Below are 72089 nucleotides of genomic sequence, written 5' to 3' on the forward strand. Positions count from 1 at the left end.
GTACTTATTAAAGTTTTACTTTTCGGACAGAATAGTCAGTAACATGTCTAATCTACGGTTGCATTAGTTTTTAGATTTCAGACTCAACTATATAGTTTTTGATGTATAATAATGTTCTGATATAAAATGTGTTGATTAAAATTTTTAACAAATGTAGTGTGATATTCTTGTTTATTATTTTCACCTATTTAAGTTAACATCAATGTTGTAAATAATTGTGAAAATGCCTGGAATAAGAAAATATCGACGTGACACCACCGAAGTTAGCTGTTGTTTGAAATATGTGATTTTTGGTGTTAATATATTGTTTTGGGTAAGTAAAAATAAAAAACGAGTAAATTTAAGTTCTACATTTGACTTATTAAACACAAGATTTTATGTAGATTTATAATGTTACGCGAATATTCGAGTAATACATGTAATGAAACCTTTGTTTGGACCAAGGCTGCATTCACCGACGTGTATATTTTATAAATATAATAAAAAGATGTACTTACATCTTATATTCACACGCTATCCCGATATCTAACGTAGTTTTTCATTCATTTTGATAAATCAATATACACTTTCGGTAAATAAACTCATTAATTTAAATTCAATGTCTTTGTTACTGACATACTTTTTGTAATTGATGCAAATAAGTGTTATTTACATATTGTTTTTATGCTTTATGTATATTTCAGTTTTTGGGTCTTATTATCCTGGCTGTTGGAGTTTGGGCATGGACTGAAAAAGATACTTTCAACAATTTGTCACGCTTGACAAATATTGCTTTAGACCCAGCTTTTATATTGATATGTGTTGGTAAGTAAATCCTAAATTAATAGCGCATATAAATACTAGTGTAGTGCAAATTAATAGTATATATATTAATTATCATAATTTTTTGCCAACTGTAAACATTTTAAGAAATTGTTACTCAGTAAATATTCAGTGTTTTTTCTTATATAAAAAAGGCTGCCTAGGTAAGCTGATAATGAACACATTGTTTTCTAAAATCCACCATATTTAAATGTAATATTTACATATTTTCGTCGAAAGATATTTATGGATTTATATTTTTGCAAGTTTTGTAAATTGTCTTAATTTAAAAATTGCAAGTTATAAATAAATCACCCTTTAGTTAACAAATAAATCTTGTAATATATTGTAATGGCAATGGCCTGTTTATTATGTTTTTGTTAAAATTTAATTGATAATGAAATAATTGCTTTTAATATTACATAATAAAATTTACATACAATGTGAATTTCAACTTGGACTATTTTTAACATACCTTTTTATTGTTACATAGTTGCTTGCTGCAACTTTGCTTTCATATTTTTTGGTTTTACATGAGTAACATCATTAAATTATTTTATAAATGAAGAACAAACATCATTTTCTGTTTGGAGGTAACAAATAAATTTTTAGAAAAAGGATTATATAAAAAAAATTACAAGTATCCTTTGAGGATGTAGAAATAATTAAGATAGTGTTTTGTTTTTTTAAACATAATGTGGGCATAATAAAATATCCTACATAAATAATAAATCAGTAGTGATCAAACATTGTTCTATATAACGTGAGAACTACACACATTGATTTGATTACACAGAAGCCGTATTGTTTCTATCAATTCAATTGTATATAAATCTGATTGCAGGTACAATAACTTTTATAATCGGTTTCACTGGCTGTGTGGGTGCTCTGCGTGAGAATACATGCTTGTTGGCCTGTGTAAGTATATAAAATTTTTAACACACTTATTAGATATTAATTATGTATTATTGTTATGTAATTACTTATATAAATTAATGTATATTGTTTGAGTATATATATACATATTTTTTTACAGTATGCCGTATTCCTTGCACTTCTTCTATTGGCCGAAATGACAGCTGGGATATTGTTCTTTGTTTTCAAGGACTGGGTATGTTTTTTGGTGTTCCGAAAATCTTAAGTAATATTTATTTTTGGTGTTATATCTAGTAAAGAAACTATAAACTTTGCATATCTTTACTATATAATAAACTGTTGATTGTCACCAATAAAATATTATATCTTTACTAATGTAGAAATTATTGCAGAATATTTGTTTTAGGCACACATTTACATTTCTTTAATTGCTTTAAGCTGTAATTGACTGTGTTAATAATGGTTGAATTTCTATGTTATCTGTATATTTTATTCTCAGATAAAGCAACAAGCCACAAGTGGATTCCAGACATTCATAACACATTACCGAGAAGATCCTGACCAACAAAATTTGATTGATTGGATCCAAGAGGATTGGGTATGTAACTGTTATGCAAATTAATTATACTTAATATTTTATGTACATATTTTTAGTGTTAGTTTTTAATTCTAAAATTGCCATGTTCTTTTTTATTTATAAATTTTTCTTATGTGCCATCCTTCGTTTATAAGGATCTCAGGAAGAGATGAAGATAGGGACATTATGTAAATTTTTATAGAGATATAGAGTGAGTTATAGAGGTGTATGTTGGCGATGGTATGGTCAGACAAGAAATTAATATCATAAAAAGTTACAATATTTCCACAGTCAACATATAATATACATGAAATAAACTACGTTTTTCGTAAGCAAAGTCGTAGTTAAAAGCTAGTTCAGAAAATAAGTATTACTATATAGCTGTTAAAGAATAATATATTATGGTTTTGATGATCGACATTATTAAATACATTTCGTATGCCGTTAGCTAGAAGTCATTACAGCTTAGAAACTGGTTTTGGAATTTATGATCTCATACTTGATTGCAAATTTGATTATAAATTTTTTTGAACATTTATTTTATTAGTGCAGATAGGCAGTACATATTATAAGATATTTCTTTTATAAAATATTGATGTACAATAAAAAAAATATATCAACTTAATTAATTTAATACCAAAAAAAAAATTTTCCTGTCAGTTATCTCGAAAATAATTAATCTCTGTGAACATTTTTATATTAATTGCTAACTTACTAACTAACTATTAATGAACAGAAGAATCCCTTCGTCTCACTGAGACTAAAAGTTTATAAATATAAAGGAAAAAGTATTTTTTGTAAGAAACCTTCGAAGGCGGCCTTCAATTAATTACCAACATTATCTTACGAACTTATGAATGATTGAGGAACTCGTGTAGGACAAATAAATATATAAATATGTTTAATAATATTTTAAATACATATTTTATTTAGCTCCATATCCACTGTATGGCATGCAATTACAGAGTTGGTTAATTTTATCAACTCATTCCTTTTTAATATAGCAACATGTATTATATAATCTATAATATATTGGCGCGAAAACGAGGATAGAATATGAAAAATCATACAAACGTTATATATTATTATTGTAGCAGAATTTTGTTTAGATTAACTATATAATAAGATCAATACAACTGTCCAACTCCAGTTACAATGTTGCGGAGTGGAAGGTCCCCGGGATTGGGATCGGAACGCTTACTTTAACTGTTCGAGCGGCGCGGTGGGGTCTCGGGAGGCCTGCGGGGTCCCGTTCAGCTGTTGTCGGACGAAACCGTCGGACATCATACGGAACAAGCAGTGCGGATATGACGTCAGGAAGCCGACCTATGTAAGTTGACCCTGGTTTTTTGGACGGTAATGATTAAAAGTTTTTTGAGATCTAAGACGTTCGCGAGTATTCATTTAAATGAGACTAATATTTTTCGGATTACTACGCGATCACGGTTACTTTGTAGCAACCGCGATCACGTCGGGTGTATGTAGTTTTTTTTTTTTAATAGTAAAATACGCGTAGTAATCCGAAAAATATTAGTTAAATTTAAAAGTTTTTTGCAGCGTATTTTTTTTGGGACGATTATAATTTCACCACATCTTCTTTCTGTTGGCCGATAATGATTTTTAACAAAGAGTTTTTATAATAGACAAATTTGGAGCGGTAATACAACTATTACCACAACTTAAGTCTGCATTATTGTCATTCCAGATAATTTTGTTGATCTTTTTGCCGACCCTACCCTTTACCAATGTCAGGAAACAGATTTGTCAACGCCCCTCCTTTTTTGTCGTAACATTTAAATATTAGTTAATTAAAGTTCTATTAGAAAAGGATCAGTTAAATACTAAAACGGAATATGTTAATACTGTTCAATTGCTATTACATATATATTGTCTTAATGCTTCCAAAAAAAAATTTCTCGTTCTTGAGATGTTTCAATTAGAATTTAAAATAATTGATTGTAATAAATTATTTGTAAAAGGTAATAAAGTTACAAAAATGGGATTAAATTATAGACAAAAAAAGATTCTTGGTAATAATTTTAATAATCTAGACGCAGTTGGCTAATATGTATTTGGAATTAAGATACATAGTAGTAATTTTATTTTGATGAATTTCTTATCGTTTTATTTATAACATAACTTAAAAATTATTTTATAACTGTTATATAATTAAAATATTTTGATTGCATACTGAAGGTTTAAATTAAGCTTCTAAAAAATAGTTTTATTGTTTTTAACTTTAGCTGTTTCACTGAAGACAAAAAAATATTACATGTCCTAAGAAGTATTTTTTTCTATCCCAAGAAAAAATATCTACCCCCCAAAAAAATAACCTACCCTCCAAAAAAATAAGACAATATTCGTTAAAATGAACAGCAACCAAGCGATCGAGTAATACATGAACGTGGTTGTCTCGTAGCGGCGGAGGACTGGACTGACAAACATTTCCCGCTGTACGCCCTCATCGTACTTGGACCAATGGTTTTTAAGGTCTATACATGTATGCACTGATGTTATTCGGCTTGTTCTATATAAAACACCGTAGATAGGTCCTAATGTATGTTATTTTCAGAATCATCACTCTGATATTGTAAGTCTGTAGATGTGATATAGAGTGTGATGTGATTTTTATGATCGGTGTGATAATTTTCACGCAAATTGCCTATGTGTATGTGTGTAGAAATTTGTGTTTAGTAGATCCTTTTTTGTTATAGAGCCTTGACATAGCTAAGATAATACATGACAAGGGTTGTCTTGAGGCTGCGGAGGAATGGTTTGATCACAACCTTTTGATAGTAGCAACGTCAGCTGTATGTGCCGCTTTTGCACATGTAAGTTATAGATGCACCAATTTTTTTGTTTTTACCAAATTTTTTGTATTTTTTTTTTAATTCGTTTTTTGCTCTGTCTGGAATTTTGCATGCACATATTTGTATATGTCTAGTAGACTTCAAAATAAGTGAACTTATGATTGGATGGTTACAGATTTAATATCGCCGATAACAAATGTTTTATAATTATTGCCATAATCGTAAAAAATTTAAAAATGTGTTTATATTCACGCATTCTTCAAAATCACAGAGCAATTTATCGGTTTTTTCCTTTTAATTAATTAAACATGCTTCAAGATGAAATTCAAAACAAGGCAAAAATGCAATAAATCAAAATCGGTTCGGATTTCTTTTGTTAAAGACCTTAGAATAAAAGCATCTGATCTACGACATAAGTATAATAAATATGATTTTATGATAATATATCGGCCCTTTTTAAACTAAAAAAATGTGTTTCCCCTCAGATACTTGGTATATGCTTCGCACAGAACCTCCGGGCGGACATATTCGCCCAGAAAGCCAAATGGCATTGACAATCAGCCTCTCCTGCCGCAGTGTGAAGACACACAATCGACCCTAAGCTTCTGCCCCTCGGCCTTTTTGACCTTTGTCCATGTTGCCTTCCAATATATTCCAAGTGAGGTCAAAGGTTACTCCTCCACCTAATTCTACAAGATTTAGTACAGTATTCAATTTCATATTTTCCTGCTGTGTACTCTAGAATATATATATTAGTGTATTCATTTGTATATTTTTACTATGATATTATTATTTTTTTTTATTGTTTTAATTCCTGTATTAGGAAGCATTCAGTATTACAATCTGTTAGTGTCCGTGAGTCTCTGGATATAATCTCATACATTAGTCACATATTACTATAATATATTTATGTACTTACAATTAAGCATTTTTTTGATACTGCCAATCATAATGTCTGATATTGTTTGAATTAATAAAGTGATGATGTTTAAATTTATGTGACATACATGTTATTATCTCTACGGCTTCCTTAATAAATGTCCATCTTTGTCTTTGATAACCGAACTCTATTGAAGCATGGTTGTTGATGCAGAATTGTTAGAATTTTTTCAATGGATGTCATCAGCTGTAATAAAAATTGTGATCAGAATACGTTGCTCTGATAAATAATATACATATATATTATTATAGTTGATGAGCATCTATATGTGAATTGAAGCCGAATAAGCCTTGATGGGAGCTGTGAGATGAATTTAGTATTATAGAGATATATTTATACATGTTGTTGTCTAATAAATTAGTATAACCATCCATTCTAGGGTTGTCACAGCATAGATTTTATTCAATTCCAGCCATTTCGATAAGTATTGTTACAATGTTATAAGTACAGTAGCTATTAAATACGAAAAAAAGCTTTCTCAAATCATGCTGTAATAGAAGTTTTATATAGGGTGTGTTAATTGTGACAACCAAAATTACTTTGCCTTAAACAATTTTGGTAGAATTAAGCGTTGTAAAGGTGATAAGAATTTGAGGGAAGCGTTTTAGCGGAGCTTTAAGGGGTCGAATGATAGCTGCAGGAGAGTAATGGGGACAATATTAGTTATAAGTGAGGTAAATTATAAGTAATACTCATTTTGTAACTATTTATATTTTGTCATGGGAGTTATTTATGATTCATATGTATCGCACAAATTAAGTAGTTGTGTTATAATAGCTTAAGATGTTTCTCATTTGCATAATATATTTTAAGCTGTTGGTAAAATTTATGGGCATAGCTGTTGAAACACTGCGTTAATGGATTTGGATTTGTATTTTATAATGATTATAGTGAGAATATATCTTTATTAGTGATGTGCCGGATTGTTTAATGTCTGTGTATAGGCTTGAATAAGAAGTTTCGAGACGATAGTAATTAATTGACGTTTTGAGGCTCTCCGAAGGCTGCTTTCTTTAGCCACGGATATCTGCGGAAAAAGCTATCGATATCCGGCACATCACTAATTTTTATATTTATCATTAAAATAGATCGATTTTATTTGATATCTTTTTAGAGGTAGTCTATTAATGACAATTGATATTTAATGTCCATATTATGCCTTCAATAATTATTTGCAAATTCCTTGAAAGACAATAATGTTGACGTAATTATATATTAGGTCTTTTCTGTCCTTTTAAAGACACTGCCTTACAGTATTCTTTTTTTTTATCTGTCCTAGCTTTATATTGAATTTTTATATAAATTAGTTGATATATTTTTGATTATTATACTATAGCTTCTATTAATAAGTGAATGTTGTCGAGATTACAATATATTTTGCTTCTACAAATATATAGACATTTTTTAATGATATATATATTTCCACGTGAAAGTTGCTTTTTGTATTCGTGTGGAGCTATTTTAGTGGTAATAAGTTCATTAAAATGTAACATTGCTTTAGACTATTGTATTATAGTTTGGAATTGAAATTATTTTATGTAAGATTAATATTTTGTACTCGAATAAATAATTAACGCTGCCAGTTTTGTATGATTTAATATAATCCTGTAACATTTTAATATATATAGGCTATATGCCATTTCTCGGTCTGAAAACTGCAGAGTAATGATGGTCACCAAGAAGTCGCCAACTGACCATTTGCTTACATTTCTGTTTGACGTAATTATAAAGGACGTCGCGGGATTCAAATGTAATTGATTTATGTAAAAGACGGAATTGCCAAATAAGTGTAAGCAAATAATAAGTCTAAAAGATTAAGATCTAGTTCTCTAATCGGTTCCTAGTGACTGAAATCCGATGAGAGTCAGTAGACGATCCCATTAGAAGCTATGTTAAAACATGTATAGTCTATGGTTTTACTTACATTTAAATAACTAGGTCCTTTCTCCTTTCCCCTCTATATTTCCGGCTATCCTGCCTTCTATCGTCCTCTTGGTAATACAGTTAGTGGCGGTAAAATGTTCAACTACAAGTCCTCCAAGATCTCTCTTAATTTTAAAAGTTTTTGGTTGAAAGCTCTATAGTTCTTGAGTTTTTAATGGAACCGACATGTGATCCGGTCCAATCTATAGTATCTAGGTATCTTGAACATTTTTAAGGAAACAAAAATAGTGGGTGCAGTCCCTCCGCGCGGAAGAGTGAATCTTAGTAATGTGGAATTGAAAGTAGGAACCGGTAGAAACCACTTTTTAGTGAATTCATATTGTTTCCTTAAGACAAATTTTATAAACATTGCTTACAATTAACAATTACCCCACCCATTTACTCTCGCTCTGTCTCTATCTATTTCCCTTCCCCAGGAGTTAAAAGTTTAACGCAACCTTGTTGGAAGTAGCATTAGAAGTTTCACTTCAATATAGCACTTCATAAACATGAGCTTGTGTCAGTGCATCTATAGGTTAATGAACTACGAAGCCTGCTACGACTAGAAATGCTGAAATTAAATTGTGATTTGAATGAACACGTACAGACAATTTTAATGCAACTACGGGTGGATAGATCAGTTAATCTGATTCCCCTGAAGTGAGATATTAAAACACCATCACGAATATAGAAAGACAAAACAATCATACTTTTTTTCTTTCGTAGTCGAAACAAAATTCTTCAACTGATTTTAACATGAGGACTGGATTTAGGTACATTTAATTCCTTTATACTAGACTACAACAAAGTTTGAACCAATATTTTTATCCAGTTTTAAAATTATGTTCCAAATCAAACAAATCATATTAATTATTATTTACCGATGGCAAATAATGTGCCTGCATAATGTGATTTGTACCCAATACAAACATTATAATTTCCCTAATTTTCATAGTTATTCGTTAGTGGGTTTCTAGATACTATGCTACAAATATAGAAGTTTAAGACATTTTTTAATAAAGGATATTACAAAATGGATGTCACTTGAATATAATGGGTACGATTTCTTTATCTAAAAACTTTATGACTCTTAAACATATTAACAATTACATAAATAAAAATATAAAATTGATAAACCATACTGTTTTACTTCTCTTCATATTTTTTTTTAAATTTAAATATATTACAATGGCACCACACATGTAAAGAGGCATTTGTAATGTTAAAAAGAATATATATTTAAAAGTCACGTACGCAGACTCACGTATCTCTCGTAAAGAGTGATAAGAACGACAGATATAGTGCATTACTTCCAGTTAGGTCGTCACAAAGGGCCCGTCAGTGCTAATTGTAAAAAGCAAGCTATCGGAGTAAGTGAAATAAAATGTTCGGAGAAAATCTTGTAAGCGCTTTGATTTCATTAAAGTGATTTTATTGCCTTGGGGTTATTTTTCGCTCTTTGTCTCTCTAAAAGTAATGTTGTTGTTGTGTTTTTGTTATTCTAGGTAGGTAGATCAATTTATTCTATTAGGGTCTGCCATGCAACCTCGCCAGTTAGCACAATACATAGCCTACGAATAGAAAATGGTTTTATTAAATTATTTAAACATAAAAATGGACCGAAATTGTGTAAAATTTCATGACTTCAATATGCAATATTGAAAGGTTAAAATACTGCTTTGAAGCGCGTCGTTTGATTGGTTCAATGACCTTTTGAAATTCTATGCCGTTTATGGTTTTTATGAAACTATGAAATTTATGCAAATATGTACTCTTGCATTAATCACACAAAGACAATCAAATGATTTTTCAGAAATTTATTTTACCCTTACAAAACATTTTGGCCCGATACCAAATGAGATCTTAATGTCATTTCAATTTTATATATGTTATCAAAACTAAACTGAATCAGTGTCGGCCTATATGTATATGAAATGAAAACTGAGCGCAGGCTGTAACTTTACGAACTTATTACGTATGTTTTGGGATCAACGTTTTTATATAAATAAGAATGATATTTTATTCACCTCAGACATGTCACCACAGTCAATGTACCAACTAAAGGAAGTTACTGTGATGCAATTAAGGAGAAGCTATAATATTACAAGATTGTGTTTTCTTAGTAGCTATCGCCATGGCGGTGAATGTAGATTTTTTAATTCTTTTTGTTATTATTGTCCTTTTAATAAAAAGAGTTGTAACTTCTTGTAAGAACAAGGGCCATATTGAAAAAAATTGTACATCTAAGAATAAAACTGTTAAAAAAGCAAAATTATGCAAACAATGATAATTATATACATCTGAATAACATTTGTAATTTGAAAAGTTCATGCATCTCGCATACCTCACAGTATTACTTTGGATGGTGGTTGAGTTGTTTTTTTTTATAGTAAATCATCAAACTCAGGAAAAGTTAAACAATAGTATTTTTTTGAATGTATTATAGAACAAGTTGTGCACGTGTAACTATTAAACATTGCAAGCGATCGGACAAACGTTACTGCTAGTTAGTGTTTAATTAATTATAAGTATATTAAGTGTGTTTTAAATATTGTCGTAGTTCGAGGAGTAGATTTGTCTTAACTCGTAGGAGTAGTATTGTCGTAACTCGGGATTACTTTAAATATTAATTTTATTAAGTTTGATATGGTAGACATAGATAATTTTGATAATAAATACCCAAACGCCTTCTAGGTGGGTCTCGGGGCCTCCCTAGGAGACCTAAACCCTGTTGATATGCAGGTCAAACCAAAATGTCGTCTTGAATATTTGAAAGCCCGACTCGAACCTTATGCATTATTAGAATAGTTTGGTAGAAGAGGGGGGAGGGGTTACCTTTTTTAGAATATGCCCCACCTATGGTTTCTATTCTGCAGAAAATTGGAGATAAGCGTTTATGTGAAGATTACATTAGGACTGTCAACCAGGTGACTGAGCCAGATACAAACCCAATGCTTACAGATAGTTAGGAGTTTGCAACAATTGCAGCTGTTTGATATTACATAATTCATGAAAGAGCTTAAACACAAGTTATTGTTTCAGACTCTACATCAAAATTATTAACTTTGAATTCATGCAATTTTGAAACAATTAATGTCAGCACCGTTGGTGGGATTAAAGAGATGGCATAATATTGCACAGAAATAATAATGTATCGTAATTTTAATAACTGTTCATGGGGGCTACCTGGCACATTGCTAAATATAAAGGTTAAAAAGCAACCAAATATAAAGTGGAGACACATGAAACTACTTTTATCAATAGACATATTGATAAAATCTTTCAAAAAAGACAATCCGATCCGAGCATCGCCGGGGCAACATCGTTGTATGGATAAAATATCATATAACGAGTGACGCCTCTGACCCCGCGGCACGAACACCCAGCCGTGTGAACCTGAAGATTTCTGACACCACACAAGCTATGGAATTGCTATCCTTAACATCGGGGCAATTATGTCGTCTTAGGTATAGGTTATAAGTTTTAAAATGTAATTTTTAATGTAATATATATATAGGTCAGTTTCGTACTTTTCTGGAACCTCCGGTTGCCACCTTATATAATTTATTATATTACTTAATACTTTATAAACACTTGAAGGAAAGCAATGTAGTGTATAATTAATACTTGCACGATATTATTAAAAAATGATATGAATTATAATGATTAAAGTAGGTAAATCACTTCATTCCATTAGGCTCTCTCATTCAGTCTTGCTACATAGAGCAATACATATGCAATAGTTATGATAGAGGCTTTCTCTATATTCTTCAATTAATAATTTAAAGCTCGGCATCGTTTGCATTTAAGTTAGTCTCGGGACAATCTAATCTCTATGTTAATTTGCAATTATCACTATGCTTCTTGTTATAATCAAGTCATTGCTACTAGTATTGCTTTTATTTTTTATTTCTAAGAAAACAAAACTGTAATTATATCTATTTGTGTTCGTCACAAGAGAGATCGAATTATAAACACATCTGGCTGCATTTTTAATGTTTTTACGTTTTTATTTTAGAGTAAATTAATGAAGCCAAATTTATAAACCATTAATTAATATAAAAAAGAAGTATGTTTTATGTGTGAGCGACATTAATATCTAAACCAAGGATGATCTTTTAATGAAATACTTAAGCCTTATATTTAATTTATACATAGATAATTAGGCAGGGAATTAAGATTGAAAATACTCTTAATACATTTGTTACAAATGTAATAATGTTAAATGAAGTAAATTTTGTCAATGACAAATATCTTTAAAAAGGAATGAAGTGAAAGGTTTTTTCTTTAATGTATTTTGAAAGCTTATTTCTCGCTTACTTACACCATAAGGGCATTAAAGACTTGAACATAAGGCTGAGTACATACTTTTTTAAATTTATTTTAATCAAACGTGAAATAGTTATTGTATAGTGTATTTCAAATAAGTTATTATTATAGTGACGCCAGGTCCTTCAGTTTGTTTAATATAAACTATTGTAACCAAAACTCGTGTAGATAAGTAATTTAAAGTTTTAAGAGGATCGTAACCATTTTACACGCCAAATATTGATGTTATGAAAAGTTAAACCTATTATATCAATTCTCATCAAATCCTACCCATACCTAGAAAAGCTATTAAAGAGATATTAATGTGCCTTCGGTTGTACTATATTAATTAAGGTACAATTATTATATGGCAAATTAGAGAGTATTAATATATGCCACTGATAAGTTACAACGTAATCTAAATCCGCGGTCGGATATCGGTAAAATAATTACATATAAATCTGATAATGACGGGAAATAAATGAGATATCTATCAGATCCGATCCAATTATTGGATTTATGGTGTCACGTTGGATATGCCGGCAGTCATTTGTCACTTTGTGGCGACACGACCACTATTTATCATGATGTTAGGATAGTACCTACCACCTAATAGTGTTGCCATATCTAGAGCTATTAGAATAACTAATGTAACTAATGTTTCAATAGTTAAAATAATTGAAAAAAACATAATATTTTAGAGTTCAATAATAATTTGATGAACATCTTAATTAATTATTAGGTTGCTAATAATATAATTTAATATATATTTTTCTAACATTGTTAACGTCAAGCAATATTGAGCCATTACTTGGATTAAAATTAATCAGAAATTTAATAGAAAATGAAAAAAAAAAACAATGAGACCATCAGGATTCGATCCTATAATCTCAGAAAAATCTCGTTCCAATTGCTTCACATTAAAATTAACTTATAATATTAAAGCATTCAAGAAACACTTAACTGAGCAAAAAAACAACAAATTTAAATAATGCTGTACTTATATTGAGAAGTCTTTTCCCCATTTATGTCGTTTTCTAGACAAAACAAGGACTTCTTTATTTATAGTACGCAATATATTCCCACAATTTAACTGTAGAGCTTTTTGCTGACGTTACTAATTATGGTATAAGATGTAATAAATCACTTGAACGGTGCTGCGATGGCTTACACCCTCCTCCGTTTCCTGTCGCAAAACGTTTGTATTGTTAAGTTAAATTAATGAGTATACCACAAAACAAAATTAATGATTGTGTTATTTAACCGAGCTTTTGCGAAATTTTCAGACCGTATAAAACATTTATAATTCACAATTATGAATCGTCCCCATAATATTGAACACGTGTTTCGTATCATTTAATCTTTGTTTTTTGTTATTGATCTGCTCTTTTGAGCTGCTTTGTTTTGCGCGAACAACTCACAAACTTCCTTTATTAAGGCATACCGACATATTGTGGCAGTAATTATATTGAAAGTGATTTTAAATTTGATTGAATGGCGAGTTAATCTGATTATCTGAGGGTAAGTCGAAAGTAGGCTTTAAAGCCAGATAGAGGCTCTGGTACTGGTATAACCTTCTGTAAAAGTTTTATTCCTAAAGGCCAGATAGTGGTTAATTACGGATTGTAAAGCTTTGGTAAAAGTTTTATTGAACTGGAATTTTCCCCTAAAACGGAACTTAGTTGGTTTTTGTAAGAGCCAGTTAACAGCTAACAAAAATCAAATGTGTTAAATCTAAACGAATTAGCAGGAATCTTTTTTTAAGCTTTTAATTGATACAACTGGTTTTGGTTGTGAAAAATATGTTTTCAAAAAAAAAAAACTCTTGAGTTGTTATAATAAAGTATAAACTTATTTACTTTATTTTATGCTGTCGGGAACGAAAATTGTTCAAATATAACGGCGCTTTGTATAAGTTTAACTGGGTGGAACGGTAGCGCATTGTTTTATTTAGCTTTTGAGTGGTTTTATTATTGAAACAGTAATCTAGTCAAAAAAGCAATAAAGAAATTATATATATATATATATATTTTGGTTTTAATCGAGTTGGAAACACCATTAATTTTTGACCATGACTTTTTGATTATTATCTACCAAGCGTTACTTTTTGATGCAGGTGGCCTCTTAAGTTATATCAGTACTATAATCAAAACCTTTTTTGTTGGTTATATAACAAATAACAGATTTAAATATTACTATGTGTGATGTTAGTGGAATGTATATGGAAACAATTCGTAACGCTAAAGCGTGGTTAAAGCCAGGAGTTTAATTTTTCAGGAAGTCAAATTTTTTTCCGATGTTTAACTCTTAATGACTAAATTGTATCAATCCATAGTCATCAACTATACGAACATTCTTATGGCCATAAAGTTAGCTAAAGGAACTTGATCCTTTCACGTCTGTGATGTGTATCAACATTTGTTTGTGAGACTATTGAAATATTAATTGGACTAAGAATTGGTTCCACAATATGTAGTTAGTGCATTTTGCTTATATTCGATACAATGGGCAAGAAATTTAAGACTTAAATAATAAATGACTAACCGCCTGATATTTATATCTCGTCTTGTCGTCTTCAGTCGATTAGTACAGACAATTCGGACATTCGAGGACTAAATCAAGAACTTAATCCAATATTATGGAGCAAATTCTAAAATAAATATTTTTAATTAAATGTGAGTTGCCCGAAACTATATCAGAACATTATTTCTTCAGAAATAGCTGATAATGTTTTGTTAACTGTAGATACATAGGTAGTAATAAATATTCCAAGATACCTTTTATTTTCGCTCACTGGCTACATTAAATGTACGTCGGCTAAATTGTAATATTTTTTAAAATTTCTGTTACCCTGCAAGGCGAGGGTCTCTAACGCTGGTTGTTTTCATCGAGGTGTACAGAAAACACAGTATTTATTATATTTTTATTACGCATTTTTCTCTAATAACACAGTAGTAACGTATTTCAGCAGACGATGTAGCAATTTATATTAAGCTTGAAATGTTAAATCAACAGCTATTCGTTTTTTGTATCCGATTTCAATATCTCTGAAACAGGAATGATATTATTATTATGCATTTTAATACATATTATGATTTTTTTTTTACTAAACGGAGTAGACGTTATAGTGATCATACATCGAATATAAGTACAAAATAATTTATAAGTACTCTTACCTTTTTATTTTCCGTAGGGACAATAATGGCCTTCCCTGAAGGTATAAAATATAATATAATATTAAATGTTTTTGATTCGGCATAGATAAAGTACATAAATTGAAAATTAAAATAACTATTTCTCGAATAAATGTTTTTTTTTTAGAACATGTATAAAAAGAATTAATAAATAACTTTGACTGCTTATTATGTTTAACTTTTAATTCGTTTATATCAAAGTGAAGTTTGAACTTTCATGTTGCTTTTTATGAAAATATTTTTGATACTGGAATACTCGTAGTAAGTTTTTGATTAATATTATTTTGTTTCTGTGAAAAAGGTATTAGATAGATAATCGATTTGTATCCGATTAACGGTTGATTTTTTAACATACTCTAAAGATAATTGTGAATAGCAATAACTTAATTTCATCTTACTTATTGTCAGCCTGCTTACTCTGCAGCATGAGTGATAAGGCTGTCTTCGATGTGCGTTTTTTGAGTGAACCAAAGTCTACATCTTTGTTCAACATTCGACCTAAATGATAATGATAATCAATGATTTATCAAATATGATGTTAAATATAAAAAGGGCTTTCAATATCTAATTGCATAAAAATATTCCAAAATATTAAATGGTTTCTGTAACTGTAACAAAAGTTATTGATGTATGAAAAATAAAATTATTATAACTCATAATAAAATAGGAGTTAATAACGTATAAAAATATATAATAATTACATTTTTAATTGTTATATTTAAGAAGTTTTGAGAAATCTCATCAAATTTTTATACGAAGAGCTTACATATATATTTTTTTAAATAGGTACAATTCTTACTTCTGTATGTGCCTGAATCCACTTTCTTGTACTTCAATGCTTGAGTCTTTGGAAATAGTCCCGGGTAAAGTTGTAATGGAGTGCGGTAAAAATCTGCAAAAGTTAAATAACTTTTCACAACAATTTTTATAATGTATGTAGGTATTTGTTATGAAATGCACTTTTTATTTTTTTAACGACGTCATATAAGTATGTAAAAAAGATTTTCTATAATAAAACTCGGAATACAAACATAAAGTTGGATTTTCGATTTCATCTTCCAAAATGATTTCTTCAGCAGGAGAACTTCTCAAGTAATCTATAATATAAAAAAAGTATTATTTAATTACTAAAAAATATTAAAATACTGGCAAAATAATTTACTATTACTGTTTAGTCAACTAAATACTTAAGATTTTATACTTACTCTTATATAAATTAAAGCCATCGTCTAAGTTTGTGCATTTCACAGAGATAGCAGAAATATAGATAATTAAAATTAATGATTCCCTCATATTAAACTTATAAACTGTGATTAATAATTATGACGACGCCGCGACTGCCGTAATACTGGCTTGATAAACGTCAACTCCCCCTTTTATATTTACGACTAAGTTTAGAAAATGGTTATGGCTTAGAAGGAATTAATGTTGTTAGTGTGGAGTTTGATTCTGTTTGATGTAAAAAAAAAATTACCTATTTTTGTAAAAAGTCTTGTACTAAATAGTATGTCAGTGCGAGACGTTGTATATTTTCATTGATTTTTACATCTTCATATATAATTAATATTTTTTAAACACTAATTGTGCTTTATATTGGGTTTTATTACGCTTTTCCTGTATGTATGTATGTTTGTAGTGTTATGCAATATATGTATATATAAAAATGAAGCTACCAATAAATGAAACTGTCATCTGAGAATAATCTGCCTCCGCATTGCTTGCATGTGACAGTTACAGAAAATACCTCCTGGAAATAACATGACATTTTAATACAAGGCAAAAGAAAATTATGATAAAACATAAATTCTTTCTTAATATGGCGTATTATTTAAATACTTAGTACATTTTAATATTTCCAGGTAGATTTCAGTCAACAATTATTTGCCTATAATAATTTGTACAAATTTTGTTTAATCACTATTTTACAAAACCAGGCAATTATTAATTTATTGGGATACGTCCGTGGTTTTCCATTGTAAGCGGAATGCTTTCATTAAATTATTGTTGTGGTTTTTACGATTCGCTACAAATAATATTGACGTTTTATATACATATAAAAATTTGCGTCGTTAATTCCATTGAAAGAAAATAAGATTTATAATTAGAGGCCTAATTATCGGTACTTTTAATTTCTGAATACTCCGTGATTGTGATCAATCAAACCAGTCATCTTTGTAGAAATATTGACTTTTGAATCAAAAAATACTGTAAAAACTGAATGAAAAAATATTGTATAATCAAAGTTTATAATAATTGTTTAGTTTTAAACTTGGTTTAAAATTTAAGATATATTGCTGACACCTAATAGCGCTGCAGAGCCACATTTCATGATGCACACTGCATCGTTCATATAGACTACGCACATTTGATTTATATGACTAATACTATCATGCAATATATATTACTTACGATTATTTGGTATAGTTATAATTCGGTATAAATTAAAAATTATAATTGATTTTATTTAAATAAATGGAATTCATTTTTGAATAAGATAAATATACACATCAAATGGCTATGACTCAAACATAAAGTTTAAATACATAAGTGAAAAAGCAAGAATATTTGTTCTTTTGGGTAATCTTATTTTTCTTAATATTTTTCGGTTTCCAAATGACGCATTTAAGTCACCTGTTTTTCACAATTCCCCAATAGTATTAATAAAAGCTCTTCAGCTTAGTAATTTAGTATAAATAACTCCGAGTTCCAAAATTTTTAACTAATCTTTTCTTCAGATCTTGTTTCCTTGAGGGTAAACGGGACCCTATTATTAAGATTTCGTAGCCCATCCGTGTTTCTATCTCTCACTTGGCCGTATCTCGTAAATCATTACAGTTCATATATTTTTTAAAAGACGACGTTTTTCCGTTTGTGCAATAACAAAAGTATAAAAAAAAAAACAGAATAACATTAATATTTGATTGCGGTCCGCTATAATTCACATGATTATTTGACTCGCTTTTAAGGATGATGGATCGGAACAATTAGGAATCATAGTTTTTTTTTTAAACATATTTTAGAAATACTATACACATTACTATAAATCGATAACATTTTTTTTGATATTATTGTGATTCTTTAAATTCATCATCATCATCATCATCATCAGTCTATAGGAGCCCACTGCTGAGTAAAGGCCTCTTCTCACGTGGAGAAGGTTAGAGCATTAATCACCACGCTTGCTCAAGACGGGTTGGCGATTTCAATCTTAAAATTTGAAATTATAAGACCAGGTTTCCTCACCATGTTTTCCTTCACCGTCCGTCAGTGGTGTCTAAATACTATAAGAAAGTACATATGATTCGGAAAATAACACATTGGTACTTGTCTTTAAATTAATTAAAATATAATGAAACATCGGATATAATAAGTACATGTACGCAGCAGCTGATGAACAATTAACATATCAGATTTACATCAGTTAATTCTCCATCATGTCATTTTGTAATTATTATAAATAAAATCCCATTTCATGAATATTCAACACTTAATTGCAATATCATACATACAATGAGAATTTATAAACTAAAAGTTAATATTTATTACAATACATAAAGCATAAATTAACTTACAACGTACCGCTAATATAAATGAGTGCTCAAATAGCTAGTTCCATAAACGTGTAATGTAATGAACAGATTAATTTTCCAGGATTAGCATATTTTTTTTTGTTGTAAAAATTTTAAATGTAAATACATTTAAATAAATATTCGAAATATGTCCCTACTTTCTTGTTAAATTTGGTGTAAGCATTACAAATATTGTTTATAGCTAATTCAGTATTACAACATATAAGGAACGATGAGCTTCGTAACATTAGTTAAGAAAATAAGAACCATATAATATATGACATCAAAGAAATTTAAACTCTATTCTTTTAATTCCGCACTTATCGAGTATTGTTTCTATAGTTATTAATCTTAGGCTTCATTCACATGGAAACGAAAAAACTGTTGCATCAAAACTCAGCGCTGGAGCTTTTAAAACGCTTTCGATGTGATTGTTAATAAGAACACTTTAAAATTTCTCTTTAATTGCTAACAACAGCATTCTGGGTACATCTTTTTTTTTCAATAAAGGTCGGTAAAAGGAAAGTTTGTGGTACTAAAGGAAGTTTTAAGACTATAATCGATAAATTCGTCTTTGAAAATGTCTACAACCATATTTCCTAAATTGTTGCAAAAAGTGTGGTCTCAAATAATACTTCAGGGTACCAAAATGTGTCTAACGATAACACCACCATATAACGACTGGCCGTTATATAGTAATAAGAAGTTTCTTAAAGTTTATGCGAATTAATGCCCACCGCGCATCGTAGAAAATACAACACTGAGTCGGTAAAAAGCGTCGCGTGTTAACAACGTTGGCGTGTGAATTGTCTGATCTATTTCAAGGCTTTTTATTAGAAGTTAAAAAAGCTCTCGTTAAAATGGAGCATTACCATCATATGTAATGTTTTTATACTGACATTTTTTTTATATTGACATCATTCGAGAGTTTTTGATTATTTTTAAATAAATCTAAAAAATAATTTTGATGACAAAAAATATATTTTAAATGGACAAGATATTTGGTAACTTAATTAATTTATCAACTCAATTTTTGTATATATTTCGTTGACAGTTTCGTTGTCTTTACTAAATTAGACGAAATGTCGAGTCTGTAGAATGTTAAAAATATTTATTTTGATAGCTTATATGTGTCACAGCCTTTTTATTGATAAATGTCCGTTAAATTGCCCATTACATGTACAGTGAATTTCATTCGCTTACAGAAATCACGGTTCACAGTAAATAGGCAACTAAACCCTATTTACTTTGTTACACTTTGTACTTGTTGCTCTTGGTGACAGGTAACAAACTGTCCCTCGTGTTGTGGTTATACCTTTGTACCTGTAGTTCTGTGTTATCTTTATTGTCATAATGCTCTGCGGTTGATCGTTTAGTCACGAAACTAAACCTGTTGATTAACTGTTTTGTACTTTATAAATCATTTATTAATATTTTATAAATTTTAAGATAAAATCAATTTCCTCTCAATCTAAATAATATATGCGAGTTGTTATTTAGTCGTAGTCAATAATAAAATAGTTTAAGTCAAAGTAAATAGTGTCCAGTGTTCGAAAATTGAAGATAAGCAGGTCTGCTATGAATCATGAATAATTTACACAACGCTTCTGTCCTATCAGGAGTATTTCAAGCTTTAGGTATTTTAAAAATAATTATATAAAAAGCATATCGAATGTCGGTTTCATCAGATTAGATTATGACTTAGATTTTAAATTTAATTTATTTTGGGGTTAATATTATCATTAAAAGTAATAAAATGTAGTCGGATACTTGATTTTCATTTCATAAATAATCAATATAGATGTAACGGTGATAATTTCATAATTTAACATATGTTTCCATAAAAACGATTGTATTCTCTATACTTTAAGATTTAATTTTGATAATAATAAATAACTATTACACTGCTTTTTTTTTATTATTTTTATCGGAACGAGCTTAAAAACAACAAAAACTCTATCCGCCTTTTGTCACTAAAACCGCAGATGTAGTGGGTTGACTGACCGCGGTCTATATTGATTCATACTATTGTTATTTGTACTACAAACGACTTTTTGATCACTTCAATCAACTAGATGGGACTTTTCAAGTTCATTTATGAATTGTTATATTAAAAATATAAGTGACAAAAAAATTCAAAGTATTTATTGTTCAACGAGTTTTGTTTCTCTTTTTTACACAATTTTAACAATAATATTAGTGATAGTTGCTACTTTTAACATAAAAGAAAAGGTCCCCGTGATCTTAATTTACGACATCATTTGTTCACAAAGCTACTAATAGCAATTAACTCCCTTATAACGTAATCATAAATTTTGATAAGAAAACTTATATTACTTCTTGTTCACACCTAAAACTTAAATTTCTACCTCGAGTGTAAAATAAACACTGGTTTTACAATGTTTAATCAGGAAACTTTGGTTCTAGTAGCTATTGTATGGAATGTGAGAGAAAAACTTTAAATGGAAGTTTCATTTGCAATTGTTAGTAAGGCAAGAAACTTATCTTGTAAGTGTCAGTTGGAAATATTATCTCGTGTACTATTTCATTTTCTATATAAAGAAAAATTATATATTCTGACTATTTTTGTTATGTGCTTTGATGACTGATGTATTTCTGTGCAATATTCTGACATAACGAACATGAACTCCTAATATATCACATTCCTCAAGTAATGAGATCTAAGACTTTCGTGAGTTTTATTCAATACACATCACATCACATCTCGTCTGCCCGTGATCACGGTTGCTGAAAAGTAACCGAAACGTCGGGAGTATGTAGTTTTAAAATAATAAAAACCGCGTAGTATATCCGATAATATATTAGTTTCATTTAAACATTCCTCAAGTGATTGGATAAATATTTTACTTGAAATGTAGTATCTTAGCTTATTCTGTCTTGTTATTGTATGTATACTGGATGGACTACAAACAGTATATTGTCTTAAATGTGAGATTTTTAACAACAAATGGGAAGTATCCCATTAAATCATATGTATAACAATTGAAAATACTGAGAATCACGATAGAATAAAATTGTATTAAGATATTTAATTCACTTGGTAAGGTAGGACGTAAATTATCTATAGCAGAAAAACAGTTTTAATTCATTTCCTTTTTAATATCGAAGAACACAATGATAAAAATTTTTGAAATACATTTTTAAACCAATAATTATATAAACTAATCTGCTATGTTTAGTATTTTATGTTAGATTAAACGCTTGTAAAACTGTTATTATTTTTATCTTTACATTTTACCAACCAAAAGTTGAATTAAGTTTTTAAGCAGTACAAATTATTTACAGTGCTCTATTCATATATTGTTTTTATTTCATTTTGCAATAGCTTAAAAATCTAGTAAATTTTATTGTAAGAATTGCCTTTAACTCCCAAGCGAGAATTTGTCCGCTAATCTTGATTTAGACAAATTGACCTGAATTAGCTAAGTATAAACTATTTTAAAATAAATTTTATTTAAAATGATTCTAGACAATTTTATTTAAGATGATTCTAGAAAGTTATATAATAAAATATACTTTTTAATTAAACTAATAATTTTTTTATAACCCTGGGGGCTTATAAATAGATTACTGTAATATTTATAAAATTAAATTGAGCGCATTTATGAATGTTCACACAAGTGAAGATAAAAATGTAAAAATATTAAATCTCGACTTTGATATACGTGGTTCATAAGTCTCGAGTATAAGCTGAAATGCTTTGAATGTACGTTTTGAATTCTCTATGTGAATTTTTATTGCGTAACGATTTGCTTAAGATATTAATAAAGATAATGAGATCTAAGACTTTCAAGAGTATTCATTTAAATGAAACCAATATTTTTCTGATTTTATTATTTTAAAAAACTACACACTCTCGACGTTTCGGTTACTTTGCAGCAGCCGTGTTCAAGGGCAGACTAGATGTCGTCTCGTCTCGTCTCATCTGCCCTTGATCACGGTTGATGCAAAGTAACCGAAACCTCGCGAGTATGTAGTTTTTTTAAATAGTGTAATCCGAAAAATATTGGTTTTATTTATATTAATGAAGGTAATAGATAAATCCGTGTCTGTATGTGGTAAAAAACTCAATAATGGATATATGTAACTAACGTGACGTAAATAAAATTATGGCAAACAAATCAAAAGGTAGCATTAATATAAAAATGTAATCTAAGAAATATGACAAATATATATATTTTTTTATTAAACATGTAAGTACTCATCCTTAAAACATTATAAAACGTTGTTATTATTCAGTTATATCCGAAATCACTATGAACAAGAATATAAAACGGATTTGATACAAATATAGTATAATCATGTAAAGTACTGAACACCAAATATTGTTATAAATTGAAATAGAAAACTTGTTTCAATAAAGAAAATTTCACATGAAATGAAAATAACACCCGACGGTTATGACGTGAATACATATGTTTCAGATGTGCTCCCAGCGCTGGTTTCAATTCAAGTGCAGCAGATCATTCAATAGTGTCAATTTTCTCATGAATCCTCGTCGAATTTCAATAAAACATAATGGTCCACTTTTAAAGTAACCGAGTCAATATATCAATTTACACTTTTTTAGGTTTCGTATATCATTTGAATTGTTTAAGACGTAGTAGTTAAGTTAGTTAAAAATTAACTGAATATTTTTTTGGATTGCACGAAAAATATTTTAAAATAATGTGGAACCATCACTAAATTATTTATCTCTTGGCAAATTTTTTTTTTAGGTATATTAAGTGGTCTTATTGCTAGGTTTCTTATTATAGATACGATAACTTAAAATGCTTATATAAGTGTTGTGAGAGCGCTTGTCGCTCGACTTTCCTACTTAGGTAGGGTGAAGATTTCGTTTGTCAAGCTAGTTGGCTTTGAACTCTGATATCTGACAAGTTCTTTGTCGTACTCTCTCATAGTTATGAGGTAAAAATTTTAAACACAATTTATATTCGTCTGAACTGATTTTTTGGTTCAAGTTCAAGTTTTGGTTGAAATACATTCGAGAGTATAATTATTTTATTTATTCATTTATGACGCAAAAATATATATATTTAATAACCATCGTATTATAAAAGAAATGAGATGCACAAAGTATAATTTATCTCTTAAAAGAGATCTCTGCTAGAAACCATTTTGGTGTAAAATAAGAATAAGAAATAAGAGCAAAACTTGTGGAGTAGGTACAGATAAAAAGAGAAGGAAAAAGACAGTACTTAAATAAGCATACATAAATATATACATAAAAATATATAAAATAAAATTACCTTACAGAAGGCAATAGGTAGAGAAGATGTTTTTTATATCGATGTTTAAAGGAAAGTGCACTTGAACTCTCTTCGTAAACAGAAAATGGGAGTGAGTTCCAAAGTTGCGCACGTTGGACAGAGAAGGATTTACGAAAGAATTTCGTTTTAAAGGTTTTAATATGTCCAGAGGATTTTGTGTAAGACAAGAGCAATTAAGAAGGATTCTGGGAGAAAAAATTTAAGTAATTACGAAGGAGAAGAATGTTTGACCATATTGTACATACGTGTTAGAGCATGTATATTCCGATGGAAGCCGATGGGGAACAGTTTTAACTTATTGTGAAATTACGAAAGGTTGTCTTTAGGCAAGTCTAAAATAAAAACGGATGTATAAATTCTGAAGCTGATCTAATTTATCGAGCAGCTCATCAGTGGCATCTAAGTAGCAAACATCACGGTAATCTAGTAAGAAAAGAGGACGAGATTGCACAAGAATGATTTTAATTTTAAAAGGTAGGAAGTTTTGCAGACGTTCTAGTAAACGTAGGGTAAATAGAATTCTTCTACTTACTTCATTCACTTGAGCCGTTGAAGAAAAATTACCAACCATCAGTAAATCTAAATTTTTGGCCTTATATGGAATAGGATTCTAATCCCCCTGTGTACAGAACAAAGTGTCAAGATTTATTTTATTGAACATTTACCTACTTCCAATAATAATAACTTGAGAATTTTTGTTTATCAACTTTAAAATACCCAGTGTATAAGTTCATATTTATTGTAAATGCGAAAATTCATAAGGATTCATAAATAAAACAAATTTTTAAATAATTTTATAGTAATACGCATTATTGTTTGGTTTGGAAAAGTAAAGATTGTTATTCCATTATTCAGTCTTTTTGACACCATCCGACATAGACTATAGAAAATTTCTTATCAACAAGAAATTGGGGAAAATACAACAGTGAAGTGCTTTTTCTTTTCATCTTTAAATTGTAACTAAGATACTTAAAACACTTTTATTACAATACTCTTATTCGTTCAGAAAAATCGAAGCCATTTCAAATTTATTATCGTAACACGACCGGCTGTTAGGATTGAGTACAATTTGCATTGTTAGCTTTAGAATTGGTATATGAAAGGTTATTATATAGCGAGGCAGCAAAATAAATATCAGTTTTCTACTAAATGAATGTTTCAATTTGCTTCTTGACAGCCCTATTTTACAGTTGTCATAATTTTGCTAGTCCTTTTAAACACTTATATTATACAGTTTGTCATTTTCGCAAAATATGAGGGTATGTATAAACCGCTACGACAAAGGGTATGACGTTAGTTACAAGTGAAGTTCTCACAAACATTTTAATCCCTCGGGAGGTTGTATTGGGTATTTCAGCTGACAAGGGTTCGGCTGTTTTGCAGGATCGTATTTCCCTTCATTGGCTGTTTAACACGTTCCCTCAAATATCGGTTGTCGAGTGTCGTGACGTCAGGAAATATAAATTTGACCGAACCAAGGTAATATGATCCATTAAAGTTAAAGAAGGTCAATGTAAATTTCACTCTGTATATGTTTTTGTTTCTGAAAAATCTTATTTAGGTATATAATAATATATATTTCTCCTTCCTTATTAATAAATAAAAGGATAGCATTTGTATTTAATTATTGCTTGTATGATATAAGAGATCTAAATATAATTTTTATTTTAAATATACTACCAATGTAATATTGTTTATTATGCGGGGGTTGAAAGAGTGAACTTGAGGGTACTTCAAGGATTATATATATTGGTAAATTAATTACGATTCCTCGGGGCTAAGTATTGAATAAATACTTTCAACTTAACATAGAGGAAATATGAAAGAAATATGGAAGGTAAAGGATTTTAAGAAAAGTTAACATGAAAGATATTCTTGTTTATTGTTTTTTTATAATTATGCATTTACTTTCAGGCTTACTTCAAGGTACTTCAATTTCCATATAAAATAAATATTGGTAATTGTTAATATATATAGATCGTCGTGAAAAACTCCGTACTCGTATATCACAACAATTGTAACGTAGTTGGTTAAATGTTTCACAATTTTGTTGTATATCGAAATTAAAATTTATAATTAATTTATTTTCTGTACAATACAATATATTCCAACTTCCATTCTGTATTATTTAGTGGTCAAAACCCCTTAAAAATAATAATATTTTAAACATGTTTAATTGATTCTTCTATGCTTTAATTGTTACATGTTATTTGTAACAGTTAAGGTATAGTATAACTTGTATTTTTTGAGTCGACGCTTATAGGAGTTTGTTCTTAATCAATTCAATGTCGATACGATAAAGGTTATTTTAATAAAAAATCTAACGACACCTCTGTTTAAAAGTGGTTAATTACTATTTAGTTATTATTTTTCACTTCATCGAAGCATACAAACTCAATCACTTAAATGAACCGAAAAATAAGCTATTCACATTATTGATAAAGCAAAGACAGGGATCGAAACAGAAAGAACGAGAAAATGTATTAGTAAATTACACAAAGAATTTCCAAATTTACGATTTATTTTTAAACCTAAGTTATGGTTATCTGGAAATTTCAATAATAATAGAAATTTGGAAAAAAATAGATACCAAAACTTTATGATAATTCATATTTTAGTATTATTTGTTACAAATAACGAATATGTGTATCATATAACGTATTGTGTTAATATTATAAAACCCATACCTATGTCCAGCTTTCCTTTATAGATTTATAAAGTATCACCACATTTAAATGATTTATTATTTTAACTGTAAATACGTGGACGATCTAGATCTAACGATCAATACGCTGTTCATACCAAGTTGTTTTTTTTTTAAATAATATCTAATATTTTAACTTGTACAAATGTTAGTTAAATTCCAAATATCACCATTTAAAATATACGGTTTAATACTAAACTCATAAAACCAGATATTATACAGTTAAAAGTGTAGTATAAGCTATTACAACATCAGACAAAATCCTATTTGAAATTTAATTTACTTCACTGAACATTTTATTGCATTTTTGTAAGTGAATGGAATTGAGTTCAGATTACTGTGAGCTCTATACTAGACTCTGTTTAAACTGCATTCCCCAAACAAAGGGGAATCGATATCACAACACTAAACATGACAATGCTTCCCTTATTACCAGTCACATCTATTTGTTGAATACAAAAGAATAAATGTCTTTTGAATTTTGATATCATTTTGTGCTTATTTGATTTCCGAAATAGAGAGTCAAATGTTACGAATACAATTTTAGGTATACGTTCTTATAGACAACTCTAATTATATACATGTATAATTATATTTCTTCTAGATTTTATTATAATACGTAATATTTTATACTTGTAAATGTAATTCGATTTATCGACTACTTTTCTTCAAGCGTGGTGTTAACTTTGCAGTTTTGATAACCTAACTTATAGTGATAAAAGAGTTTAGTGTTTAAGTTTCACTTGGTATCTTATAGAAGAAATTTAAATTAATAGAAAATTTATAAAAAAACCTAATAGAATACTAATAATTATAAATAGATCGTCGAATTCCGTTATGCCTAACGTTATATATTTATGTATATATCAAATGACCAACAATGTGGTAGCCAACCGTCTAGAAGAACACTAACGAAGCAATTTATAATATCGAGAGAAATTTGGAGTTAATGTTAAAATTGATTCTTTGAAAGGAAGATATTTAATCTTAATATAAAAGAAATTATAATGTTTCATTTTGTGCAACTATCTTTTGTTAATTAAAAGTTTTATCAAGTAATTGACCTACTCTTTATTCTCTTCTGTACTAATTGTTTAAAATTATATACAAGGATAATTAAAAATTATTATTGAAAGCAATTTATATAAGTGCTAGCATTTGGTTAAAATCCGTTTTTGTAATAACTACATAGAGAAATTGAAATCACAGTTACTAATTGTAAGATGAAAAAAAAATCTTTTGTTTTTTCTTTCTTTGAGACAAAAAAACAGTAGTAGGAGTTGGTTGTCACTACAAGCTAAGCATAAAGTAATATCTTTCGTAAACAGTAATCATTTTGACACATCTTTTATCCATTATTAAGATTACTTTCTCTTTTATTCGTATTTTTTTTTCAAATTCAAACAAAGAAAGCATTCTTGAATATAATAAAGGCAAATAAGCCTTAGTCTTGATACATGACACAGTTTATACTGGACATCAAGAATTATATAACAACCTTAGTCTTGGAATTTCCCGTACCGTACCGTAAGTATTTTCCTTGTCTAACGTTGAGTGGTGTATACCTTAGAATTTTAGATCAGGTTACTTTTCATAAAATTATTTATTCAAATTGAAGCATCTTTTCCTTATTAGCGCTCTGGCAATTTGTTAAGTACTACCGCAAAAATAATATAATTTCAGCCAAACCAACACAGGATTTGATCCAAAGTTGAAAAAACTATTTTTTTTTTTTTATTACGTCTAATCAAGCATTCAAACCTATTTCCTACAAGTACCTACTATGTTTATAAATTATAAAAATTGAAGTATAACATTTAAAAAAATATTAAACGTTATGTTTTATGATGTGCAAAGACATGATTATCAAGTTAAGAATTAGGTGTGCTAGTGAAGGAAATTACTGGTATCAGAAAAACAACGTGAAATTTGTGTGAGCTTGTTCGCGTTGAAACTAGACTACATTGTTTGAACTCATTCGATCGATCTACTGAGAGCTTTGTGGAGGTAGGAAATGAGGTTTTAAATAAACGTGATGTCAGTTATATAGTCTTTATTATATCCGTTTAAGTAATAGTAATATTACAGTGTAATTCATACAAACTTTTTATGATACATTGAATATAAATATTTAATACTAAGTAATAAATATCTTTTTGTTTTTTTTTATCATGAAATACAGACGGGATTAACTAAATCCCCTTTTGTCAAGGTTATTTTCTCTTAATTTTTTTTTTCTTTGTGTATTTTATTATGGATTACAAGTAATTTATGAGAGTGGATGTTAAAAAATATAAGCAATATTAAAATATTTGTTAATTAAAATAAATATGCTGTGAATATTTCCAAAGGTCAGAGGTGTATTGACATAGTATATAACTTTGTAAGCAATTTCCAAGTGACTGAATTCAGCCTATAGCTACGAGTATTACAGTATCCAGCAGACGATGATGCCTTGTTATGTTGCTAGTACTAATTAATTAAACATTTATATATATTAAAATAGTAATAGATCTATATCGAATAGTAATTAAATTTTCATGAATAAAATATTCAAGCATTTCAACATTTTCTTGAATCTGAGCAAATTATATAAATTTGAAATACTCGTAAGTATCTAATATTTGTTTATTGAAATTATAAATAAATCATATTTTATTTTATATTTGAGTTTTAGTAAAAACTTGAGACCCTTTGTATCAAAATAGTATTTTAAAAATGTCTCCGCAACGTTGGTTCCAGCGAGAAAATTCCGAAATGAAGGAAACGAGAAAGTCCCTGTTCTTAGGTGTAGACTTTATAACATAGTTCCAATTATTTTTTAAATTAAAATAGGAAGCCAGCGCTTTACAAAATTCTTAAGTAAATAGCAAATATCGAAAATGTAAAATTTGTATATATTATTTATAAGTTCAATTATTATATAGAAAAAAAGAAATAATATTAAATATTACTTACAAGTTTAACTATCCCAATAAATGTTGATAGAAACAAAAACAAAAAAATAATAATATGGAAAAATAAAATAAAAATACAAATTAATTAGACAAATATTTATAAAAAAAAAAAAATAATAAAAAAAGGTAAAAAAAATTGGTTTTATATTGCTGTCCTCTTTGTCAAACAAATTTTTATAATCTGTATTAATCAAATAACCACTTTTTAAAACTTTCATTCCTATTTTTCTTATGAAGTTTATTTTCTATACAAACTTGCTTAACATAGGTTTAGTTTTCTCTTCGGAATACATTTTGATGCTGTTTTTTGCATGAAAGATGTCAGTCAAGTCATCCACATCAATAAAAAGCGTGTCCCAATTCTTCTTTGCCAGAAGCTCATTAATTTTTTTATCTAAAAACATAGAGACTTGATGTTTGCACTAACAGATAGTAACAGTGATTTGAGTCTAAGGTTCAGATTAATCTTTAGAAGCGGATGAAACTTGGTAGGTCAACACGCAGAAAAGTTTGTTTGCTTGCTACATCATTACCTGACATAACAAGTTATTGCATATTTATAGAGAGAAGGAGCTGTAAATCCCGTAAAATCTTTAATAAGAGATATTGCTGAACCATTGTTATAAGTATAATTTTATGAGTGTTATGATATAACTCCCATTTTATAGACGTAATAATGAAATCCCCAACCATTACAGTTTATAATATCTGGTTTAGTTTATAAATTTATCGTTTCATCATAAAATATTCAAACAGCCCGTATTAAAACGGCTATAGTATATATATCGTGAAAAGTTAAATGGTTATTAAACTTAGTACTCCATACGTCTACAGAGTTCAATTCATAGGGTAACATTTAGGCTATCCTGATTGCTTCCAACATTCCTCCTACATTTAACCTTTGTTAATGACTTAAATCGTAGTCTTTACCGAATACATTATGTAATCATCAAACAGTATTCTATCAGATATTCCGTCGCTAAGCCAATATTCAGTAAAAAATGCTCAATCAAAATCAACCTGAGTAAAGCTAAGTATATCTTCATTTTTAATTTTGATTCGAGGTCCACTAATAAGCAGATAAAATATTATTTAACTAGTAATCATTTAAAAGTCAAATACAATTTATTATATAATAAAATAAATATAATAATAAGAAAAATTCCCACGTAAGTAATTTTGAAAGTATAAAACAAAGCAAATTTAAAAGTAACTGAATTGCCATTAATAATAAAATATAAGAATGTTTATGTTGATGCAAGCAGATCGTATTTAGATTCACGAATATGGCGTCACTATATTGCTTCCCCTTGCCTTTCTATTTAATATATCAATTGAATTTATATGAATTTTTATCTTAGGTATTGTTTTTTTTTTTTTTCAAATAATTAATTTTCCTTTCCCACTTATTTAAAATCTTGTTGCATAGTATAAAAATAATATTAATAAATACTCCTTTTACTTTGTAAAAATTTTTTATCTACACTTTTTTTTTTTCTGTTCCAATATACAATATTTTAAGCCCGATGATCCGATATTTTTGGTTAATCTATTTTAAACTCTGGTTGAAAGGAGTAACAAGTTTCATATTGACAGTTTCCTTATTTTACCATATTGTTATTATTTTAGCACTCTAAATGTCACTCTCTTTACATAAACACTGTCAATTAAGCTAGTTTATTTATAGTAGCAATGACAATTACTAACATAGCTTGAAAGGTATATTGTTCTATAAGTGTAAGGTATGATTCTGAAATCTGACCTATTTATTTTAACTTTTCGAGTCTTAATTGCTCCGAATAAAGCACACTGTTTGAAATTTTAATTTTAAACTAAATCTGACAATAAAAAAGTAGAGAAGACATTAAAAACCATTGTATTAAATCAACTAGATTGCGCGATATATGTAAAATGATTTGCAGTCATCAACAACGGACAAGGCAATTGAAGAATGGTAAATGGTTTTTCATGGATAAAATCTAGTTGGGACTAGGAATTCGCGAAAATAAAGGAAAGAAGAGAGAGAGAAAGACATATATATATATATATATATATTTGTAGTTTGTATATTAATCTTTCATACAATGTCAATTCACGGTACCAGATCTTGGCGCTCTTGCATTCAACATTGATGGTGATCAAGCTACTATTCCAAGAACTTCTAAGTTAGTCATAAAATAAACTTCGGTTAGCACTGAAGTTTTGTTTGGTTCTAGTTGCGGTCACAATGTCGTCAGAGCAGGGATGCTAAGAATTAGTATCTCAAATGATTTACACCTGGCAACATTTTAATCGAATTGTAATTTTGAGATCGATATTAAATCAGAATTTGAACTTTATAGTAAGGAAATTATACTAAAATTTACATTTTTCATAAGCTTGGTTAACCTCAAAAACTTGTATTAAAAGAGAATTGTTTTGAATGCTACTCTTTTATCATAACCTTTTGATTCAAGATCAGAAGGTGCGTTTTGACTCGTGAGACGTTTAATAAGTAATGTTTTAATTTGTACTCCTATTAATATAAATATTTTGGATTTCATAATTTATTATTCAGAAAATCTGAACCAATTTGCTTGCTAGGATTTTACTGTATTTAAAAAGGAAAGTCATTTCCAAAGAGATTTTATCGTTTTGAATTCTTATCTCGCACATTTTATCAGAAGCATTGTGCATCGCCGATATTATGGAGTATCGCCTCGAGAATCTGCTATCTTATATGCATTGCGCAAACAAAAGCCCCTGTATGTCGGTAATAAAGAGGAGATTTCTGCTTTGTGAAGTGCTCATTTAAAATTAAAAATTATTTTGATCAAACAAGAGGTGCAGAGAGTAACAACAGATATTGATTTATTATTACATTTTGTAATATACGCATAAATAAACGAAAATTATACTTAAAAATATTTTATAAAACACATTTGTTTTATTTGAAAATATGTTTCTTCTGTCAGCTGTAATATCTTTTCACCCTTTATACTTTATGTAAATATAAAATACACGGCTTTTAGAACCCATATAATTCATTCCATTATAAGTTTTTACGCGTAAAAAATCCCAACGCAAACACGAGCGGAATTGGTATCCTTAAAAAGTTACATTTCGTTTGAATTAAACTTTTGAAAAGTTTAAATTACTGTGGTATGAAATGAGTTACTAGGTAATTGCTCCTTTTCTTTCATTGTATAAAGTTAAAATGTTTTTTTGCGTTGTGTACGAATACAGTAAGCTTCCTTTTTTTTTTAAATTCGTATTGCGTGTAAGTTTATTCCGAAAGAACAAACAATTCATACATAGTATTGATTTTAACATATTTTATTTAAAGTTATTGATAAGATCATGATAGAAAAATAATGTAGCAAGTAATTTATTCAAATGATTAATATAAAATTGAACATAAAAGCATCGTTACACACGGATCAGCCCTTAGAACTAACTAAATTCCTATCAATATAATATACTAATTGCATAATTAAGACTATTTTAATTTTTGAATTTGTTATGAAATCAATCAAATTATCGTTACCAAAACGAAAATAGTCTACATATTTTTAGCTTCTGGCTTAAAAAATGTTTTATAATAGCAATTTGAGACGCAGCCTGAACAGAGGGTTCTTAAAAAAGATTGGCATTCTTTTTTAGGGTTTCTTGGAAAATGGATCTCTTTATCTAACACTTCCCTGTAAGTCCGTCCGTCTACCAGTCACCAGGGTGTATCTCATAAACAATTTGAAATCTCATTTTGTATTTCATATCTCACAGCTGCATATGTTAGGTAGTTTACTATTAAAATTTATTGCAAGCATTTATATCACGCCATGTTGGATGTGTAGATATTTACAGCTTCATAATTCATTAAATGCAATACTTACTGTAATTTTAATATTAATATATTACTAACTGTGAAATAAGTCCACGTTTGACATGTTATTAGATTAAATAATTATAGATACGTTTGCAATTAAACATTATCTGTTATAGTAAAAAATATGATTTACAACACAGTATTAATTAAATTTTATTTACAGTTTTAACAAATATATGTCGATCGTTATGAAAAGTGTAATTTTACTAATTCTATATATAAATCCAAATTGTTTGTCATCCTTTTATAACTGAATCATTATTCTACTTTCAGTAGTCATATATTTTCATTGATTATAATATGTATTATTCAAGACATCCCATATTCCCTCAAAATTTTCGGAACTTTCGAATAATGTTTTGAGAATGGTGAAGGACAATGAGAAAGAAATTAGTTTTTATTTGTGATAGCTAAATGGTGCGTGTCTTATTTCCTTAAAATTGAGATAATTTGAAAAAAAAAATTATAACAATATTTATCCTTAACTTTTGTGAAGTTATTTGTTATGTCGTTCCAAACATCACCTTTTTTCTATATATATATATTGTGATGAGGAATCATGAAACCATAAAAATCAACAAAAATACAAATCATTCCTCATATTGAAAGTCTATATTAAAAGCACAATAATACTCATTGAAATGAAGCGCGATGGAATTCTGCATGGCAAGCTAATCTAAAATCATTAATTAAAATTATCACTCAAGTACCCGTTTTATTAGTCTATTTTATTTTTAACATATAAATATAGTCAGTTCAATATGATTCGCCTTAATCAAGATTGGCAGAGTAATAAGCCTCCCCTACCTCCGATCAGCCACTGGGGGATTTCGGTAGATCTTCGTAATAGCGTGAGTTCTGGTGTTCGGTTTGTTCCAAATGGAATTATTCAGAATTGCTTTCGGTATTAGCATAATGCGTATAATTTGATTATAATAAAAAAAAAAGGTTTTTATTCCACACAACTAGTGATAGCTGCAATACATAAATATATTTAAAAAATGACAAAACTTAATTTCTTTGAATAAATTGAAACACAGTCAGAGCTTAGGAACAAGCTTACATCAAATTTACTGTCCATTAAAAGTGAAAAGCCAATATCACAAGTTTCTTCAGTTTTGATAACCTTTTTTATAAATGAGACTTAAGACTTTCGCGAGTATTCATTTAAATGAAACTTATATTTTTCGGATTATACTACGCGTATTTTATTATTTTAAAAAACTACATACTCCCGATGTTTCGGCTACTTTGCAGCGACCGTGATCGCGGGCAGACGATCCGAAAAATAGTTTCTTTTTTATAAATGTAATTTTAATCTGAAGCTTATGTTTTGAGCTTAATATCTGGAATTAATAGTATTCTATATTCAACTAAATAAATTACATACATAATAAAATTTACAATAATATCTGTGAATCAATTTTATTATTAAATATTAAAATTGATTTTATAAATATATTGACACTTCATATCGAATTTAATAAAAAATATTTGATTTAAATGAGACTAATATTTTTCGGATATACTACGCGTGCTTTCTTCTTTGGTACGTACTCCCGAAGTTTCGGTTACTTTTCACCCACCGTGATCACGGGCAGGCGAGATGTCCAAAATATTAGTTTCATTTAAATGAATAAAACTCGCGAAAATCTTAGATCTCAAAAATATTTGAATTGTTATTGTGTTATATGTTCACATGTATTATATTATTGTGATAAAACAAAAATTTTATTGCATGTATTTGTTAAATATATTAAGAAATATCATAATTAGCACCAAATACTTTTAAGTGTAAGTGGTATTTGAAACAAACAAAAAATGTTTAATACATAACGCTATATTATATATAACTAGCCATTTAATAATCTTATTACATTTATAAAGGATAAATAAAATATTATAAATTTCCCTTTTTATTTCATTAATTCATGTTAACATTAACTTTGATGTACTTATGATTCAAATTATATATGTAGAGTGAATCAACAAGTCATGTTTAAAGTTCTTGAGTTGATTTACTCTTTGAATATGTACTATCGTTTTATTAAATACATATCGATATTATAAAGGAAGAAACATTGCCTCTATATTGTTCTCATATCAATGCGTCTTAGTTTGTCGAATGTAGTTTAAATTGTAGTTGCTTGTATTGAGCTCACAATATCCTGATCCAGATAACGTGCCGTAACGTATATACGACTTAGAAATGTAATAAAATACGTATCAAAGCGGGTTAGTCTTCGATAGCAACATGAAATTATACTTTATCTTTTAGTCCCTTACACAGGCTCTATTTATTTTCATAATTTTTAATGTGACTAGAAATTGAGGAAGTAGACGCAGTGATATTTAAATTATTTTATTTTTTATTATGCGTTTTCTTAATAATAATAACAACAGTCGTAAAAAAATCAAATGTGTTGACCTTAAATTTTAATTCAATGCTAAATTAAAAGGAGTGGTATTAAAAATATTTAGAAAAACAAAACATTTTATTTGTTATATTATCACAAAAGGATTACAACCCTTCAAATAATAAAAAAAAATACGCGATATAGTTATTTTTTTACTTTAGTTTATTATTCAGTTTTAAACGAAACTTCACAATTTTTTCTTGGATACAGGCATTTACGAAGAAAATAAAATAGATATTAAATAGTTATTAAGTCAAGTGTCATTGGAACTATAACATTATTCACACTATAGAAAGAAACGATATTATTAGGATGTTATATTGTATACATTTTTAAGTAAATCAATTTCACAATAAAAATATGAAAAAATATTAGAACTTAATGGTCAGTCACTTTGTTTTTTGTAGTCACTAATAGTTTAATTAAGGTAGTCGAAACTCTCTTTTCTATTGTTAAAATCCTGACAGGACATTTTTAATTGTATCTGTTTTAACTTATTTTCTAACTGAATACAAGCTTTAGTGACACGCGCTTCTAAAATAACAATGGCGCTAGTATTTTCTCGTTTAATTGAATTTTTTTTCGCTTAAACTTCGTACCATAGCTGATTGACATATTGGTTAAACAATCTAAAGCTTGTGGACATTTTATAATCAACTTAGAAATTTGTGTATTTGGGATATAAAAGACGATTCTTGATACTAGAACACCTTCAATATATCATGAAATACTAATAAATATTATATTGAAATTTGATATCAGGATTTTAAAAAGATTAAACGAGCCAATTAAAAATAACCACACATGAGAATCGTCGTCTAGGACAAAATGTTAGAGAAACATTTCACTTTAAGAAAATTAAATAAACCTTCAAGCATCTGTTCCTGTTGGTTCTAAATAACATTATAACCTGTGAGGAATGTCAGCCACCATAAAATAGCTCGACAGATTTGGATAAAATTTAATGTGTATGTAGAAAAAGAGTATATACATATTATCTTCTAATTTTAACTTTCCCAGATTTATATTTGTTACCTTAAAGAAATTAAAAAAAAAAACTTAATTTTAAAGAGCAATATAATGTCCAATATAATATGAAAAAAAGAAGAGAATATATCTTAAAGCGGATAATAAGAGCCAGATAAAGCAATGGATATTAATTTTAAAGTGGTCAAACGATGGATGTTATTCAAATAACAACGGAATGAATCAATACCGACAGTGGTCAGTCAACAAACTGGATTGTGGTTGTCTGTGACACGGACAAGTTGTAAAAGGCCATTCAAACGTTCGTTTTTCAAATTATTTTCTTCAAAATATTCAATGTTATAAAACAATTTACAATAATATTGTTATAGTACCAAGCTTGGAACGCAAATATGATATTATGTTTAGTAAAAATTGGAAAACGAATACGCTACATATTGTCTTTTAAAGTAAGGTACTTCGAAATAATTGAAATGTTTAAAATATATAATAATAAAAATAGAACTGCTTTTAAACGGTTTCTTTATAAATTTATCTCATTTGCTTCATTTTACAAATTTTTATTTGTGAACTATTTAAATAGTTCTGGATTACTATTCACAAAAGTTTTTTCTGTCCTTGTGGAAGCGTAAAATATTTGAGGTAGGACAGAAGCTCTCAGTGAATTATTCATGATAGCAAACCCAGTTGCCTGAAATATTTTGTAAACGGTGTCTATGCTGTGTTGATTACGTTTAGAATTGTTTTGCATTTTAAACAACGTTCTAGAATAGTAACGCAACTCTAATTATGTCCTTTACAGGGAAAAGGAATTAGAATTTTGACTATTCATTCAAAAGATGGTTCCTTCTTTGATATAAACATATCTTTATTTTGTGTAATGAGTTACAGTTTTTAAGCACAACTCTACCGATATTCCACATTATTAAACGTGAAAGATTTTCGGAATTTTCATTGTTTTTAAAGTAGTTGCGGGAATTCCTTTTTGACATATTCGTTTTTCTTGGCTTTATATAAAAAAAATCCTTATTCCGTTATCTGTTTTTATGTAACCCCTTTTTTTAGAACTTAATACGTTGCGCCAAGTTGATGAAAAGTTATAAATTGGTTTAGTTATAAAATAGCATACAAACGATTGAAACTCTAAAAAAACCCTTGCGGATCTTCTAAGTTTAAATCATGTGCTGGTGTTATTATTAATTTTTTTTATATAATATTTGTACACGCTTGTATGGTTTTAAACTTATTTATTACTTATGTATTGTTAAATACAAATGCTGTCGAAACAAATATAATAAATTAGAATACCAATCAGCTTATGACTTATGTTTCATTTAAATTTTTTCAATTTACTGAAGAATAATGGGGTAGACTACAGAAATGGTTCCATGATGAAAAGGTAGACTACAGAAATGGGTCCATGATGATTACAATAAGATCTGATTATGAAATACAGAGAAAATTCAGAAAAATCCTTAACATGTATAAGCATAAAATTTAGGTATATTATGTTTGACCTTCATTGTTGGAAGACAGATTTTATATCTTGTTATTAACCGAATTCAAAAGAGGGGGAGGTTCTCAACTCGTCGGAATCTTTTTCTCCTGGACCGATTACAGGAATTCCTTTTTTTCTCAAAGGATGCATTCCCTAGGAGGTCTAACGGTCATCGAGTCAGGTTTTTTATAATGGGATCCTCTGAAATTTAAGGGATATCAAAAAAATATTGAAGAAAATCTATTTTCTATATATAAATGCATATTTGGGAAATTATCTCTTCACGTTTTTCGAATGATTCTTGAAGACGTCATCCTGTATTTCTTCGGCAACTACGCTTTAGACGCTCATTTTTGTCAATTTCAAACCCCAGAGCTCGACTCTATCTCATACGAGATGCACGTGAGGAAGGTTTTTCCAATCTGAGACAGTTACTGTATCCTACGTTTCTATTTAATAATTACTCTAAAAAGCATGAAATAAAATTATATTTAAAAAAAAAACGGTTTTCAAAAAACCATCATGGGAACAAAGGAACTAAAAAGCAAAAAATATATTTTACACCTAAATACTACTTTCTTACCTAATCTATCTAATACTAAATTCTAAATATCTGCACAAAAATCTACTAAGCACCTAATGTTGATAAACGAACATTATTTTTATTTACTTTCCAATAATCTAATTTAATTCTTAACTGAATATATAAAATTTCTTAATATCTAATCTCCTTTTGAAGTCTGAGCCTTCTACAGATAAAGCAACTTAAAACTAATGTTAATAATAGAGTACTAAATGGAACGACCTAAAAGTAACCTAAATCTAAATTAATTGACCTACACTTATTCTCATATAACTAGATAACTTTAACAAATAATAAGTAATCGGTATGAAATTAAAACTAAATTTTGTTTATTGTTAACACAAGTAAGACGACAAGGTATACGATCAAATACTCCTTATCGCAATAAAAACATCGTTCCGAGCAGTACAGATAGGGACTGCACTGAGGTTCAAAACAAATAATTACGTTGGCGCGTTTCATAATTCTGGCAGCGCTATTTAGTCACCACTAGTGATATTCACTACCAATTATTCTATTGCATAAGGAATAATACATACACGTACATATATTTTTACCCTTACATTTTTATTTTAAATCATCATCAAATGCGAATATCATATAAAAAACAGTAAAGCTAAAGATACAAAATGTCGTAAGGCAAACAAAGGAAATTGCGCGTCTTAAGTGTGTTTGTTTTGTCAACATCATTGCGCATGATCGCCTTTTATTGCTTTTATTTAGATTATGTTGATGTTATTGTTGAATATTAGCTATAAAGTAACCAATGCTATTAATATTTTGCAATTTCGTTGAAAAGTGATGGTGATGTAGGTAGAATAATATTTCTGAATTCAAACAAAAGTAACGCAATTCCAAGAAAATGTTATAAAAGTCAAGAAAAGAAAATTACAGCTAAACACTTACAAACCTAACCTCTCTTGGATTTTCGACTTTTTTTAATCAACGGTAATCAATGTCATATTAAGACAAAGTTATAGTAACATTAAGTATTGGTCTTGTTCTTGTTCCTATATTTTTGCAAGACCAAGACCACTTAATTTAAGTAAGACTCAATCAAGACTGACCATGTAAGATTTAAGAAATACAAAATAGAAAGTCTACGAAACATATTTATGGCTTGTCTTGCAATTATTACTAACCGTCGTTTCAAGAAGCGGGCAGCCTTAATAATTTTTTCATTTTCAAAACAAATGAAATTATATAAAAGAAAGTGCTAGCCCATAGATTTTTTAAGATGAAAGTCGAAAGATAATAGGATAATAAGAAAATATAACGTACAGATATAAATGACTATCAGCACAATTTCGTTTAATCTTCGCAGTCCGAAGTAAAGAAGTAAACAAGTTCCAAGTAAATTAAATGATAAAAGAAATAAAATTAATTGCTATGGTTAATATAATATGAAAATAATAAAAACAAAACTAAGACTATATAAAAAAGGTAAGAAGGAAGATAAGTTTATAGATTTGCCAAATATGGTTTTGGTCAAAGTGTCCTGGTCTTTAAAATAATGTCAAATTGATCGTTAGTCTTTTGTTTTCTAGTGTATTCACAATGTTTAAGTACATGTAAGTTTTATAAATAGAAACGTTTGTTAAGAAACATACTTTCCCTTGGGACGGGATAGATAGCTCAGTGGTTTAGAGTATTGGTTCGGATCGTTTAAACACAGATTGATTTTTCGAATGCCTTTAAAATGTTTACACATTTTATTCATCGGTTTGGTTTTTACTATAAATATATAGCTTTAAGCGCAAAAAGTCCTGCTCTTTTACATTGATTTAAAATCTTAAGTAACGTTTAGTAAATAGGAAAAACAATTTCGAGCTTTCCATAACTCGTATTCGAAAAACAAGATCAAGTCTTGGACCGCAATATTAATATCAATATCAGGTGTATTGATAAAAAACCGACACCGATGTTTGCTAAAACTCGTATTTTTCTTGAATTTGGGTAACCCTACCTTACGGATATTCCCTCCTATAAACACTGCAAATTATAAGACGACCTGACTGAACGAGAAAATTATAATGTGTGCTGGGCTTATTTCTATCCTAGACAGCAGTATTTACTTGACTTTTGACGAACGTAGATAGATAGCTCTTCGGGGCAATTTTAAATATTAAAAATATCTAAATGTACCTATAATTAGGTTTGAAATTTTGCGTAACACACATAATATTCAATTTTGAATAAAATTTTTGAAAATTAATAAATTATAGGATTCATTCATAAAATTTTGAAAAAATCATAAAATGAAATACGGAATGAGTAAATTTTATCACTTATAGTATCAATATTTTGATTTAAATTTCATAATATAAAAAGAAATTAACAAAAAAAAAAAACAATAAATAAGGATTAAATTTTCATTAAATACAAACGAATTCAGGTACCTTAAAGATTGTGGACGACGAAAATTGAAGACAATTACACAGAGAAAGCTAAACTCATCAAAGCTGCGAAGAGCAAAATATACTTCAAGTTTCAAACAAGATTTCGCTCGTGTTTTAATATTTACATAATTTGTTCAGAAACTTTGCTTGCTACATTTTGCGATTATATTCGGTCCTGGAAACTAAATGATTAAATCATTCGCATTTAAGACTGCCTTAAGTATTAATAGTGAGTGATTTGATTAAGAGGCCATAAACATGTTTGAAAGGCAGTATAAAGGAACAATATAATTTTTGTGTCATTGATTTTTAATATAATATTTCCTTCTAAAAAGTTTAAATTTATGTGTACTGTTTAAAAAAACAAACTTAATTTTGTAAAATTTTAACAGGCAATTGATAATTGTGATACTTCATACTCGTGACTGAATCCTTTTAATTGTAATTTTGTAGCTCAATATTGGAATTTTAAGAAAGTAGAATATTCCTTGACCGTATGTGAATAGTATGTAATATATAAGTATATATAATGTCCATGAAAAAAAATTATAAACAATGTTTTATACACATTTAGTAAACGAATGTTAAGGTCGCTGTAGAAATATTTTATATATTTATGTATATTCTTTCTTCATATGTTTACATTAAATAATTTCTGACAGTACAATTTTATGTATGCTACATAAATTTTAGTTACAATTTTCTTTATATGAAAAAATGTCTTGGGAGAAGCTTATTAGACGGAGCAGGGATATGAGACCTAATTTATTAGATAAATTGTGTTTCTTCCATTTGTAAATAGTTTAGTTTAGTAAAGTCCAGAAAAGTCTGATAGTAAAGTTTAGAAAGTATATTTTATCAATTTCTTATATATCTTGTTATCATATAAAGCTTTTTGTAAGCAAATTTGAAAATAATGATTGGATAATACTCACAAACTTACTTAAAGCAAAAAGATTTCCTGGGGGACTAAACAATTTTTTTTATATCAACTAATAAGTAACTCCCTACATCGATGTCTAAAGGGTTTTATTTTTAATTTCCCATGATTATTTAAGATATAAACGAACTGCTACAGTAAAATTATAATACGGATCTTAAAAAAGAATCTCGATGATTGAGTTAAATAAAAGCGAATCAAACACATTTCAAGCATAAATGAGCCTTTCAAGGCTCTTCACATAAACTCAAGAAATGTAAATTCTTGAATATTTATTTAAATTGCTAAAAAATATATTATTTTATTAATATTTCATGTTTCTGATAGAGTCTAAAACCTTATTTTTTCCTATGAAATTTTAATTTTTTATACAAAATTAAGCATTAATTACATCCTCGATGATAAATTCTTATTTTTATAATGAAAGGAATGAATGTAATTTACGGCGTGACCTCGTTTTATTATTAATTTAATCCGGAAATGAGAAACGGATAATTTAGAAACAAAATGGGACTTTCATTTGCTTCGAGATTATGATGTTTAAGTAGTCGTGTACATCTTTTATGTCCAGAACAAAATATTTAAATGTACATACATTAAGCTTTTGAATTTATAAATATATTTTTTATTTATATTTTTTTCCTGTGCAAATTGATATTTTACCCATTATTCCATTATTGTTCTGTCAAAGGTTTCTTAGAGTGTTTCTTGTTAGACACAGCAGAAGACAGAAGAAATCAATCTGATCATGACTTCACAGAATACCAATGACGTAAATATAAAAAAAACAAATTGGAAATTAAATTTCTTGATAACTAACTTCAAAACATAAGCATCTTATGAAACGTTACAAAAAGGCTTGCAATATTTTATTTGTAAAAAAATGTAGGTGCTTTGTTCATATTCCCAGTTAATTCCCATGAACAAAATATCCACCGAGTACCAAGATATTTAAATTATAATATTTCATTTCGATTAACACCTTTGACTTCCTCGTAATATTAAATAGAACGAGAAGCAATTAATCATTTGAGTAATTTTTGTTTGATTTGGGTTACGGTACGATTTACGTTTGCGATGTTACGAGTGTGATTTGTATAAAAAAACTTAAATCATTACTCAAGAGTGTTCATTTAATACGACGCTAAGGAAGAAATTATATGAAAGTTTTTTAAGAAAACATTGAGAAACCAAGTTGCATTTAATGTTTTATGTCAATTACTTAATACGAATAAAACTTTAATAATAGTCTCTCATAATTATATATTATTATGAGCAAAGCATGAATCTCACAGGAGGCTTGGAGAATTAAAGGTCATTAATATTTTTTTAAAAAGAAAATATTTATTCTGGAAAAATAATATACAACAGTCATCTTCATTAATATATTTCGTTTAACTTATCAGCAAAGGCTTAATTATTCCGATGTTTTTATTTTTCATTATTTTTGATTGCATCTAAAAATGGTCCTACAATACAAATATGTAGTTGAATTTCATCCATATACGTGATAGTGCATATGCACAACGTAATTAAAATAAATTGGGCCTCCTTGATTATCCCAGTTAATGAGAGAACGCAATTATACTGTTTTAATAAAGTTTTAAATTAATTGCTTTCCATATTGTTACAGGTAAATTGGTTTGTATTGCATAAATTAATTTGTACGTAAATTATTTTAGTTGCTTCATTCAGGTTATAAAAAGTTTGCTACGATTGTTTTTATTACAATATAACAAAGCTGTAAGTAAAACTAAAAATTTCGAATATACTACTAGTTTTTTATTATTTTAAAACTACACACTCCCAACGTCTCGGTTCCTTTGCAGAAACCTAGTTTCTTATCCACTAGTTGCTTTAATGGAGTTTAGTGTTTATTGTAAGCCTAAAAGTGGTGTATACGATTTGTACAATTAAAGTACAATTAAATGTAAGAATCTAAATTGTTTACAGAGTTGCCATCCAATTTCAATGTATAAATAAATAACAATTTTCATTTGGAAACTATGTTAGTTAGCTTTCGAGTGTATTATTATTTTTGACTGATCATAAACTAAGTTACAGAGTTACTAGTGAAGAAAAATATATCTGTGAGATCAGGTACATTGCATCTCATTAGCTTGGTCAATTTAATTAAACGTATTATTTAATGATACTTTAATATATTTTAATGATATTTTAATTTCGAAATCAGAACCAAAATTAGAAATTTTATTTTACCATTTTTGTGTTTGGTTGTTTGTATAAAATATTATCAGAAGTAGGTACAGGTTAGGGTAGGGTAGAGTAGGTACTTTTAAAGATTAGTAATCATAAATGTTTGGCTGTCATATTTTAATTTTAATATTAAAAAAATAATCAAATTAAGTAAGTGTTAGTACAAAAACAGTCCTTTATACAATTTACTCGTTTTGATCCTAGGTGTGTGCTTCTTGACTCTAGGAATGGCTGCAAATTGAAATAAGTACTCTTAGCGAGTCAAGAAGTACGTGACGTTAGTGTTCTACGAGATTACGAGAGAAGTGAAATGTATAAATTTAAACTTGTATTTTATGGAAATTCTTCATTTAAATATCTCACTAAAAAGGATAACAAATATCAATATCTTATCTGAATCTTATTTAAAACAAAGTTAAAAAAAGTAAAAATAAGTGAAAATAAGATGACAACATGAAAGATAATGTTTCATAAAAGATGCTATGAAAGTGTTATAGGAAAAAGTTTTTTTATTAAACACACACCTACGTAGAATTCTTTGACACGAATTAATAAAGTAAAGTTTAGGTTTCTGTTTAATTTATTTATAAAACAAAGTTAATAAACGTTTAGATTGAAGAAGGTGTCTCATTCCAATGTTTTAAATAAAACAAGTGTCCGGTTACTAATTGAAGGTCTCGGATTAAAATAAAATATTTTAAATAGGAAAAAAATCGTCTTTATGTCAAAGATATATAGTATAATAATAAAAATTTATTGGAATGAATATAAATAATTTTTTTGCAAGATTTTTTTCTAAAACAGTCCTGTCGTAGATAAGACTTTCAGATCCTGGAATGCTATTGCAAAATGAAGGTAAATGGTCGTACTTACATTAAGGGGAATTTTAGGGTCGAGTATAAAGGTAAATTGAGATCTCAAGTCTATAATTCTTATAAGTAGTCAGCGATTGGTTTTGTAAAGTATGTATATATATACACATACATTCACATCTCGGCTGCCTGTGATCACGGTTGCTGAAAAGTAACCGAAACGTCGGGAGTATGTAGTTTTTTACAAAAATAAAGCACGCCTAGTATATCCGAAAAATATTAGTTTCATTTAAATGAATGAATACCAAGATTAAATTTAAAGATTTAATTATTTGACATAGTCGCTTTTGGCATTACATTATTAAAAATGGTGATAGTCACAATTAGAATAACTATAATGAAATTACAAAGCAATCTTTGTTATATTAATAGAAATAATGTAAGGTCTTTATTTTTTAGGGGGAAATCATCAAATGGCTCCCTGCTCTGGGTGGGGCAAGAGGGGTCAGACTCCTATTCACTAAAACCCACCGTACCTTCTCCTGCTCTGAGACTGGCCGCAGTACTAGTATCATCCGCAACCCGTCTTTACATCGGTTCTAAGGATCTAGGTGGATCTTTAAGGCACTCGCGGTACCCTACGCGTCGTACGCTTGGCTTTGTTTCTGGTCAGGTCGCGAGCTACCCTTGCTTGCCGTACGCAGACCCGAGTTTACGCGTGGCTGGAATCTTGCGATTTTCAACACCCGTACCGTCTCCTACGGTTGCTGGGACGTGAGGAGGGTTGCAAAAGGTCTAGCAATTAAAATTGTTGTTCATTTATTTGCAGATTAGGTTGTAGGGCTGGAAGCAGTAATTTTGGTACATCCCTTGCTCAGATAAAATATTGTTTTAAATAATATTGTCTTTTTAAGGAATTGAGAAATACATGTGGGTATTAATAAAATCTTAGCTGATAAGTTTAAAACATACAATGGGATATATTTTCTGAAAAAATTCACGTAGCTAAAGGATTTCCAAAGATAAGTTGCAATTTTTTATTTATTACATATATTTTTAAATGAACCAATATATTTTTAGTTTTTAACTTTTTTACACTTTTGTCTATTTAAGTAAAATTCAAGATATTTTTAAAGCTTAGAAAGTAAATTAACCTCCATTCAATTATATTCAAATACTTTTTTTTGCAATGGAATCCGCTCCTATGATTTCATTGCTGCCAACATGACAGGCTATAATTGTAACTCGGTTAATATTAAATATTTAATAAAAAATAGAACGTTTGTATTATAATCATAAGCAAAAGAGCATAATCGATATGATTGAAACAGTGCTTTAAGATTGGTTTTGATCGATGGCAACGAAACTTTGAGCAGTCCAAAATTAATTAATTTAAAAATCTATGACAGTTTCATAAAATAAATTATAGAACTGTGAAACAAATGAGCTTCTACAAGTAAATTTTGCAAAAAAACTAAGAATTTCATAAAATTTAAACTTAATTTGAACATATAAATTAATTTCAGCGTGAAAACTTGCTGTGAATGTCTTAGATAAAAAAGTTTTAAATAAGAAAAGGAATGCACTAAAATATTTTTAAATAAGGTATTTTTCATTATTATTAAAGTTCAAGATTTATTACGTTTTGAGGTTTTAATCTAAAAATATATTTTGTTATAAATAAACTGGCGTCTGTCCGATGATCCCTTATCTATTTCCAATTTATTTTCACGTAAAATTGCACTGAGTATAGAGGTATCAATTTTCAATTCCACATGATATCTTCTATTTTCAAAGTAATAAGAAAGATAATATCGCGAGATATCTAAAAAAAATTTTATAAAAATCAAATGTCTTTTTAAATGTATTTTTAATGGATTTTCAAATAATATTAAGCGGCTTGTATATTTACATTTTTAAACTTTATTTTTCATGAAAGCTTCTCGTTCATTCCATTCTTATGATCACTATACTTGAGTGATGACTCATATCCTTTATACGACAAATAAAATGCACGTTGCATGCATTCAGATTCTAGTATCTTTCGAAGGTCGGGGATGCTATTTAAAAAATAAAATATTTAAAAAAAGAAAACATAAAAATAGGTACCATTAATATTATTTGTTTATTTTATTTGTAGATCAATAGAGCAAACAGTTAGAAATAGGCAAAATTTCATTATACATACTTAGAGCAAAATAAAAAAATTAAACACACATTTTCCATTATCCACAATCATATAAATAAATACAACATTTTAAATGGCAATAAATTGAAAATTGTAAAAATTTTTATTTCACAAGCACAAAACTAAATTCACAAAAAGAATGCTTTTATTCACATACAGGAGTAGCGAGAATCAGAAGAATTCGTAAGCATCAAATAAATGTGAAATGGTTATAGTGAGAAATAAGTTTGATAGGGAATAAATTAGAGAAAAAAAAAGTTAAAATAAAAAGTCATAAAATATAATATACGGTACATAATATACGGTAAATGAAATAGTCTGTAAGCAGCTTAAAAAAGAAAAATGGTAAAAAACCGAACTGTTTTCAAAGGCAAAATATCATATACAGTAACATATGTTTCTGACAATTCTAAGTTTTTACGGAGACCTTTCTGTTAACAGAAGCATTTTCAATACCTCATATACGTAATGAAATATGACATAACAGTTTTACCTTTTTATCATCATACAATTACATTTATTTAAACTTGCAAAAGAGAAATATTTTTAATTGAACATTTAAAGGTACGATAAAAAACATGATATTAAAGCAGTATTATTAACAGTGTAAGTCATTAAAATATCACTGACAACGAAATTGGAATCGAATTCTAAGAAAAAAATGATATGAATATATCTGACGGCTTCCATGAAACCCTTTGGTGATTATAAGGTAACTTTATCGAGGAACTCTATCATTTGATACACATGACATAAAAATACTACATAAAGATACACTCTTTATTATCGTATTTCGCATCGAGTGGACTAAAACAAATATTTATATCACATCACGATAAAATGCACAATAAGGTTTGAACGTAAAAACAAATATTTTTATTATATACATACAATTTGCAACTGTATTGTAACTTTAAATAAAGCAATTAACATTAGTGGTTGTAATTTACATCAGTTATAATAACATCATATTTATCAATATTCATTACATTATGGAAGGAAACTTCAGAGAGCTTTACAAATTATATCCGTGGTTTGAAACATCAATTACCTTGTTAATTAAGGTTCTAAGATTATCTGAGGTGAATTTGAAAGAGCTTGTTGCATCCATGACAAGTAAAGTTAAACTTTTTGTACATTTATTTTAGGCGAATGTAACTTTTTAGTTTTGAATAGTCCATGAGTTTCTATAAAACGTAAAATACTGCCTCAAATATCAGTATTAATAAATATTTTTAACTCTTGGTTTTGAGGCTCGAGTAAAAATCGTTTATATTTTAGTTTTATGTGTACTGTTAGTTTTAATATTTGTAATGTAATCAAATAACGATTACTACTTCCGCAGGGTATTTCATAAAACAACAACACTCCTATTCTATCGCATGGGACGGTTGGTGGGGATTTCTCAGTAGCACATATTCACTCGCCGCAATATTTCACTTTTTAAAATTCGCAACCGTAATTCAGGACTAATTTTTCTCTGGCAACATATTCATAATGAAGTAATCTTTATTTTCATTTAAATTTTATTAAATTATTACACCGGTGCAAAATGCAACTATCGATTTAGCTGTTTATACCTGGCAACCCGAGAGTTATGACTGAAAAAGAAAATGCAACCTAACATTTGCATATTCTATGGGCTTCATACTTTCGATTGGTATGGAAATTGTTTAATAGTCAAACCGGTGAAATGTAAAAAAAGAAATGTTTTTTCAATTATTAATTACTCATATCCTGGACTGAAATTCATTAGGGAAACCTATGCAATATAATTATTGATATATTAAATTGAATATAAAATGTTTGATCAAATAAGCATCTCGGTGAAGGTCGTTTTATATCGGGATCCTATACTAATAAGAAAGTTTTCTTAAATATCAAGAAAAGAATAATAAAAGTCTACTACTATATAAGGAAAATCTATGTAGGTTCAATTTACTCATTAATTTAGCCACTTAAACATATGAAGATATATTGAATTTTAATTATAAACAAGTGTTGCTGTTTGTTGCAGCTGGCATCTAAGCACAAAAGCAATTTATTTTCTCATATATGTTGTTCTTAAGATTTATCATAATGAAGTTAACAAAGAAAGTATGATTAAATTAAAATGGTAATAGGTAATGCAAAAACAAATTTGAAAGAAAATAACAAAAAAAAGTTACATTGCTTGTAAACGTTCAATAGTCCAGTACAGTCGTCTGTTCCTTATCTGAATTGTGGAGTTAAATGTGTAGAAATTTATTTAGGATAAGGGTTTTTGAAAACATCTTTGTCCAGAAATCTTCTACCTTTTGTATAACTAACGACAAGATTATTATCGTAAGAATTATTTTTAAATAATTGCGCTACAAAACTGAATTTTAACTCACTATCATAAAGTATGTTTTAAAGCGACTCGTTAAAAGCTTATTTAACATTTATATAAACAAAAAATAAAAAACAATGTAATTATTATTTTTCTTCGATACGATTTGCTGTCTTCATATTGTATTTTATTTTAATTGTAATTATCCTGCTTGTTCTTGAGACCGTTTGTAAAATATTATATGAAACTTTTTGGTGATAAATACATAAAATAAATATGTTAACACCGACAAGATCGTCTTGATTTTATATTCTATTCATATTTTTGCTAGATTACACATTAATATGAAATGAATTAGAAACAGTAAGTATAAAGTAAATGAAAAACTTACTCGATTATATTTTCCAACACGGACACTATTAACCTTTCATAGGTGGCTATGTGAAAAATTATATCTTCCGATTGCTTCCTCTTATTAAGATTATTACCTCACATCATTACATTTTTAGAATTATATTCTAAAGTTAATGATTCTTTACGCATCATGTTTCATTCGCATCATTTAACAGGAATAAATTAATAATGAGCCCGACCTCGTTAGCCTCTACGCTTTTTATATTAATCCATTCACAAAATCGTTTTTTATTGTATTTTACCCTAAATGTTATATTTTATTATGATTTTTTTTTATTAAACCAAAAATCCGCTTTGCCCATTGTTCATTTGCTGTACATTAGTAAAAAAAATCTCAAGTATTTAAAAACAAACTATTATTATTAATGGCCAGTATTAAAATATCTTAGTTACATGATTTTAGCATTTAAAATAAAAGGTTTTAATACTGTTAAAAATTTATTTAGGAATAAGTTACTTTACCGTTTTAATTATTATTAGTAATTTTAAGATTTTTAAAAGTAAGTTAGGAAAGCTCTGAAATGATACATTTAATTTATTAGATTTGAAAACTATTATTATAATTGTATAATTGTAGAAGTATCTGCAAATATATTGTTATAATTCGAAATTATTGGTTGATTAATGCTATCCTCTTAAAAAATATCTAGTGACTTACCTAGCTTAATCCTTTTTCATATATTGAACACTTGTTATGTTGTATGATAGAATGCAACTTTCGTTCATTCTAAAGTATTTATTTACGATTAGTATTATGAAATTTGACTAAATTTGAGTTTACACTTAATATCTATATAATAAAAATATGGGTAATGAAAAGGAACGAAATTTTGCCCTAAATATAATTAGTAATAGATATTAATTTTTATATCGAACATCTACTTAAATGTAAAAATTTTGCACTTTTTAGAAAACATTCTGTTATTTGCAAACAAATTATTTTAATGACATGAAATATATCAGAGAAAGTTAACCGCCTCTCAAACCTCCCAAGTGCAAAGGCATGTACAGTAACTTGATATACAAATACTTAGTTGCATTAAATAATACATTCAGTATTAGCAGTTCACAAAGAACGGTAAAATAACCATTATAATATTTTCCTTGAAGTATTAATGTTAAATAAAAATTACACTCAAAGCATTTATCTTTGTCAGAACATTAAAGAAGAAAAGTAAGCCATGTTGAATTGATGAAAATTTTTATTCAAACTTTTCTCTTTAAAACTGCTACCTTTTTACACTTGATGTAATTTTAACCATAGAAAATATTCAGTTACGGAAAATCATTTAAAATAATATAAGAACACTTTTAAAATATGCTATTGATAAGGAAAACATATTGAGAAAAAAAATTAACAGAAAGAAGCAGATTGAAATACCAATGATTTTATAGATGTTACCGAGTTTTTATATATTAACTTAAGTTACCCGCGACTTCGATTGCGTTAAAAAAAACAAAATACAAAAACTTTTAATATATACTTCATACCCTCACAGGAACAAAACAAAAACGAAGCAATGTCCCTAAATAATCTGACCTACTTATGTTACTCAACCAAATAAAACTGACAAAAACTATCTGCTACTGTTTTATGATGGATAAATACAACTATTAATACAAATTACCCACTAATTTGTACTCATTCTAAAATCAAACAAATTTATAAGTAAACCTATTAGCTAATTTTATGGTTGTGTCCAGAAAATAAAATTGATCAATCAATATAAAAATGATCTAATGCAAAGTTAAGAACTATATAATTACTCTAACACCTGTAGCTATCAAAAATAAAGTTTATTTTTTACGTAATGAGGATAAATATATATGTAGGTAAAAAGATATAAAAATTAAGCTAAGTTATTCATTTTAAACTATTCTTTCAACTTGATTTCTAAACGACATGACGGAAGAAACAACAAAGCAAAATCGATTTTTATTTATTTATTCCGAGCATTTTCATACTTGTTTATCTTTAAAACCTTCCCTCGTCCACCACAAATATTTCAAGACCACAATTAGCCAAATGGGTCCAGCCGTTGTCGAGGTTTAGCGAGACTAACGAACAGCAATCCATTTTTATATATATGTATAGATCGACGATAGATTAAGCCAGATTTTGATTGATTATTTACATCAATATGTATATAACAATGATATATTTTAGTAAAAGTAATGGAAACTTTAATTGGTTATTTTAGCGGAATAGACATTTATATTTTAAAAGTTGTTTCAACCTTCCCCAGTCTTTTCGTCTGTCACTATGCTATGAGGTTTTAACAATTTAGTGAAAAATTTAAGATAATGAAAAAAGGAAAATAATTTATCTAAATCCATAAAATAACGTCTGTTGGTCCTTTTCTAAATTGGGTATAACCAGCTTCAAGTAAAAAGAAATAAAAGGCAAATGAGATATTCTACTAAAGAATGACAAGAGATCCTCGCTTAATCCATCATTGTATACGGGAAACTCGGTTTACGAGTCAGATAAAAGCTTGTCCGTTTTAAGTGTAACGCATTTTTTAAGACTATATTTATACTATAAGTACATCTAACAAAGTTTTTAAGTTTATACACCGAGGCTACTCGGTATAAATATTCATTGTTTTAATCAAGCTTTCGTATATCTACCTCGGTTATTCTGGTTTGACACGAGTTATAAAATGAACAGTTCGTTTTAGTTTACGACGAAAAACATCTCGCTAAATTCAAAGTTTTCTAGGCAAAAGATATATTAAATGATCTATGATCTATATTTATTAATTTAGTTTTAAGAATATGTATTATATATGGAAAGGAACTCAAATGGAAAAATGGGTAGGAAAGTAAGTAATTAAAGTGTAAGTTAAAGTGTCTTAATTGTTATTTTTGTTATTATAATTATTATAAATTAACGTTAACCTTTGTTTTGATTTAAACATAAGTTTTTTTTGGATTTGAGGTATTTTTTTTAAATTGAAATATTTTGATTTGTTTACAATACGAAGTTACTGTATAAATAATACAGAAGGATTTGAAATTAATTGAAAGATGTGCTTCTATTTCCATTTCTTATTTCCAAGGTCATATTTGTATTTCATATATATGTTATAAAAAGAAGAAAAATGATAACCCTGCTATTAAAAGTGAAAAATCCTTTTATTTTTCGAGTGGACGAATATTAAAATTTTACTAACGTTTAGGAAAAACAGACACAATATTATGTTTGCTCAGTCTTTTTCACATGGATCTTTGGAAGACAAATATTTACTGCAAAAACGATGCGGATAATTATTCTTGCTTGTTCTTAAAAGTGTAACAAAAAAAGAGACGTCTTTATTTAATAATTTAAAACTATTGAATTGTATTTCCATTACAATAAATGTAAAGTCTAGGCAATTGCTGAGCAAATAAATTTAGTAAAGATATATTTCGTAATCAGAAAAAAATGATTTCAATCTTGTTGTTTTAAACTTTAATATTACGTGAGGATAAACAAAGCTGACATACCGTGGGTAGACTATTATTAGGTATATTTTGTTACGATAAAAATGGAAGATCGATTTCTTAAAACAATATTATGATTTCTTATCACTAACACATATAACTGGATGTAGTATATTAGTATATTATACTTTTCAGGGAACATTACAGTTATAGTCACGTCACGTTATTTGGTATTTGAGGGGACATGTTAACGACACGTTTGGGGGAAATACAAAATAGATATATACCCTTGTCAGCTGAAATATCCCATATAGACTCCCCAGGGTTCAAATGTTTGTAAGCACTTGCCTTGTGTCTTACATCATAATATTCCCTGTTGTAAATGATGATACGAGAATTCATGACAACTTATATATATATATATATATATAAGAATTTTTTTCATTTGTAGACATTTATGTATATTTTAGTGCCTTTTAACATAGCTTTTACATTGATCACAATTTCATTCACAATATTATTATGAGAATATATAAAACATAATGTTCTTAAACTATACAAATGTTAACATTACAGCATTCTAGATAAAATCAGTATCAATGATAAAATATCAAAATTTTGTTTAAGAATATCAAGTAGATAAGGCAAGTTCGATATCAGAAGACAAATGGCAAGAAGCATTTTATTGTTATCTTGCTTTCCCACCCGGCGGCGGAGATAAAGATTGACTCAAAATCAATGTTGGATGTTGCCGAAATGTCTTCCGTAGTAAGGAGCAGGCATTTTACACTCTGCCATTTATTTTTTATATCTTTATTCATATTATCTTTTGACATTCTACTGTTAAAGTATTCATAAGGATAAAGGTGCCGAACTTTTTGTTTTTATTTCTATGTATAAGATATCGTGTATTGTGCTTCATAATTATTGTAGTTAAACGTAAATTTATTATTTTTTTGAATTTAAAAACACTTTGTTACATTATAAGGATAGTATTGGTATTGAAGTACTAGTTCAGATAAAATTGAATGTAGAATGATATAGTGCACTTTCTGAGAGCTCGCTGTAAATTGAAAACACTACATTGCATGCATTCAAAGGCTATGTATTCAGATCATCCACCACCCTTGGGTTATTGCTTTCATTTCCTAACAGATATTCCAAATAAAATCCAGACTTGCGTAATACTGGTGAAAACAAAATAAGCCGTTTCATCAGTTTTGTAAATATATTTATGTATGCGCTTCATGTATGCTGTTACTCCTAATTTTACTTTTATAGTATTTCTGTTTTAATATTAATTTTAAGTTTGTAATGGATTTAATATTTTTTTGTAACTGGAGTTCATCAACATGAACAGTTTGTATGAGAGTTATGGCTGTTACGAGTATGTTAGGCGTTCGATAAGATATAGTCAATTAACGTAATTGAGCTATGGCTAAAAAAAGTGGAAAAGGAACTGAGCGAAATAATTTAAATAAAATGTACCTTTACTTAATGAATAATGTTAGATTTTCCATTAGCAACATGCCAATATGCAAGTCTCAGATAATGCGAAATTAATATAGGCTTTAAATATGTATATGTCAAAAACATTTAATTTGACATTTCTGTATTTTACTATTCTATTATTTTAAGCAATTTAATTTCGTCTTTGACTAACAAATATCAATCATAAATAATGCGATTGGTTATATTAATTACATATTATTATGATTTGGCCTGCATCATTCTTTTAAGAAAAACAGTTTAGTTTTTAATAGCATCGACATATTTTTACTGAAAAGCAAGTAATAATCTATGCAAGCCAGAAATGTATGCAAAAGGAAATTGGAACAGCTGAGTGATCTGCGCACGCTAGGAGCTCGCTTTAAATTGAAAGCAATACTGAGAATGCATTCTAAACATATGTATTCAGATCAGACGTTACTTTTATTATTTTTATTTTAAACAGATTTACAAGAGCACAATACAAATACGACATCAAAATATTTAAATATCGATTTAAACTGTTTGAGTTGTTTTTATTTTATTTTAATAACACTTATGCAATTTATATAACTTTAAAAGCATTAAGCAAATTAAACTGAGTATTAATTAAAACTAACGAATAAAAGTTTTGTAGACTTATTCGGGAATACTCTCAATATTCTATGAATATATCAGAATACGTACATAGTCCGGCCACTGGATAAACCAAAGACCTTATGGGTGAATTCTGAAAGCACACAAATGGCTGTCGTGACAGATATTGGGGAAGGCCATTATTTTCAATAGTGGCCTAATGATTAATATATGTATATTCCTATATATATATGGCTTTATAAAAGGTTGTCGTGATCTGATGGGGTTGTTCTGATGAGGTTCAAGTAATTTCTTAAGAAGATTTTTTCTTTTATATTGTTTAAAAATAATATTACTGCTTTGGATAGAAAGGGAAGAAAGTAAGTCACAAGCTATTACTTCGGCACTCTCGAGTCGAAAACTAGAATTAAAATTTTAACGATGAAAACACACCTGTACTATTTACGCTAAATTTTCTTTTGTGAAAATGTTAAAACTTGAAGCAGTTACAGACCTTTGCCTCTAGCTAGATAAAGTGTATGCTGTACAATTATGAAGACGCTTTTTTTTAATTTTGGATACACTTTATACGAATGAACAGTAAAGCTATAACACCTTATTTATACAACTACAAAATAAAACATTAAAAATCTAAACCTGAAACCAGATTTCACTTAAACTATTAAATTTATTTATTTTTTCAACTCATTCACATTTAGTAAATCAAAAGAAACAAAATGCATAAACTTATTATAAATTATTATAATGTATATATTGCCAGTTTTTTTTAAGTACTATAACAATATGCAAAGTATTTTTATATAAAAAGTATCGACTTTAACTTATATCACAATTTAATAAAAAATATATTCTATTTTAAATTTTATAATAAGACCTTATTACACAAAACTTTTGATTAGGGTAAAAGAAATGTTGTTTCTATTTTTTAAGGAGCTTTTATCTCCTCAAAATTCCCACGGTAAGCTGTTTAATATTCGTTGTGGTTGCGTATTGTGAATCGATTTTAAGCTTTTAGATAAAATTCATCGAATATATTTACTCTAAGGAGTATATACACTTATGAGGATAGCCTCATAAATTGTGAGAAAACCTCAATCATAAGGTGTAGTTTAGTGCTGGAATATGTGAGAGTGAGTCTATAATTAAAAAATAAAATAAATAAAATTAGCCTTTATTTCTACTACAACTTTTACACCTTTTTTTTTTCTTTTTTGATGACGCAGGGAAACTCTTTTTACGAGCCGTCTCACCGGCCTTGGTGGGGCCGGAGAGGATGTGTGAGACTCGACCTGGGCAGGTCCCTACTCACTAAAACCACTGCGAAAGCCATCGGCCGCTATGTTGGTGCACCCCGGATCTGTCAGCGACAGGGCACACCAGCGACTGGCCGGTCCTGGCAAAGACCGGACTTACTCCCTCGGAGAAAGGAGGCGATCCCGGCAATTAGGATCGCCCCGACGACGCCGGGCTTTCACAGGAGCCGGGTTACCAGCCCGACCTCAGCCCGGAGTGCAGGGGCGCTACAACTTTTACACCTATATTATTTACTATTTTACTATTGTTTACTATAATATCTTATGTTTATTTATTTACTTATAAACGTATTTACTTATTCACTAGTAGTAATCGCCTCTTTGGCGTAGGCATCCCCTAAGCCTTTCCACGTGTCTCGTTCTTATGACTCTCGTATCCATAGAGGTTTCCGTCTCTGATTAAAGAAGTCTATCCATCTTTTGCTTGGTCGAACTATTTTACTTTTTTTGTACCCATTCTGTTAGTCGTTTTGTCCAACTGGTATTATTCATTCTGCAGACGTGTCCTGCTCAGTGTCACTTAGGTAGTCTCGTTCATGCCCGTACATCTATTATTTTAGTTTTCTTCCTGATGTTGATATTGCTAACTTTATCAGATAATTTTAGACCGAGCATGCTCCTTTCCATATTACGTTGGCAGATGGCCACTCTATCTTCATCTTCTCTTCTCAGTGATCCCGTCTGACATCCCTATGTTAGGCTAGGCATTATTGTTATTTCAAACAGTTTTTGTTTTAATATTTACATGAATTTCGTAGTTGTTCTTTATTTCCCTCAATCCCCAGTATTTCTTCCAGGCTAGAGTGATCCTTCTTTCTTTTTCTTTTCCTGTGTTGTTTTCGGATGTTATGAGTTGTCCTAGGTATTTATATTCTTTTACATGATCTTGTTTTGGTTTTGTATGGGGCTTCGGAGGCGGAGGTCTTCTCCACGGTGACCGGCCGTCTTGAAGAAGGTAGAGAGGTTACGCGGAGGTGCTATTTAGTTTTTTGGGATATCTTTCTCATTTGCAGTTGGTAAAGTCGGGCTATAGAGGTTCAGTCGTGGCGGGCGTAGGAAAGTATTTATGGCTTGTGACTTGTGTCTCTTAGGTAATTGTCTTTTGTAAAATTGTACATTGGCTTATTATTAAGACAGTACAAAAAAAAGATTATCCCAAAGAAAAAAAAAATTATTCGTCCTCTAGAATATAAGTTAAAACACATCTAAAAGTATATATTTTAACGTGACTTAAAATGAAAGAAGATTCAAATCATTCCATTAAGACGATCGACTTAGTATTTTTAAAATAAACTCAACCAAATTGGTATTCTTGACTACACTGTACCAACGTTTTTTTAATGATGTCTTATTTATTTGAGAATCGTATTTCTATATATAGTTTTTTGAATTGATAACGACAATTTTATCATACTTTAAATTTTATAAAATTAATATTTAATAAAAGCGTGAGGGATTTATGAGTATGGTGATATCAAAAATATAAAATATATATAAATTCTAACTTAATTAACATAATGAAGGTGAGATTCATGTTCCATTACATTCAATTTAGTGAGACCACAAATATGAATATTATATATAAAGTGGTGTATGAAGTAATGTACGAAATATTATGGTCTACCAACAATTTCAATTAACTTATACCGTGCTGTATATAAACATATTTTTTTATTGATTTATCTATCATTCTTACTACAATCCAGTAATGTGTTACTTATATCAAAACACAAAAAATATATTATATATTACGTAAAAGAAGTTATTATATTAAAAGTTTATATAGAAACATCTTTCATTTAGTTAAAATTCAATAAGGATTACATCACGTAGTTAATACCCAGGCGACTAGCCTAATGAATATGAACGTGGAATTAATATTATTATGTAAATTAATTACAATTATCCCTTTGTGGTTATAATTACGATCTACATTCTGATTCTTTTTCTTGGCTTCACTAAGTTACGTAACAAAATTTTTAGATAAATAGTATCCGATATAATTTATCATTAGTGGAGTTTTACAAAGCAAAAAGTGTATTCGTATGGCAAAAACCAGACAAGTACACAAAACAATCAAGATTAAGATCTATCACTTTTCATCATCATAAAATTTTGTCTTTACATAAAAACAAACTATATATTATATCGATTATAAAAGTTATCAATAATTAAGACTTCATTTAAAATGTAGGTCATTTGTGAATTTAGATAATTTTAGATTTTAGTTAATTTTCATTTGTCAAAAAAAAAAAACCAAGAATTTTATTAACAGAAAGAATTTGAGACTTTTTATGACAATAATCATAAATTGACTCAATATTCAAATCGTTCCATTAGGAAGTTTGTGTTAGTATTTGCAAAGTAAATTGGTATACTCAAAACACTTTGAGATTCGTATAAAAAAAAAGATAATTTAAGCTGGGACTGTAGCAAAGAGGCAGTAAAAAAATAAGATTGAAATCGCCAACAGAAATAAAATTTAACAACGTCTCGTTTTTCAAATATTTAAATTTCTTTAAGCAATTTAAAAACAATATTTTGTTATTTACATAAAATAATTTAGATAAATATATGAGCAAGCACTAAATCCATGTTTCTAACAAAGTAGATTTTTGGTAAAATAATTTGTATAACCAAGAGAATTTAATTCAACATTATAATATATTTTTGTCAATACCTATTTTAGTAAATCAATCTGTTCGAATAATTTGAGACCAACTTGAATTTCCTATTTTTGAACCACTAGAAAGTAGAACAATTTTAGTAATATTTGTTCTTTTCACATATTTAAAGATTACATTGTTTATACCTGAAACAAAGTTACTTTTTATTATAAAAACTAGACAGTACCTGACTACAACTCCATCAGATGGTAGATGAAAAAAAAAGGCAAACTGTTCTAATCAAATAAAAGTCTACAAGAAAAGGATAAAAAGTAACCGTAGTCAACTAAAAATAAAAAGGGGGCGGACGAATTAAATCATCATAATTTCCAAAATATAGTAAATAAAAACCGAGGAACGGCTATTTCATCCCTGTGCTCAAGACTGACTGACAATTATTTAAGCTTAATCTTCTTTGGCAACACCAGTCAAAATCATACACGACATAGTATTTCACACACGACATTACTTGTGTCCTTTATGTAGACAAAACAGGTACCCGAAGTGATGTGTGTTTTCAAAAAGGATACCAAGTTTTCTTTCCAATGTTTTAGTGTAAACTCAAATAAATTAATAAACCGCGGAAAGTGAAAGTACGAGAGTATAAATAATTAGGGGAGGTCAGGGTATTTCAAGGTTACATTCTGAAAAGTTGGTGTCCAGGCGAACAAATTTCTTTTGATGGTGAAATTCACAACCCCATTCGGAGATTGCCTAAAATGTGAAAATAATACACTCTGCCATGGTCCCTCTTTCCTACTGTATTTGATTATGGTTGACATGGGAACTAGTTTAATAGAACTTTACTATTGGGATGTCATCAGTGTTAACAAGAACAGCTGGTAATAGTAGGTCATTAATGTGCAGCAAAAATATAGTCGCTGAGAGAGGAAATCCCTAAAGAACCATTGCGTTGAATGTCATGGACGTAAAAAAGCAGCCATTAAAACAACTCATAAAGCACGGTAGGTTAGAAAGTTGTTCACTGAGAGTATTACTACCTTCTAAGTGTTCCATGAGGTATCCGTTCAATATATTTTCAATAATGTTACAGAGTATTGAGGTAAATGAAATCGGAGAATAACGTAGCAGGGATTGCGAGAATTCCTTTATTAAGTAGTTTGTATATTTAAAGTTAATTGATTGATTATTATTTTTTTTCATTAATATTGATTATAAATGCATTGAGATAATGACTAGTAACATTAAGGGAATTATGGGCTGAAGTTATCAAGTTTTGCTTTAGATATTTTTATTCTATGTATAAAAAGCTTTTTCCATAAAGATAATATTTTTTCTGCATCCCGAAATTAAATACTTTATTAATCGAATAAAAATAATTGTCATTAAGCTCTTTGACAATTTTAGAAAAAGGACTTTAGTAAGAGCGGTAATCCTATAAGGTGGATTATCTTTTACATATTTCATTATTTTTATTAATAATTTGTTTAGGGACTTAAATTATTCTTAATTTACCAATAAATCAAGTAGAAGCATCAAATGGTATTTTACATTATATAAAAAAAAAAATTACAACATAACAATACTTTTGCCGTGATAGCTTTTTATATGATTATTATTCATATTTTTGATAATATAAAATCTAATGGAACCAAGCTAGAAAATATTCTCAATCAAAATAATAATTATTATACATATAACATAGTATTGATCGTATGATTTTGATATCTAAATATTAAATCAACAGTAGCTATCGTATCTATCTGGTATATTAACATTATTGGAAAGTAATGAATACTTTTAAAAATATTGCTCGGCAATATTAATATAATTTTCACCGGAATATTTTATATTCATTTTATCGTATTTGAAACATAAATATAAAATAATCTACTTTATGTATAGTAAATTAATAGATTAATATCTATATTTTACATAGTTTATACGAATAAATATATATGTATGTACTTATATTAACATTACAATTTTAATTATGATCTGTTGAGGTGATGCGGTCAGAGTTGTAACCCTCGCTCAAAGTGTAGGTTTTTAATTTGGTTTATGGACATCGAATATGGTGAGATTTATGGTCCGATATACTTTCATTTCATTTCGTCCCTTAAATATACAACATAGTTTGAACTCCTAAGCGTCATATTACTAAAATTTATGTGGAACGAAGGCTTATCTTTTGCGAAATGTTTTTTAATCTTTGGTAGTCCAAGTATACCGAATCAGTGCAAGATATCCTAGGCATGAACGCAATTTTTCATAGACAATGATCGTTCTTCACAATCTTTCACTATCTCACAAAAACGTAAAATAAACTATCGAAAAATTTTTTTTAAGGCCATGTCGTCTCTTCGTTTTCTCACAAAAAAAATATCAATATTAAAGTCTACAAAAAGGTGGACATGAGGTAATCGAGAGAATCCTGCAATAGTTTACAGAATAACTTATTACTGACACGAAAGAATATTTATTAATGTTTGTAAAACGAAGTTTTATTTTGTTTAGGGATGGCATCAACTGCAAACCTATTAATAAGTAACACAAACGAATAATAGTCCTTCTTATATAAAAGATGTATTAAATTAAATCTTTATAGAGTTATTTTGTACTTTAAATTTTTTTAAGTAGATTTTTTAAGAGAGTTGAGAGATTTGAAAACAAAGTTTTATTAATGAAAAGTTATATATCATGTGGGAGAGGCAAGTTATTCGATTTAATTATTCAATTTGCTTGAAGTTAATATTAGCAAAAATATACAATAAAACAAACTTGAAGACAGTTTATACTTTGCAGACTTGATCTCTATTGTAAACAGTTATACTTAAGTCAGCTATTGAAAAATAATCTTTAATAATCAGGATAAGTAGAAAAGATAACAAAGAAATGTTAACAGTGCTGAGCTATAAAAACTTTACACTACTGCCGATTTGTTCGAATACCAGTTTCAATATTTACTTACGACGAAATATTAAGTACTAATAAAGCAAAGATTCTCATTGTAATCGCAAAACTTAAAATAAAGTTAATATTTTTTTTCTTTCTTTAAATATATCGTAATCGTGGCTCAAGTTTGGGCTGTAAAAAATCAATTAAACACTCAGTGTAAAATCTTCTCCATCCAAATCATTTGTGTCATTCACTTATCTTACAAATATTTTATTATATAATTCCGTTTATTCGTTTGTTAGGCACAGAATAATCAAAACCAAAACCTTTAAGTTTACTGATCACAGCGATTGTCTAAAATTAGCCCTGTTAATTTTTCATTAAACTCTTATAGTTTTGGTAAAAATATTGTATGTAAAATTAATATTTCACAAATTAAAGTAGAGTATATAGTACTAATAATTAAAAATACTGGTAAATATTTAAAAATAATAAATAAATAAAAATGGACCAACTTTAAAAATTGCCATTATAATAGAAATATAGTATAATGTTTAATTAAGTACTTGATTGCTTGCTGATGAAACAAAAAGATACAATTAAAAAACCTTAAGATCCAAATATATATGAAGAAAAACTGAGAAGGCCGAGAGCTTGAAAGAAAAGTGTCAGTTTTTGACCGATAGTACACAGAAAGGTTTGCTTATAAAAGACACAATATGACTTTGGGACACGCTTATTTAATATTTTAAATAAATTCCCTAAACACTTACATACCTAAAGCCTGAATTTTACAAAATAACTCATTAAAAATAACAAAAGGTTAGTGTGTGGGAATACTTAGAGGCTTTAGAATATTTTTAAAAATATGTGTCTACATAAAGAGGCTTCATTTTTATTTCAGACAGGGAAGCGAAAGCTTGATGACATTATTCGAATTAAAAAAAGTTGAGTAAAGCTAAATTAATGCTGATTTTGAGATAGAAGAATCGCAAATTGTCTTTATTTTCATCATCTATCACCGATCCTGTTACGAAAACCATATCTGTTTTCCTGTTTCAAATGAGAAACAACTAAACTATAGAACAGAATAGGTGAATATGTATGCATATTGTATATACATGTGAATGGATTTCATTTAGTGATTATTAAAAATCATGAATCTAAAACTATTAAGTTTCTGTACATCAAGAATGTATCAACAACATTTTTCATTGAAACAATTACATACCATTTGGCAAAAATAAAATCTCAAATTGATTTTCGAAATATACAGAGAATAATCACAGTTTTGTAGCGTACAATTATCGCAACTAGTTAAATACTAGTAAATAAAATCAAAAAAGTAATTAATTTATTTCATTTACTAAAATCAACGATGCTATTGAGGCAAAATAATTCTAAAAATACTATACTTTTTATTTATATTATCAATTATTCTAAAAATACTATTGTTCCTAAGAGAAGTCACCTATGAAAATGTGTTGCATCAATTGACGTTTTTGAACTTCAGCGTATTCTTCCTAGCTTGAATTTGGTTTGGTAATAAATATGAAAATCTCAATAGCAAAAATTACTATTTTTTCTTAGTTTTTTAAATGTCACATACATATTTAGTGTGAATGACAACGAATTGTTAGTATGACTAATGACGTCGTAGTAAATTCAATAGGTGTTTGGTCACAGATGACAAACTATTTTTATGCTTCCTCATGTTATGGGTATTATTATTATCATAAAATGTGAGATTAAAGTCTTTGCTGAGGTGAATAACAGAAATAAAATACTTCGTTTATATTGCAAATGGTGGATAGCCCTAGATCGCTATAGTTTTCCACATAACAGAACTTATTTTCTTAAATGTGCTTAAAGAGTACACAATATTTTACCGAATTTAAAAACATTTAAACACAACCTTAAGTCGGACCACAGCTAATATAAAAAAAATGCTAGTATTTTTATACAAATAGCCTTTTACTTTAGGCAATAAGTATAATAATTAAATAAATATTTCAAGTTGGATGAGTAAATCCCCCCAGCAAAATTAAATAACATTTAATATGATAATATATTAAATAAAAACTTGTTTTAAAATATATATAATAGAAAATTAATAATTTTGTAACGTTTTAAAAGGTTCAAATCATTTTATTCGTTCGATGAATGGTCATTTTAAATAATAAGTAAAATTATTTAGGAGAAGTCGATGTTTTGGCATAATAATTCATGAATAGAAATTTGTAACTTAATTAAAACCACAAACGGCTTGTCATGATTAATTTATATAATTAATATTAATTTAAATATCCTCTTTCACGAACGTTGGGGATTGCCTTTGTGGAGTAATGAAATGCTGAAACAGGATTTTCATAAATATGCTAAGTCATAGAATTAAATTTATTCCGTTATTCCTATTTTTCATACGCATAAACCTCTACCGTACGCTATGATTATATATTTTCAAAGCTTTTGTTTCTTCTATTGAAGATAGTTTTAAAGGAGGATAAATCAATATTTTTTTATTATAAAATAATGATTATTTATAACGCTTATCGCTTCTAAAAAAATCGATACTGTTTTAATTTATGCAGAGACGAAACCTCTCAGCATTCAATAGATTCACCGTGCGGGTGCTTTGTCCATCGCGTTGCAGGGAGACGAGCTTCAACAGTGCCTGCGACTTGCGACCCAGGTGTAGGTTTAAGGGGCCCCTATCTAACGAGCGTTAAACGCTCACTTCCACTGTCCAAGCTCCTCTCCCTACCTAACCTAATTTGAAAAGAACCTATTAGGGCTGCCTTCGAAGTACGTTCCAAGAATGAATTGATGTGAGATCTGGACAGGCCTAAGTTATTTAGTAGGTTGTTGAGAGATTTAGCCGTTATACCTCTTCCCACTCCCACTTCTACCGCGTATAAATCCACGGCGAACCTATTTCCTGTGAGTTCATTAGTGAGCTCGTAAAATTTGTTGACAATTATTTGGTCTTTGGGGATGTTGGTTTCCCAAGGAAATGTAATCTCTATCATCACAACGCGCTTTAAAATTCGCGAATACACAAATATGTCTGGTCTGGAGACCAACGCACAAATATCCTCGGGGATTTTGTATTGTTTTCCATACGTATCCATCATTATAGTCCAATCCGAAGCCGCTTTAAGGATGGAGTAAGGCTTGTTGTTTGATTGTATAGCCCTAGTGAACTCTCTCACAAAACCTAATGATCGCTCGTTTGTGGTTATTTCCCTTTGCGCTCTGGCTGCCGAAAAACTAACCGCTTCACGTAAAAAATTCAATAAAAATCTTGTCATGATATTTGATACCTTATATGTTTTCTTTATGATAAATGAAATAAGTATATTACACATCATTCAAAAATACCCACGAATCAAAGTATTTGTTGTTTAAATATTAATATTCTGTTGTAAATAAAATATAATTTTAAACACCTTCTCGAATGTCGTAAATTTAAATATACTTTAAGCTTTTATGGCTACGAGAAACTAAATACTCAATTAAAAGGATATCTCGATAATTATTTAGCGTTCTCGATTGCAGCCCACAATTTGATATCTTTGGCCTTATTTTTAATTTACTGAGATTCCTTTGGAATATACACGGGCTTTTGATTTTTGTTTTTATTTGGTATCAGGTTTTGTTATATAATTTAATCTATTTGTGTTCGTATAAATGAGCTTTACTGTTTACATAATATGTATTTTATACATGAAATATGGATATATAAAGGACCCACTCAAATCTAAACCAAATTTAATCAAATTAGATTTTTTTAATACATTAAATGTGATGAGATTATTCAAGTATATTGAATATATCTTTAAGCTGTACATGGCAACTAAATATTTTTATTTAAGACTTCTTTTTGGTTTTTCATGAAACAATGACTACAATTTTACTGGACTAACAAATTAACTGACTAACAGTAAAGAACATCTCTGAGAAGACCAAAAAATCTTAACTTTAACATTATTAATTACAATCTTCTACCAAGAGAAGCCCCTATTATATAAGGGATTTTCCTGTGTTTAGACCTGTTGTAATGGTTTTATTGTTAATTAATAGCCGAAGATTTAGCGCGGAACTGCCTTTAACATCACATCTGGTATATTATTTATTGTGTCCTTAATTATACCAGTAAAAGCACAAAGACAGACGGCGGGGAGGTGAAAAACTCATTTCCACTCTATTGACTTTTACAATGAGATAGTGATTTGACAACAAGTAACTATTACTTAATTATCCACTGATATGTTTATGGCATGTGTATGTGTAATTTCTCCACTCATTGTTTGAGTTTTTGACAGGTCGTCATCAGGGCTATGTAACCTACAACTGGAGTTCAATTTAACAAACATAAAAAATATTTTAACTTAAATTTTACTTGTTTTCATTCTTAATTTGTTGGAATTTGTGGTATACTGTACCAATGGAAAGGTTTATATTTATTACGACCAATTATAATACATTTTGAACACTTTGTGGAGAAAATACAAAGTTATATTTTATCGGAACCTAGACGAACATACGAGCTATATATAGAAAATGTTAAATATTAAAAAAAATTACAGTTTTTGAAAGGCAGTCATTTTTTGTTTTGTAGTCATGTAACAAAAAAAAAATGTGACTAAATTTTGGTTGAATATTTTTTTTATTCTTAAAGTCATCTGTCGATATAAAATAAAATGAAACGTCATAATTTTAAAATATATAATGTGCCAAATTTAATATGTAATAAAGTTAAGAATGATAACGTTACGTCCAAAAACAATAAAAAAAAATAAACCTTGTAATATCTATTAGAAGAATTTAAATTATAAAAATGAATAAACATGTTCAACATTTCCAAAAATGGTTATTATTTATTTTGTATATACATAGTTATTTACAATACAATTAATGACTAAATTAAAAAATCATTCATCTCTGAAAATTGGATAAAAAAAAGAAATTGGTTATGTAATATATAATGTTATGTAATATATAATGTAATATATAATCATATATACAATCACGAACTTAGCATAATTTGATAATATATTCTGTACTGGTATGACTGTAGTCAGTTTTTCACAAGCCCGGACTTCCTCTCAGCGTCATAATTCAAAGGCGAATGGTAAACTTGATTTATTTACTATCAGTATTGTTGAAATGTAAATTTTTAGTAATTATTAAATATAATGCATACACATATGCAATATAAATACATACATACACACTTATTTTGGTTTATAGCTTAGTTGTATCCATTTTAAAATAACGTACATATTCCTTATATACCATTTCTCCTTATATACTAGATTCAATAATATTCTAGATTGCCTTATATACTAAATATCTTGTATATAAGCGAATCTAGAATACATAGTATATATAATTACGTAATTTTACATACTTCATTATTGCAGTTTATAAAGAACCCTCCAACATCAATTTCCAACTGTCCAAAAATTTACAGTGGATACCTAAAATCTTTTCGAAGCTGCATCTCTCAAATTAATTGTCATTTATATAGTCTGTGTTTCCTAATAAATATGGTCGAGTTTGGCCTTCAATATTAAGATCAAATAATAAAAAAGGGGCTTTTGATTCATTTTGCGGTCGGCATAACAGAAAAATCTATATACTATGGGGTGAATAAATCTTGGTTTAGGTACTGATTTACTAAGCGATCGATCTAACATATGTAAGTACATCAATAACACTCAAGGTATGCCGAAAACATGGTCGTGTGATTGACTCCGTAAGACCTTTTCTCGTTGGCTTTTTTTAAAGTTGGAGCTGTCACAAACCACTCATATTCCTTATAAACTGATATAAATCGATCGAATTAAAATTTTCTTTAACATCTCATACGCAGACTGTTTTATTTAATATTTAAAGATAGAAATTGCTTATATTATGAGGTAGAAAATATCATTTGAAGTTCGTATTTGACAGTATAAAAGAAATAAGGGTAAGTTTAATTTATGGAACTTAAGCACATGGAAAATGGAAACGATTGATCAATACACAGACAGAGATCCAGTTATCTCTTGAATCCTGCATATTTTGGTAATTTATCTAAATTTCTTATTTATATTTTGGATATAAACTAAACAGCAATTTTTCTGATCTTATGTTCTGCTTCTAGAAACTTGTGTTCGTTTTAGTCTTATAATAGTACTTCAGGCAAGGATTCTAAATTCAAATGTATTCATAGAAAAAAAGATAATTTAAAATTGGGAATAAAATCTTCTAAGAAAGAAAGTCTGCAGAAATGAAAAGACTTTTGTTAAAATCAAAAATAATCAATTATAAAACTATAGTATAAAAAATCAGATTCACCAATTAGTATACTTTAAAAATCTATTTCTGAATAAATCACATCTATTTAAAACTCTGCTTGTTTGTTATTATTCGAAATCAAATGTTTTATGATATCTAAATTTGCATTAAAAATATATTTTTTTAAAGAAAGTAAAATTTGCTTGACGTAGTGTTTCAAAAATGTTTGATTTAGATAAATAGTATTTATTTTTAAACAATACCGTCATAGTAATTTTGATTATTTTTATTCCTACTGTGTAAATATGGAATACTGTGTAAAGCTGGATAATTTACAACCACACCGTAAACATTTTAAATACCTTTATGAATCTAGTCCAATTATACAAAAAAGTATAAAAAAATATTATTATTAATATCCCTAGATTATAAAACACACCACCAGAGTCTCGCCCGGTTTATACAATGGGAAGGAAGCTGTATTGAAATTTACAAAGAAAAATTTAAATTAATGCTTTCAGACAAAAGAGCAAGTTGGAAAAGCCAGTGCTATTATAAATATTAAAAATAAAAAGATGTGTATTATTATTTTTATCATCGTGAAGCATGCTTTAAATTAAAACGTTTATGAATGAACACAATGATTTGAAAACTTTGTTGGATAGATTATAATATAACAATTTACTTAAAACAGATTTTCATCGGTGCAAAATTAATGTTACATATAATTTTAAATAGAATAATAAGAATAAAAATCTTATATAACCCTATGGAGTTGTTAGATTATCGAAAAGTTTTTAATAAAATTAAAGAAATGCAAAAGAGAATCGGTCCAATTTTTGCTGACTTACAAAATTACTATTTCCCAAGAGGTGCGTGAAGGTATTATGAATGAAGCGTGTTAAAATGTATGTTAATAGGTAGGTATATAATATTTTTATGTATTTTTTATGCATATTATTGTCGGGTTGTAACACATCAGAAAGAAATATTTAGCAAACATGAAAAAGTACGTCAAATGGTAAAGTCGTTTTCATTGATTCCTAGAAAAACTAACTTGAAGGGAATTTTATTACACTGCCTTTTTTACGTGACCTTATTGCGTCAGATGAATCATTTATTTTGTTTTTTTTCCTCTAATATAAAACTTCCTTTCCCAAGCGGTCGTTATAATGTTAGTCAATGCTTTTTATCTGTCGCTTTCAAATCAAGGTTTTAGAAATAGTTTATTTAATGTTTCAGTTTTTTTACTTCTAAAAGCTTTGTCCCAAATTGATTTCATGACGGCATTTTCTTCCATTTTATAATTATGTTTGTTGCTATATGCTTGAATAAATGAAGATAATATCTTCAAATTTATGTATTTTAAAATGAATTAAATGTAAATATCATTATATTAAATATAATTATACTATCATTTTAGTTAAAATTATATAAATTTATAATTATTTACAAAACGTAAGTGACGGTAGCAGCTACATAAATTGTTAAATCATTTTTCCTTTTAATAAAATATTCATTTAAATCCGCTTTGAAGAACTTAACTCCGACGGCGGTTACGTGCTTACTTCGGGTTGACGGTGATCTGAGTTGGCTCTACCATGGAAATAAATGTCTCAAAGAGGATCTTATGTAACTGAATAGATTAAGTGAGAATTTTATTCACATTGTTTCTCTTTTCACGCCAGTTTTTTTATTCTCCATAATTTTATTAAACAAAAACGATACTGTGATGTCGATTTAGTTTAATGAACTAAATTTCCCTCCTCGCAAGAACGACAAGACTACCAGAAAAATAAGTATCAGCTCATCAGTAACATTAAATTTCTATTTGAATATACTAAACATAATATCGTTAAACATTCTAAGCCTTTATTAAAAATAAAATATAATATTATTTTTGTATTTTGCGGAAAAATATTAGAGCACATTTTAATAAATTTAAAAAATGATTTTTTAGCTTTTGAAAAGATTGTGTTGTTGAAAAGAAAATCTTCATACTTCTATTTGTTTGTTTTGGTATTTTGCTACAGAACTTTATTTGGTAGTTTACTTTATTGTATGAAATAAGCGTGTCTTCTCTAGCAGAATGAGTCTCCGAGGTCCAGTGGTTTTATGTTGTTGTGATAAATGTTCCACTATTAATTAGACCGCGGGATTGTTTCTTTTTAAATTATTTTTTGTGAGAATAATAGCTTATTTTCTAGAATTTTAGTAGGAGGATTTATTATTTAATTCCTAAGCCAGTTTCATACTGTGTTTGTTGTTTCTAAAATAACGTATACTGGAAAACATATAATAAACAATTATTAATTAACATAGAATTAATGAAGTTTCTGTGCGTAATTTAATCCATTGATGTCATGAAACTTTTATTATGAACATAGCGACACGATCTCCGGGAAGTCGGATATTTATGTGTCAAACAAATCCACATAGTTTGTATCCTATTCGTTTTATTTAAATACTAATTGAAATTCAGATATATGATAAAATTAAAGAATAATTGTGAAAATGTTCCATGTGTACTTTTAATTGATGAATCGGAACGATTTCATTCACTTAAAATACAATAGAATAATGTATTAATAAATATAAAACAAAAGTTATCCCAAGGTTATGAAACTTTCATAAAGTGGAATTAGTGAGAGCATTTAATTGGGAGGCCAACTTTTATCGTTTCCCCGGGAATTGCCGAACGTTATGACTGAACTTTAGTTCCGAAAGTACTTAAATTTCATATTGTTTATTTGATTATGATTTATTTAAATACTTCATCAGGAGATCTTTAAAATCAAGTATTTAAAATTGAGAATTTTTTCCACAACAGAAAAAATAGCAATGTTTTTTTATTAATTAATATAATATATA

The 72089-nt window shown here is 28.3% G+C and overlaps 2 protein-coding genes across 4 annotated transcripts; one reads left to right on the top strand and one right to left on the bottom strand.

The window, feature by feature from the left end:
• Positions 1-9: 9 nt before the first annotated feature.
• Positions 10-7584, top strand: LOC116769033 (tetraspanin-5). 3 transcript variants are annotated; one of them, XM_032660012.2, is made up of 9 exons: positions 10-313; positions 684-804; positions 1646-1719; positions 1838-1912; positions 2177-2275; positions 3405-3584; positions 4631-4744; positions 4969-5085; positions 5550-7584. In XM_032660012.2, the coding sequence occupies exons 1-9, from the start codon at positions 224-226 to the stop codon at positions 5616-5618; spliced, it is 939 nt and encodes a 312-aa protein (XP_032515903.2). In that variant the 5' UTR covers positions 10-223; the 3' UTR covers positions 5619-7584. The 3 variants fall into 3 exon arrangements, with proteins under 3 accessions (XP_032515903.2, XP_032515902.2, XP_032515901.1); XM_032660011.2 differs by lacking the exon at positions 4969-5085; XM_032660010.2 differs by lacking the exon at positions 4631-4744 and having other exon boundaries at positions 13-313.
• Positions 7585-15175: 7591 nt separating this feature from the next.
• Positions 15176-16765, bottom strand: LOC116769036 (uncharacterized). Its single transcript, XM_032660015.2, has 6 exons — positions 16635-16765; positions 16461-16526; positions 16229-16321; positions 15828-15927; positions 15412-15446; positions 15176-15282 (listed from the first exon to the last, which is right to left on the bottom strand). The coding sequence occupies exons 1-5, from the start codon at positions 16720-16722 to the stop codon at positions 15416-15418; spliced, it is 378 nt and encodes a 125-aa protein (XP_032515906.1). The 5' UTR covers positions 16723-16765; the 3' UTR covers positions 15176-15282; positions 15412-15415.
• Between the last annotated feature and the right edge of the window lie 55324 nt (positions 16766-72089).

This window comes from Danaus plexippus, chromosome 5 (assembly GCF_018135715.1).
Source record: "Danaus plexippus chromosome 5, MEX_DaPlex, whole genome shotgun sequence".
Lineage (NCBI taxonomy): Eukaryota > Metazoa > Arthropoda > Insecta > Lepidoptera > Nymphalidae > Danaus > Danaus plexippus.

What these genes read in the sequence shown, in the direction of transcription:
- LOC116769033 (XM_032660012.2), top strand. Translation starts at nt 224, where the DNA reads ATGCCTGGAATAAGAAAATATCGACGTGACACCACCGAAGTTAGCTGT. An exon ending in ATACATGCTTGTTGGCCTGT is followed by an intron (nt 1,720 to 1,837) that starts GTAAGTATATAA and finishes ATTTTTTTACAG; the next exon opens with TATGCCGTATTCCTTGCACT. An exon ending in TTGGACCAATGGTTTTTAAG is followed by an intron (nt 4,745 to 4,968) that starts GTCTATACATGT and finishes TTTTTGTTATAG; the next exon opens with AGCCTTGACATAGCTAAGAT.
- LOC116769036 (XM_032660015.2), bottom strand. Translation starts at nt 16,722, where the DNA reads ATGAGGGAATCATTAATTTTAATTATCTATATTTCTGCTATCTCTGTG. An exon ending in TGGCTTTAATTTATATAAGA is followed by an intron (nt 16,527 to 16,634) that starts GTAAGTATAAAA and finishes TTTATATTATAG; the next exon opens with ATTACTTGAGAAGTTCTCCT. An exon ending in AGTAAGCAGGCTGACAATAA is followed by an intron (nt 15,447 to 15,827) that starts GTAAGATGAAAT and finishes TTATACCTTCAG; the next exon opens with GGAAGGCCATTATTGTCCCT.